The 72,089-nt window shown below is 38.8% G+C and overlaps 1 protein-coding gene and 1 non-coding gene across 5 annotated transcripts; both read right to left on the bottom strand.

The window, feature by feature from the left end:
* Positions 1 to 27,274: 27,274 nt before the first annotated feature.
* LOC122041154 (OVARIAN TUMOR DOMAIN-containing deubiquitinating enzyme 3-like) lies at positions 27,275 to 66,593 on the bottom strand. 4 transcript variants are annotated; one of them, XM_042600750.1, is made up of 9 exons: positions 66,444 to 66,593; positions 66,242 to 66,353; positions 66,044 to 66,134; positions 65,584 to 65,647; positions 65,203 to 65,308; positions 65,074 to 65,128; positions 64,184 to 64,237; positions 54,965 to 55,062; positions 27,275 to 27,694 (listed from the first exon to the last, which is right to left on the bottom strand). In XM_042600750.1, the coding sequence occupies exons 1-9, from the start codon at positions 66,580 to 66,582 to the stop codon at positions 27,655 to 27,657; spliced, it is 759 nt and encodes a 252-aa protein (XP_042456684.1). In that variant the 5' UTR covers positions 66,583 to 66,593; the 3' UTR covers positions 27,275 to 27,654. The 4 variants fall into 4 exon arrangements, with proteins under 4 accessions (XP_042456684.1, XP_042456683.1, XP_042456686.1 ...); XM_042600749.1 differs by lacking the exon at positions 54,965 to 55,062; XM_042600751.1 differs by lacking the exons at positions 27,275 to 27,694; positions 54,965 to 55,062 and adding an exon at positions 55,094 to 55,459.
* Positions 32,368 to 32,473, bottom strand: LOC122044553. Its single transcript, XR_006129589.1, has one exon. It is a non-coding gene; the product is annotated as a small nucleolar RNA R71 (small nucleolar RNA).
* Positions 66,594 to 72,089: the final 5,496 nt, after the last annotated feature.

Here is a 72,089-nt window from a genome sequence, read left to right as displayed (position 1 = left end):
CTCCTTATGCAGGGAACCATGGTGACTTCAGGTCCAAGGACTAATAGTCATACTAATAGCCACATGAGAAAGTATATGACACTCATATAACGATCCATGATACTTTCTCATGGCTGATCATTCAGTATACATTCTCCAATGCATACCCATGTGTCAACTTGATATCTCTATATACATGACTTGTGAGATCAAGTCATCGAGTTGACCTACATGCTAGTCTCGTCGCATTAACATTGTCCCTGAATGTTAATACTTGACTAGGAATGATTAAAAGTAGTGTTCTATATATCATCTCACTATCGATTCAACCAATCGATTGATATAGATAACAACCTTCTACTCAAGGATGCCATTATATTTAGTTATTTGGCACCAATACAAGTAAGTATAATAACCAAAACAAATGTCTTTATATACATAGGAATATGATACAATGAGTCCATACAATAATCATCATATGATTGGCTCTAGGGCTCTAACTAACAATCTCCCACTAGCACTAGTGCCAATCAGTGTAGTTTTAAGGCCCAATGACCTAGTGTGACCATCATCCTTTCTCTGTGCCAAAGCCTTGGTTAAGAGATCTGCGATGTTAGCTTCAGTGGGTACTCTGCAAATCTTCACATCTCCTCTATCGATGATCTCTCGAATGAGATGGAAGCGCCGTAGTATATGTTTGGTCCGCTGGTGTGAGCGAGGTTTCTTAGCCTGCGCAATTGCTCCATTGTTGTCACAATAGAGCTCAATAGGATCTGCTATGCTAGGAACCACCCCAAGCTCAGTAATGAACTTGCGGATCCAAACTGGCTCCTTTGCTGCTTCTAATGCAGCAATATACTTGGCCACTGTTATAGAATCAGTGACTGTGTCCTGCTTCGAACTCTTCCAGCTCACAGCACCACCATTTATGCAAAACACGAACTCAGACTGCGATCGATAATCATCCTAGTCAATTTAGAAGCTAGCATCACTGTAACCCTTTACAGCTAGCTCATCATCGCCTCCATATATTAAGAAATATTCTTTAGTCCTTCTCAAGTACTTAAGATTATTCTTGACTGCTATCCAGTGACTTTCACCTGGATCTGACTGGTATCTGCTCGTCATGCACAAAGTATATGAGATATCAGGAAGAGTACATAGCATAGCGTACATGATAGATCCTTTGGCTGAAGCATAAGGGATCTGATCCATGGGTCTCTCTCCTCTCTATAAGAGGGACTTTGAGTGTTCGAAAGACTCACACCATGTGACATCGGCAGAAATCCCTTCTTGGAGTTCTGCATGGCAAACCGTAGTAGTACCTTGTCAATATATGTACTCTGACTTAGGCCAAGCACTCTCTTAGATCTATCTCTATAGATCTGTATGCGTAAAATATGGGTTGTTTCACCAAAGTCCTTCATTGAGAAACAATTCCCTAGCCAAGTCTTTACAGACTGCAGCAAAGGGATGTCATTCCCAATGAGTAGTATGTCATCCACATACAATACAATGAAGACAACTGTGCTCCCTACAACCTTCTTGTAGACACAAGGTTAATCTTCATTCTTAATAAAACCAATCTTTTTGATCGCATCATCAAATCGAAGATTCCAGCTCCGAGAAACTTGCTTTAGTCCATAAATGAATTTATGCAGCTTGCATACTCTGCCAGTATGCTGTGGATTTACAAAACCCTCAGGTTGTGTCATGTACACATCCTCGAGCAGGTTTCCATTCAGAAACGTGGTTTTGACATCCATTTGCCAGATCTCATAATCGTGGTATGCTGCAATAGCAAGCATGATCCGAATGGACTTAAACATCGCGACTGGAGAAAAAGTTTCATCATAGTCAATACCATGAATTTGCTTGAAACCTTTTGCTACCAGACGACCCTTATATATAGGTTCATCCATGTCAGTCTTTCTCTTAAAGACCCACTTACACCCAATGGGTTTTACCCCTTCAGGTGGATCAACCAAAGTCCATACTTGGTTGGTGTATATGGATTCCATTTCGGATCTCATGGCCTCTAGCCATTTCTCATAATCTGGTCTCATCACAGCTTCCTGATAGGAGATAGGCTCATCCTCAATGAGCACAACGTCATCATGGTCAGACAAGAGAAATGAATATCTCTCAGACTGATGACGTACCCTTTCAGACCTGCGAAGAGGTAGGTCTACTTGAACTAGTTGTTGTTCCTTAACTCCTTGTGGAACAACATTATCCACAACACTTTGTGGTTCTAGTTCAACTTCCATCGAGGCTTCAGTGTTATGGTTCACATCTTGAACTTCTTCAAGATCGAACGTACTCCCACTAGTTTTTCTAGAAACAAAGTCTCTTTCTAGAAATACTCCAGTCTTTGCCACAACTACCTTGTGTTGACTGTGAATGTAGAAGTAATATCCCTTAGTTTCCTTGGGATATCCAATAAAATAGCACTTAACAGATTTTGGTCCCAGTTTGGCTGAGACTTGACGTTGAACGTAAGCCTCACAACCCCAAATTCTCATAAAAGACACCTGGGCATCTCTCCCAGTCCATATCTTATATGGTATCTTTATCACAGCCTTGGATGGAACACGTTTGAGTATGAAGGTTGCAGTATCCAGAGCATAGCCCAAAGAGATGTAGGAAGATCTGTGTGACTCATCATAGATCGCACCATATCTAATAGGGTATGATTCCTCCTTTCGGATACACCATTCCACTGTGGTGTTCCAGGAGGAGTGAGTTGAGATAGAATCTCATACTCAGCTAGATAGTCACGAAACTCATGGCTAAGGTATTCTCCACCTCGATCTGATCAAAGTATCTTAATACTCTTGCCAAGCTGGTTTTGTACTTCATTCTTGAATTCTTTGAACTTTTCAAAGGATTCTGACTTATGTGTCATCAGATACATATAAACATATCTACTGAAGTCATCAGTAAATGTAATGAAGTACCTATAACCACCTCTGGCAGCGTCATTGAAAGGGTCACATACATCACTATGTATAAGTCTTAACAAGTCACTCGCTCGCTCGCTGTATCCACTAAAGGGAGTCTTGGTCATCTTTGTTGGTCCCTTTGGAGGCCGGCAAGAGGGGAGGGGTGAATTGCCCTACAAATTAAAACACGAACCTTTCTCGGATTTCAACTATATAATGAACACTTGTAATAAATAAATAAAAGAGACTAAGTAAAGAAAAACAGACACCAAAGTTTTACTTGGTTTGCAATCAGGGGATTGCTAATCCAAGGAATGTAAGCGCACTATCTGATTCTCCTCTGGGCGGAGTAGCCTCTTACAGCGTTGAACGTACAAGAAGAAAAGTAAAGCACACAGAAGTTGATTACAAGTTCGTCGTTCTGATTAATTGATTTGCTTCTGGACCAAGGCTATATTTATAGCCTTGGTCGGGGCGCCTGGAAGGGTTCCGGGCGCCCTGGGGGGATAAACTTTATCCCCAGCGTTCAGATCGAGTCAAACTCGATCTGGTCAAAACTCATTCCGGGCGCCCGAAAGGTCCAGGTTCAGGCGCCCGGACCAAAAAGTCAACTTCTGTTGACTTTTCGTCTGCGCTATGCTCCCTTTTAGCTCGTCTCGGTCCGGGTCTTGTTCGGCTCCACTAGCTTGGGTGATCTCGGCCATCCGGAGTAGGGCTCACCCGAACCCATGTTCCGGCCTTCTCCTCGAGCAGCCTTCCTTCCCGGTTTCTCGCCCCTCGAACGCCGCGCACGTTCTTCTCGTCCACCGGTGTACTCTTCCGCGGGCACCTCGTCCCTCGGACGCACCGAGCCCGTCGGCTCTCTCCCGTGCCATCCTTCTCGCTAGTCACGTCTTCCGCTCGACTTCCTGTGTTCCTAAGTTCCTGCACACTTAGACACAAGGGTTAAACAACGCAGGACCTAACTTAACTTGTTTGATCACATCAAAACACCTCGGGGTTCCAACAATCTCCCCCTTTTTGATGTGAGCAACCCAAGTTAAGCTAGGGAAAAACAGATGCAATAAAAACAATTTATTTGTAATTAAGTCCAAAGATATTTCATAAAAAAGTTTATATACCTCCCCCTAGACTTAACATTCTTCTCCCCCTTTGATCACATTAAAAATAGGGGTTCTTTAAACAAGTCTAAGGTAAAAAAATTTAAGTGAATTTTCATAAAACTTTCTAAGGTAATTAATATTAATTTCTAAGGCAATGTTTCAAAAGAGAATATTTAGTAAAAAAAATTCTAAGTCAATATTCAGAATATCTTTTATCTAATTTCATAAAAGATTTCTAAGGCAATTTTCAAAGGAAAATGTCTAAGACAATATTCATAGAAAAATTTCTAAGTTAATAAAAAAAATATCTAAGTCAATAATTATCAGAAATTTTCTAAGTCAAAAAAAAATTTATTATTATTATTATTATTATTTTAAATATTTTCTAACACAAATTGAATAACTCTTTTAAAGCATTAGGTAAATTAAATTAATGCTTTTTCAGTTAGTCAATTAAACTTTTCATTTCGATACTTGACTTCCAGGTCGTGGCGAGGCACTAGGCCTTCTTGGTTATTGGAGCAACAACCACTTCCTTAGACAAAGCCTCATAATGAAATTAGTCGTTTAATTTCCTTGCTGAAAATGCTAAGTCTAATTTTAAATTAAACAAGTTTTTGGAACCCAGTAGAGGTTCCTATCTACAGGGTTAACCAAGTATTTCCTAGGTACATAGATTTTTGATATATTTCTAATTTGACTTTGATGAAATCTATAGTACCAATTTAAACCTCTATAATTTCTAAAAGTAGAAATATTTGAACTTTTATATTTTTTCAATCTTTCTATTTCTTCTTTTAGTTTTTCATTTTCAATTTTCAATTTATCAAAATCCTCTATAAGACATGATTTTGCTAAAATTCTTTTTGTTTCCAAAATTTCATTTTTTAATTTGATATTTTCATTTTCTAATTTATACATGGATTTAGTCATTGCCTTAATGCCAGAATAAAGTTGATCAGGGGGTAAGAGGCATACCTCACTTACCATATCGGATTTGAAGCCTGAATCTCCCCCTGCTTCGCTGCCTTCATCTGAGGTCGCTCCCCCTTCATCGATGCTAGGTTCTGATATACTTTGTCTATCGTAGCTTGCCATTAGTGCTATCCCGGCATATTCTTGAGCTTCTGATTCGGATGAAGAAGTGTCGTCCCAAGTTGCTTTTAGGTTGTGTTTCTTGGGAGACTTCCTTTTGGCCTTTTTGAGTTCTGGGTAGTCTTCTCTTAGGTGTCCCTCCTTCTGACACTGGTAGCACCGTACCTTTCTTCTACCTTTTTGATTCTTTTGATTCTGCATTTTAAATTTATTAGATCTAAAAAACTTTTTAAAGTTTCTTACCATGTACGCTTCTTGATCGTCTTCAGATTCTGACTCGGGTTCATCCTTGTTGGTTGCGTTCAGCGCCATAGTTGTGTCCTTTGATATCTCTGCATATCTAGTTTCGTGTAATTCAAGTGTAGAAAACAACTCTTCTAAAGTACTTACCTCCAAGTCTTTTGAGATGTAGTAAGCATCGACGATTGATGTCCACTCCGGAGTTCTTGGAAACGCGTTGAGTGCGTAGCGTATAGTGTCCCGGTTTGTCACCTTTTCACCAAGGTTTTCGAGACCAGTAACTAGTTCTTTTACCTTTGCATGTAGACTGGCTACTTTCTCACCTTTCTCCAGATGGATGTTCATCAGTTTGTTGCGGAGGATGTCCCTTCTAGCGAGCTTTGCTTCGGACGTGCCTTCGTGGAGTTCCAAGAACTTCTCCCAAAGTTCTTTAGCAGATAAATAGTTTCCGATGCGGTTGACCTCTTGAGGCGGTAACACGCTCAGCAGGTGATGTTCCGCACGGCTGTTTGCTACCGACTCATTCTGCTCCTTCTTTGTCCAATCGCTCTCTTCTTTTTCTTTTCCATCTTTATCTGTTGGAGCTACAAAACCATATTTCATAATAAATCGAATTTCAAAATCTATTTTTAGGAATACCTCCATACGACGCTTCCAGTCTGCGAAGTTCCCCTCGAATTTTGGTGGGACGATGCTTGGTCCGGCCATCGTGTTGCTTCAATCGGCGGTTAGTCCTCTTGAAGCGAACCTCGCTCTGATATCACTTGTTGGTCCCTTTGGAGGCCGGCAAGAGGGGAGGGGTGAATTGCCCTACAAATTAAAACACGAACCTTTCTCGGATTTCAACTATATAATGAACACTTGTAATAAATAAATAAAAGAGACTAAGTAAAGAAAAACAGACACCAGAGTTTTACTTGGTTTGCAATCAGGGGATTGCTAATCCAAGGAATGTAAGCGCACTATCTGATTCTCCTCTGGGCGGAGTAGCCTCTTACAGCGTTGAACGTACAAGAAGAAAAGTAAAGCACACAGAAGTTGATTACAAGTTCGTCGTTCTGATTAATTGATTTGCTTCTGGACCAAGGCTATATTTATAGCCTTGGTCGGGGCGCCTGGAAGGGTTCCGGGTGCCCTGGGGGGATAAAACTTTATCCCCCAACGTTCAGATCGAGTTAAACTCGATCTGGTCAAAAACCTCATTCCGGGCGCCCCGGATGGTTCCGGGCGCCCCGGATGGTTCCGGGCGCCCCGGACCCCAAAAGTCAACTCTGGTTGACTTTTTCCGTCTGGTCGCTCCGCTTCGGTTCAGCTCGTCTCGGTCCGGGTCTTCTGTTCCGGCTCCACTAGCTTGGGTGATCTCGGCCATCCGGAATAGGGCTCACCCGAACCCATGTTCCGGCCTTCTCCTCGAGCAGCCTTTCTTCCCGGTTTCTCGTCCCTCGAACGCCGCGCACGTTCTTCTCGTCCACCGGTGTACTCTTCCGCGGGCACCTCGTCCCTCGGACGCACCGAGCCCATCGGTTCTCTCCCGTGCCATCCTTCTCGCTAGCCACGTCTTCCGCTCGACTTCCTGTGTTCCTAAGTTCCTGCACACTTAGACACAAGGGTTAAACAACGCAGGACCTAACTTAACTTGTTTGATCACATCAAAACACCTCGGGGTTCCAACAATCTTGACCAGTAGGCATGACTCGCATGTCTTATATGATTCAAAATCAAATGAGCCCAGCAAACCATCTTTATGGAGCTGGGATAAGCGTTTGTCATTTATATAACCTAAGCGACAGTGCCAGATATAGGTTTGGTTCATGTCATTTGACTTGAACCTCTTGGTACTTATGTTATAGTTAGGGTTCTCTAAGTCTAGAATATAGAGTTCGTTCATCAGCGGTGCATTACAATATAACATATCATTTAAATAAACTGAACAACATTTGTTCTTTATTATAAATGAAAAACTTTTCTTATCCAAACAAGAAACTGATATAATGTTCTTAGTAAGAGCAGACACATAACAACATTCATCTAATTCTAGTATAAGCCCAGAGGGCAGAGATAGAAAGTAAGTCCCTACAGCAACAGTAGCAACCCGTGCTCCATTGCCTACTCATAGGTCCACCTCGCCCTTCGTCAATACCTTGCTATTTCTCAACGCCTGCACATTAGTACAAATGTGAGAAGCACATCCGGTATCTAATACCCATGATGAAGAAATAGAGAGATTAACTTTTATAACATATATACTTGTAGTAGAAGTCTCACTTCTCTTCTTCTTAAGATCTTCCAGGTAGACTTTGCAGTTCCTCTTCCAGTGCCCGGTCTGACCGCAGTGGAAGCAGGTAGCATCCTTGGTGACCCCTCATTTGAGTTTCAGTGCCTTGCCTTTGCCCTTGGCTTAGGACTTTCCCTTACCTTTAGGCTTACCCTTGCCTTTGTACCTTTGCACCATCAAAATGGAGTTGGGCTTAACCTTCTTAAGGTTGATCTCAGCAGTTCTCAACATACTCAGAAGCTCAGGTAGTGGCTTGTCAATTTCATTCATGTTGTAGTTCATGACAAATTGACTGTAGCTCTCTAGCAAGGATTGCAAGACCAAATCAGTGGCCAGCTCTTGGCCAAGGGGGAATCCCAACCTCTGTAGGTTTTCAATGTATCCAATCATCTTGAGTACATATGGACCTACGGGAGTCCCGTCTTGCATCTTGCACTGAAACAGTGCCTTAGAGATCTCAAATCTCTCATGCCTAGCTTGTCCTTAATGTTGGATCGTGATGTTTCGATAGAGGGGGGGTGAATATCGATTACGAAAATTCTTTCGATCAGAGTTAAACGCAGCGGAAAAATTAAGCAATGCTAACACAGACAGACCAATTTTACTTGGTTAAGAGCCTGTGTCGACTCCTACTCCAAGGCCCGCACTCGTTGAGTGCTTTCGGTGGGCAAATCACTAGCAATTCGAAATTTATTACAAGCTAAGTACAGAAAATGCTAATGAAAATAAAAGCAATACCGACAAAGGAATAAATCGAAAAGGAAAAGTGTGTTGTCGAAGCTTTGTTAGCGTCGCAGGAGCGCAGAGCAGCAAAGTAAACAGTAGAAGATCTTCTTGTCAGTTGTTGTGTTTATGCTCCACCTCTAACCCTCCTTTTATATGAGGCTCGGGGCGCCCCGGATCCCTTCCGGGCGCCCTGGTGAGACGTGGCAGGTCCAACCAACGAGCTCCACGTGACGACAATGCGATCAAGATAAAATTGCCTCCCGGGCGCCCGGACCTGTTCCGAGCGCCCGGACCACCTTTCTCCAGAGATTCTTTCTCCTGCAAGACAAGGTTAGTCCGAGGCAAATATATAATATGTTTCCTGCAAAACAAAGTGTTAGCGCAGTTTTATAAATTGAATATCAAGAGTATGACTTAGATTCCATCTTTTCGAGACCGGAATCTAGTCACGATCTTGACTTAGATATCCAAAATGGATCTAAGCCGGATCGACGCCTAATGTTCCCTTCCCGGGAACGCGTCCTCACAATCACTCCCTTCCAGTGACTTACCTTTACTCACCTACCAGACGTCCGGTGAGCCCTTCGACCCGTCTGGACTTCTCGCCAGCTATCCGGTCAGCCCGTCGACCTAGCTGGACTTCTCGCCAAGCATCCGATCAGCCCGTCGACCCACTTGGACTTCTCACCAGCTATCCGGTCAGCCCGTCGACCTAGCTGGACTTCTTGTCAAGCGTCTGGTCAGCCCGTCGACCCGCTTGGACTTTGTGCCAGACATCCGGTCAGTCCGTCGACCTGTCTGGACTTAGCCTGCACACTCGATCAAAGTGTTAGACAACGACAAACCTAACTTAACCTGATTTGTCATTCATCAAAACCTAAGTTAGACCGTTAGTGCTAACCGCACCAACAATCTCCCCCTTTTTGATGGAATGACAACCTGGTTAAGTTAGTTAAAACATATGCAAAAATCAAGCATGATTTTTGAGGTTTTTAAGGTTTTAAGTTAGTTTTTCAAATTTACATTTAGTTGCTCTAACTTAACCACCTATCCCTCCCCCTTTGGCATTCATCAACTAAGTACATAATCAACAATACAGAGTACAAACAACGTTAAAAATTTTAAGAAATGATGTCAAGTTAACTTGGGGGAGTTTAAATTTTAACACATAAGTTTTGAAAAATAACTAAGTATTTATTATATTTTGAATAATTTTTAAAGATAATGAACTCAACAAAAATTTTCCAAAAAGAGTTTAAAAACTAATTTTCATGTATAAGTTTGGGAAAGCTAAGTTAGACTAATTTTCAAATATAAGTGTTTAAGTTCCAAAAATAAAAAATTTTAAATTTTGAAAATAAGGTTCAACTTTGAAACATTTTACAAACATGAGTTTTCAAAATCAAGGTTTAAGATTAAGGTTCAAATTTTCAAACTAAGTTTCAATTTTGAAACATTTTTTAACCATGAAAAATAAAAAAAATTCAAAGCTGAGTTAAGAATTATTTACTTTTCAAAACTGATTGAAACTAAGTTTGCAACAAATTCAAAATCTTAGTTTATAAAATCTAATTGAAGAATTTAGTTTTATAAAAGCTAGTTTTCAAAAATAGGTTTTAAAAAAAATTCGAAACATAAGTTTTCAAATTTAAAGATTTCAAAGCTAAGTTTGAAAAATTTACTGACTAAGTTTGTAAAAACTTCAAATTTGAACACCGAAATTCAATCTCAAAATTAAAACAAATTTTAGAAAAGATATTATGTTTAAGGTGAAGAAAGTAATTTTACTGCTAAGTGTTGATTTAATCCTCCCCCTAAACCTGACATCTAAAATAGTTGTCTAACTAATTAGGTACTTACTGACTATCAGAAGATAGAAGCTTTCACTTGGTTAGTTAAGTTAAGTTTATTGTAATCAGTTAGTGTTTGACTAAACTAAATAACTTAACTCGATCACTGTATATCTGGTATTTAACGCCCAGACTTATATCGATACACTGACATAAGCATCTTAAGTCCAGGCAACTAGCCTATACATCTCACCCCTTTCTATGTTTGTCAATCACAAGCAAGGTTAACCTAGAGTGTTGGTGAGATGCTCAAATACTAGTCCTAGGGGAACACGATTTCTAAGGGGATTTTTCTAGTCTAAGGCTAAAATTATTTTGAAATTCTAAAAGTAGGAAAGTTTTGAAAAACAATTTTAACCTAGAATTTTAAACATTCATTTTTAAAACAGTTTTGAATTTTGAAAATCCTAGTATATTAAACACATCCCTAGTTTTCTATGCAGATTGCTAAATTCACTTTTAGGGAGTAGTTTTATGAATATATCAGTTAAATTGGACTTGGACTCAATGTATTTGAGTTCAATGTCACCTTTAGTAACATGATCCCTGATAAAGTGATGCCTAATTTCAATGTGTTTAGTTCTGGAATGATGCACAGGATATTTTGTTAGGTTAATTAAGCTAATGTTATCGATTAAGACTTTTACATTTGTAAGGTTTAAGTTAAAATCTTTTAGGGTGTGCATCATCCATAATAATTGTGCAACACACTCTCCTATAGCTATATATTCTGACTCAGTTGTGGATAGGGCAACACAGTGTTGCTTTCTACTAAACCAGCTGACAAGTGATGGACCCAGTAATTGACATCCGCCACTTGTGCTTTTGCGGTTTAATTTGCATTCAGCATAATCTGAGTCAGAGTACCCTATTAATTCAAAATTATTAGTCCTAGGATACCAAATACCTACATTTGTTGTTCCTTTAAGGTATCTAAAGATTCTTTTGACTTGAGTCAAATGAGATTCTTTAGCACAAGTTTGGTATCTAGAACACATACTAACTACAAATAAGATATCTGGTTGACTTGCAGTTAAGTATAGTAGGCTACCTATGACACTCCTATAGTATTTTAAATCAACTGGTTTTTCATTAGGGTCATCATCTAGGATTGTGTTTACTGCCATAGGTGTTTTTATCTCTTTGGTGTTTTCCATTCCAAATTTTTTAAGTAATTCTTTAGCATATTTTTGTTGATAAATGTAGTTACCTTCATTTGTTTGTTTGATTTGTAATCCTAAAAAATAGGTTAATTTGCCTACCAGACTCATTTCAAACTCGTGTTCCATTAAATTTGTAAATTCATCTAAAAATTCTGAATTTGTTAAACCAAAAATTATATCATCTATGTAAATTTGTGCTATAAAAATATCTTCTTTTATTAATTTGACAAATAAGGTTGGGTCAATCTAACCTTGGTTAAACCCTTTAGAGATTAGGTAAGAAGTTAGTCTTTCATACCATGCCCTAGGTGCTTGTTTAAGTCCATATAAGACTTTCTTCAATTTATAGACATAATCAGGGTGTTCTAGACTCTCAAACTCAGGTGGTTGTCCTACATAGACTTCTTCTTTTATTAGTCCATTTAGGAATGCTGACTTAACATCCATTTGGTATAGTCTAAACCTTTGTGTGTTGCATAACTTAGTAGCATCCTAATTGACTCTAGTCTAGCCACTGGGGCATATGTTTCATCATAGTCAAGTCCTTCTACTTGACTAAACCCCTTAGCAACTAGCCTGGCCTTATTTATAGTAATTGCTCCAGTTTCACTTAATTTGTTTCTAAATACCCATTTTATTTCTATTATTTTCTTATTATTGGGTGGTGGTACCAAGTCCCAAACTTCATTACGCTCAAATTAAGCTAATTCTTCTTGCATAGCTATGACCCAGTCTGGGTCAAGTAAGGATTCAGCTATGGTTCTGGGTTCAATTTTTTAGATTAAAGATATTTGACTTAGGTTTCTAAAGGATGATCTAGTTTGAACCCTAAGATCTGGGTCACCAATTATTTGATCAGTTGGGTGATTTGGGTTGACTCTTATAGTTCTAGGAGGTTGACTCTCCTAAGGTTGTTCTTCTTCTTCATGACTTAGGATTTGGTTAGTTCCTTCAGAATTTTCTTGAACAAATTCAGTTGGTTGAGGTTGTGTTTGTTCTAGGTTTTGTTCGGATTCTTTAAATTTCACATTAGTGGTTTCTTCAATTCTTAAGGTAACCTTATTATAAACCTTGTATCCTTTACTATTTAGGGAGTAGCCTAAGAAAATTCCATTTTCAACTTTAGAGGTGAATTTTCCTAAGTGTTCTCTTGTGTTTAAGATGAAAGCTGGGCACCCAAATACTTTAAAGTATTTTATATTGGGTTGTTTATTATAATAAACTTCAAAAAATATTTTGTTATGGGTTTTATTTAGTGTTGTTCAGTTTTGTACATAGCAAGTTGTACTAACAGCTTCTGCCCAAAAATATTTAGGTAAGTTGTATTCATTTAACATTGTTCTAGAGGCTTTGAGTAAGGTTCAATTTTTTCTTTCTACAATCCCATTTTGTTGGGGGGTTTTAGGGCATGAAAATTCGTGATGGTAGCCATTTTCAAGACAGAATTTGTTAAAGTTATGATTTTTAAATTCTCTCCCATTATTACTTCTAATTCTTTTAATTTTAAGGTCCTTTTCATTTTCAACTTGTTTACAAAAGTTTGTAAAAATTTCAAAAGATTCATCCTTATTTTTTAAGAATTTTACCCAGGTATACCTAGAGTAGTCATCTATTATTACTAGACAATATAAGCTCCCACTTATTGATTTGACTCCATGGGAGTCAAATAGGTCTAGGTGTAGAAGTTCTAATATTGAGTTGATTTGTGATTCATTAGTTGGTTTGTGGGTAGATTTTGTTTGCTTACCTTATTGACATGCATTACATATGGTTGAATCAAAGTTAGGTAATTTTCGTAGTCCTCTAACAAGTCCATTTAATTTGCTTATATTTCTAAAATTTGTCTGTGACATTCTTCTATGTCATAACCAGGTTTCTTCTTTTTATGTTAAGTGACACTTAATTGAAGAAGTGGTTAAGTTAATTGCATAGATGTTGTCTTTTCTAAACCCTCTTAGGCTTATGTTAGGGTTGTCTAGGTGTTTGATTACGCATTCTGTAGATAAAAACTTAACCTTATACCTAGTATCACACAGTTGACTGATACTTAAAAGATTATACTTGAAATTTTCAATGAGTAAAACATTTGTAATAATAAAGTCAATTTTCAGTTTGATATTACCTATACCAATTACCTTGAATTTGTCGTTGTTTCCAAAGGCAACTGTTCCTAGGCATTTGTAGATGAGTTGAGTGAATTTTGTGTGATCTCTAGTCATGTGTTTGGAGCAACCACTATCCAAAATCCACTTAGTTTCCTACAATAGAAAGAAATTGGGGTTAGTCTAAACATTGGGCTTATAGTCATTCTTCATTAGAATAGATTTTTAAAATAAAAAAAAATTGTTTTTTTTAAGTTTAATTTTTAAAATAATTTTTAAGTTAAAAAAAAATTAAGTTTAATTTTTTAAATAATTTAAAAATTTTAAGTTGAATTTTTAAAATAATTTTTTAAGAAAAAAAAATTAAGTTGAATTTTTTAAATTTTTTTAAGTAAAAAAAATTAAGTTGAATTTTTAAAATAATTTTTTTTAAGTAAAAAAAATTAAGTTGAATTATTTTAAATAATTTTTTTTTAAGTAAAAAAAATTAAGTTTAATTTTTAAAATAATTTTTAAGTTAAAAAAATTTAAGTTTAATTTTTTAAAATAATTTTTTTTTAAGAAAAAAAATAAGTTGAATTTTAAAAATAATTTTTTTTAAGTAAAAAAAATAAGTTAAATTTTTAAAATAATTTTTTTTTCTATTTGTAGATGAGTTGAGTGAATTTTGTGTGATCTCTAGTCATGTGTTTGGAGCAACCACTATCCAAAATCCACTTAGTTTCCTACAATAGAAAGAAATTGGGGTTAGTCTAAACATTGGGCTTATAGTCATTCTTCATTAGAATAGATTTTTAAAATAAAAAAAAATTGTTTTTTTTTAAGTTTAATTTTTAAAATAATTTTTAAGTTAAAAAAAAATTAAGTTTAATTTTTTAAATAATTTAAAAAATTTAAGTTGAATTTTTAAAATAATTTTTTAAGAAAAAAAAATTAAGTTGAATTTTTTAAATTTTTTTTAAGTAAAAAAAATTAAGTTGAATTTTTAAAATAATTTTTTTTAAGTAAAAAAAATTAAGTTGAATTTTTTAAATAATTTTTTTTTAAGTAAAAAAATTAAGTTTAATTTTTAAAATAATTTTTAAGTTAAAAAAATTTAAGTTTAATTTTTTAAAATAATTTTTTTTTAAGAAAAAAAAATAAGTTGAATTTTAAAAATAATTTTTTTTAAGTAAAAAAAATTAAGTTGAATTATTTTAAATAATTTTTTTTAAGTAAAAAAATTAAGTTTAATTTTTAAAATAATTTTTTTAAGTAAAAAAAATTAAGTTGAATTTTTAAAATAATTTTTAATTTTAATTTAATTTAATTTTATTTTATTTTATTTTATTTTATTTTATTTTAATTTAATTTAATTTTAATTTAATTTAATTTAATTTAAATTTAAATTTAATTTAATTTAGTTTAATTTAATTTTAATTTAATTTAGTTTAATTTAATTTTAATTTAATTTAATTTTAAAGTCCTTAGTCATCTCACCCGATCTATGTTTTCAATCAGGGAATCCTGTAATTTTGTGAGATGAATTAGGTTCAATTTTAGAGTTTGTTTTTAACTTGTGTTAGATTCAGGTTTAGCTTTGGGTTCAACAAATAGGCGTTCTCTGGATAAACTTGTGGGCTATGGTGAGTCACTTGGACATCATTAGAGTAACCATGCCTTCGAGGTTTTCCAAATAGTCCTATCCATTGGACTTAGTACAAAATCTTGGTCTAACTAGTTAGGATCCATAAAGGGTAGCTTCGGTCAGTTCCACTTAGCCAAATGCATCAGGTCGAAGCCATATCTTCCTAGACATGCATAGACTAAACTTCCCTAACATACTATCATCCAAAATTTCACCAGTACCATTTTTCAAGTTAAACTTAAACCCTTCTTAACTAGTCCTAATTACCCTGTCGAGTAGGTTGGTTAGGGTTACCCTGCCAGGTAGGTTAGTTTTGGAGGTGCCAGCTATTCTGGAGCCTCCCCTTGAATTAATGACCATTAATTTAATTTTTAGTTCTCGGTTTATGTCTATTTCTTTTATAATTATATTTTACTTGGTGATAGTTTAAACTTTGTTGAGTTCTAATATGTTTAGATTTTAAATTTTTTTGTTTAGGTTTGTATTCTGGTTTTTGACTTGGTTTATTTACGTAATATATTTTATCTTTAGGGATATAATATTGGTTAGGTCCTATTTGCGTGGTTAAACACGCTTTCGAAGCCCAGGCTTTATTCGTTAGTTTGTATTGGGTTATTAATGATTTAAAAGTTTTATTTGAGTTTGACTTATATCCGAAGTCTGGTTTTATTATAACAAGCTTTTTAATTATTTAGGATTAAGTCTAGATTTTTTGATCTGGTGGTAAATTTTTCTAACATATTTTTTAAATTGTTAATTTCTAATTTTAATGATGAATTCTCCTCCTCAAGTGTTAGATCTTGAGTTGGTTTGTTATTTACAACTTGTTCCTTGAGAGTTTGATTTTCCTCGAGGAGCAATTTGTTTTCATTTTCTAATTTAACTAACTTATTATTTAAGCACGAGATAATTTTTAAAAACTTTCAGTTTAAGGTTAGGAATACCTCTTCGGAACCTTCGGAAACGAGTACGGACTCGTGGCTCGATTCGGGTTCAGACCCGTCTTCCGATTCTTCTTCCGACTCTACTTCGCGGGCCATCAACGCGAGGTGGCTCTGGTGCTTCTGATCTTCTGCTTCTGAATCGTCCGAGGAGGAGGAGTCGTCCCACGTCGCTTTGAGGGCTTTCTTTTTGGTTGGCTTCGATTTGTCGATCTTCAATCTCGGGCACTCGTTCTTGTAGTGGCCTTTCTTGTTGCATCCGAAGCACGTCACACTCCTAGATTTGGTTGGAGAATTGATCTTTTGAAGGTCTTTCTTGCTGAATCTTCTTTTCCTCCTGGTGAACATCTTCCTTACCAAGTTCACCAGGTGTTCATCTTCAGAGTTCTGATCAGAATCTTCTTCAGGTTCAGACTTGCTCTTCTTTTCTTTTGTGGAACCTGCAAATAAAGTTACACCTTTCTCGACCCCGGCATTAGTTTTCTCATGTAGTTATAATTCACAGAAAAGCTCATCTAGTTTTAATTTTGATAAATTTTTAGAAATCTTGTAGGCATCTACGATAGATGCCCACAAGCTGTTGCATGGAAAAGCGTTTAAGGCATACCTTATTAAGTCCCGGTTCTCCATTTGGTGTCCTATTACGTGGAGTCCGTTGAGAATATCTTTGATTCTTGCGTGAAGTTGGCTGGCCGTTTCTCCTTCCTGCATTTTTATGTTTAATATTCTATTTAGAAGCAGGTCTCGTTTCGTTACCTTAGCGTCGCTCGTTCCTTCGTGCAGCTCGATCAGTTTGTCCCACAGCTCTTTAGCGTTTTTATGTGGTCCGACCCGGTTCAGTTCTTCTCTTGTTAATCCGCACTGTAAGGTGTTGATTGTCTTGTTATCTGTTGATGCCTTCTTTTTTAAGTCTGTTGTCCATTCTTCAGGATCCAGTAGATTCCCGGAACTGTCTACTGGTATTTTGTAGGCTCTTGTGACGCTCAGCCACTGGTCGAAATCTGTCTTGAGATATACTTCCATTCACTTCTTCCAGTACAGGAAATCATCCCCGTTGAAAAGGGGAGGTCGCACTGTACTGAAGCCCTCAATCTGCGACATTTTTAATCTGCACAAAAAAAAACAAATAGAGAGGTTCCAAAACTTGGTCTTGGATTAGTAGTACGGGAAGAATTAAATAAAAATAACTAAATTGGTGTTGCACCAATTTAGATGTAATTACGATGGAAGGAGATTTCCAAAAAGATAATTATACCAGTTTGGAATTTTACGAAAAACTAAAATCCGAAAATAGAAAAAAAAAATTTAAAAACAAATCACCCCCTTGCCTGATTGGTGGTTGCACCAAATCAGAGCGGTACCTGCTCTGATACCACTTGTTGGATCATGATGTTTCGATAGAGGGGGGTGAATATCGATTACGAAAATTCTTTCGATCAGAGTTAAACGCAGCAGAAAAATTAAGCAATGCTAACACAGACCAATTTTACTTGGTTCGGAGCTTGTGTCGACTCCTACTCCAAGGCTCGCACTAGTTGAGTGCTTTCGGTGGGCAATCACTAGCTATTCAAAATTTATTACAAGCTAAGTACAGAAAATGCTAATGAAAATAAAAGCAATACCGACAAAGGAATAAATCGAAAAGAAAAAGTGTGTTGTCGGAGCTTTGTTAGCGTCGCAGGAGCGCAGAGCAACAGAGCAAGCAGTAGAAGATCTTCTTGTCAGTTGTTTTGTTTAGGCTCCACCTCTAACCCTCCTTTTATATGAGACTCGGGGCGCCCCGGATCCCTTCCGGGTGCCCTGGTGAGACGTGGCAGGTCCAACCAACGAGCTCCACGTGGCGACAACGCGATCAGGATAAAATTGCCTCCCGGGCGCTCGGACCTATTTCGGGCTGCCGGACCTCCGTGCGCCCGGATCCCCTTCTGGCGCCCGGACCACCTTTCTCCAGAGATTCCTTCTCCTACAAGACAAGGTTAGTCCGAGGCAAATATATAATATGTTTCCTGCAAAACAAAGTGTTAACACAGTTTTATAAATTCAATTTCAAGAGTATGACTTAGATTCCGTCTTTCCGGGACCGGAATCTAGTCACGATCTCGACTTAGATATCCGAAATGGATCTAAGCCGGATCGACGCCTAATGTTCCCTTCCCGAGAACGCGTCCTCACAGTCACTCTCTTCCAGGGACTTACCTTGACTCACCTGCCAGATGTCCGGTCAGCCCTTCGACCCGTCTGGACTTCTCGCCAGCTATCCGGTCAGCCCGTCGACCTAGCTGGACTTCTCGCCAAGCGTCCGGTCAGCCCGTCAACCCGCTTGGACTTCTCGCCAGCTATCTGGTCAGCCCATCGACCTAGCTGGACTTCTTGCCAAGCGTCTGGTCAGCCCGTCGACCCTGTAACGCCCGCCCTCCACTCCTGCCTAGTGAGGACGGGGTTACTTACTTTCTACTTTACATAGCGTACGTACAAATAGTTTTCTTTTTCATTTTTCTTTTCAAAACAGCGGAAGTAATTGTTCATTTAAAACATAACTAATCATACCAATATGCTCAGCATGGTTATAAACTTAAGGAATCATAATCATCCATTCCTAACATAAGCGTAAGTAAAAATAGTCATTCAAGCCATCAACATAAAATAAGCATAAACAGGTCATTTATTTCTTTTACCCAAGCCACCACCACACACATCTTTTGCCCCTCCTGCTGCTCCTTTAGTTTATCCATCCTTTACCTTTATCTGTGGTACAAGGAAAGTAAGCTATGAGCACACAAGGCTCAGTAAGATCCTTTCCTACTCACAAAAACCGTACATATCATATAAGAGTAATCATATCACATATCATAGCACGAATGAAACTCATATCATGGCATAAATGGAAATCATATCATGGCATAAATAAAATCATATCATGGCATAAATAAAAGTCATATCATAGCATAAAGTGAGCATCATATCTTGGCATGAACTTATCATATCATAGCATAAAATAAACATCATATCATGACATAAACTTATCATGGCATAAATGGCATTCATATCATAATGTAAAGTAAGCATCATAACATATCATGTCATATCGTAAAAATAAGCATCATGACATATCATATCATAGTATAAAGAACATCCTATCATAGCATGTGAGTAAGCATAATATCATATCATTCCATATCATAAACATATATGCAAGATGTCCTTTAAATCATGGATGATGTCATGTGCAAGATGCTTTTCAAAACATGCTTCATGTCATGTGCAAAATGTCTTAAAAACAATATCATATAGTACTTAAAAATAATCTCAACATGAGGGGGGCCGGCTTAGTACCACATACATATATAAATGTGCGCATCCTAAGTAGACCCAAGGTAGCTAGTCTTGAACCTACTAGGAAACTAGGCTCGTAGCTCGACCTAGGGGCACGTAAGGAGCCCACCCTTTACTAGGCTCGTTTCTTAGTCCATCGACCTAGGGGCGCATAAGGAGCCCACCCTTTTGGTACAAGCCATACAAAGTAAAATATTATGTCATATACATATCCTATACATGTCATTCATAGCATATCATATTCATGTCATTCATAGCATATCATGTACATGTCATTCATAGCATATCATATTCATGTCATTCATAGCATATCATGTACATGTCATTCATAGCATATCATATTCATGTCATTCATAGCATATCATGTACATGTCATTCATAACTTTTCATAACATAGAGAGTGCTCATAGTCCCACTTGATAGGGAAGCAACTCTTTGGCCTTTCACTTAGCTTGTCATAAAGAGTGCTCTTAGTCCCAACAATAGGGAAGCATCTCTTAGGCCTTTTCTTTTCATTTCATAAAGCATACATTCTTGAGCATTTTATATATCATAGGAGACATTTTCATGCATGATTCATAAGCATACATAAATGAGCATTTAACCTATCATGGAAAACATAAGCATGCATGGAACATAAGTTAGCATCTCCTAATTCATATCATAACAAAGTGAAGCACATAGAGAGTCATAATTGGGTCTCAACATCAACCTACTAAGGGTGGCCGAAACATGCAAGGGTCCACCTAGGTTGCAAGCAATCATAATAGCATATAACCCTAAATCAATTTCATAACATTTATCCTAAGGAACATCATAAGCATATTAAATTTTGGTTCTAAGCTTCCTAGGTATAAACTTCACAATGTGGCCGAACCATACAAGGCCTAGATCTAGGTTACAAATAGCATATAAACATGTGACCCCTAAACAATTTTCATAACATTTATTCTAAGCAACAACATGAGCATATTGAGTTTAGGTTTCAAGCTTCCTAGGTCTACAAACTATAAGTGGCCGAATGTTATAAGGTGTGGAGCTAGGTTCTCAACCAAATACAAGCATAAGCATATCATGTTAATTTCATATCATATCATGAAAAACATGAGCATGTTAGAGTTGAGTTTAAGCTTGTCTAAGCCTTAAATTCTAACTTGGCCGAAAGTTTTCAAGGTGGAAACCTAGTTCTAAACAACATGAAATCTTAATTACATCAAGTTATCTTCATACCATATCATGAGGAAGATCATAAGCAAGTTAGATTTGAGTTTGAGCCTCATTAGGGTTTTTAATCCTTTCATGGCCGAAACCCTAAGGTAAGGTTCACCTAGTTCCAAACAACATACAAGCATGCAACATCAAGGAAACATTCATAACATATCATGAGGAAGGTCATAAACATGTTAGTTTGAGTTTTAAGCTTCTCTAGGGTTCTTATTCCTTTCATGGCCGAAACTCTTAAGGTAAGGTTCACCTAGTTCCAAACAACATACAAGCATAAAACCTCAAAGAAACATTCATAACATATCATGAGAAAGATCATAAGCATGTTAGTTTGAGTTTTAAGCTTCTCTAGGGTTCTTATTCCTTTCATGGCCGAAACTCTTAAGGTAAGGTTCACCTAGTTCCAAACAACATACAAACATGAAACCTCAAAGAAACATTCATAACATATCATGAGAAAGATCATAAGCATGTTAGTTTTGAGGTTGAGCTTTCCTAGGGTTTTTAATCTCTTCATGGCCGAACCCTAAGGTGAGGATTCACTTAGTTCTAAGCAACAAACAATCATGAAATATCAAGGAAATATTCATACCATATCATGAGAGAAGCCCTAAGCATGTTGGTTTTGGTTTTAAGCTTTCATAAGTCTTACAACTCATCATGGCCGAAAGTTTCAAGGGAAACCCTAGGTTTTTAAGTCATCTATACTTGAAGAAAAACCACATAACAACTTGTACCACAAGTGAGGGGATACTTACATCCTCTTGCTTGGTCTTTTCTTAAGATAAAGATACCCTTGAGAAGAAGAAGAAGAAGCTTCTCCTTCTAGTATTTCCTTCGCTTCTCTTGCTTGTAAGAAGTAGGTCTTGAGACTTTCTTCTTGAGGTTTAGTTTTCCTTAGGAAGAAAACTAAGATCGGGTTTCAGAAATTTGGGAGAGGGGAGGCTCTAGGTTCGGCAATGGTGAGGAAAGGAAGAAGAAAATAAAATCCCTTTCCCTTTTTCTCTCTTATGCTAAGTGGGAGGAAGAAGCAAAGATAAGTTTTTGCCTTCCCTTTCTCATTAACTCCTTCCTAATTATCCTTAATGAGGCAAGGTGTCCCCATTCATCCCCTTAATTCCTCTCATCTCATTCCCTCATGCATCTCCACGAAAATGGAAGAGAAGGAGGAAGGAAAAGACAACTTGTCTTTTGCTAGTTTTCTTCTTAATCATGAGAAGGAGGAAGAAAGCTACTTGATGTTTTCTTGCTTCCTTCTCTTAATCATACTTTTACCTTTATCTAGAATTTTCATTCTCTATTCAACAATAATTTATGATGGCCTAGTGGTCAATCCATAATCCTTAGCTTAAAAAGGTTCAAGGTTCAATCCTTGACCAATTCCTTTTCTTTTATATATATTTTTGGCTCTATCTTATCTTTTTATTCTAAGAGAAAATCTTCACATACTTAGCTTAAGAAATTTGTGGGTGTTACAGACCCGCTTGGACTTCGTGCCAGACATCCGGTCAGCCCGTCAACCTGTCTGGACTTAGCCTGCACACTCGATCAGAGTGTTAGACAACGACAAACCTAACTTAACCTGATTTGTCATTCATCAAAACATGAGTTAGACCGTTAGTGCTAACCGCACCAACACTTGATATAGTTGACGAAGATGTTCAACCATATCATAAGCACCCATCAACTTATGTTGCTTCTGAAGCTCAGAGTTCATGGTCGCGAGCATGAGATAGGACACATCTAATGCGTCATCTTGATGTTTCTTATAAGCATCACGGTCAGCTCGTGTGGCAGTGGCAGGAGGTGCCTTGGGAATGGGCGTCTCCAGGACGAACAGTTTCCTTTCCTGAGTGAGAACAATTCTCAGGTTCCTGTATCAGTCCAGGAAGTTAGCTCCGTTGAGCTTGTCCTTATCAAAGACAGAACGCAGGGAGAAGGTGTTCATGTTTGACGACATGGCAATCTACAACAGAAAATGCAGAAAATAAATAATCATATTCCACTAATCATTTAATTAGGCCTTTAATTAAATGATGCTCCCACTGAATTATAGAACTTTTGTAGAATTAAGTCATGGACGTGGTCAAACCACACTTACTAGATTCTAGCTATAATTCGTGTGGGACAAGATCCACATCATACTACGCCTTAAGTTAGCTTTGGCTAAATCGCCCAAGACTTAGTATGATCGGTAGGTAACTAATTACCAATTACATCTCTATGCAACTCTTGTTTATAGGATCAAGATCCGCATGTATATTAAAACTTGAGTTAGCTTTGGCTAAATCGCCCAAGAGTTAATATAAATGTGATTTTGACCTATCTACCAACCATTAGAAAATGGCTATAGTTAAACCTGATCCAATTGAGTTTAACTAGTTTTACTCAATCTAATTGAGTTTGTACTCACCCATGCGTTGATAGGCGGGACCAAGATTGTCCCTCCGCACCCTACCAAGATAATATGTGTTGCTCTGCTTTGGCAGATTCAACAACAATATATGATCGAAGTAGTGATGGGTATCACGGCATGGTAGGAATTTTGAGTTGACGCGATTAAGATATATCTAATCGTTGATGTGTACCATATATGCGATTTAGATCTAATCTAATCGTGGTGCATCATATATGCGATTTAGATCTAATCTAATCGTGGTGGCACTAATTAATTACTCTACTCTAGCATGCATCACATACACACACACAAGCAATTAATTAAATTGTGATTAGTCATGACCCTACTACGATCTTCTCAAGCCAATGAGAAGATCAGACGGTCAACCTAAGGTCAACAGCTTCTCCAAGCTCCTCCCTTTGACCGCCACATGTTGCTCGCACCCTCCTCGTAACTCCTCCTCGAGTGGACCTTCCACAGCTCCATTTTGTACATTACAAAGATGAAACTCGAGTTACATTCGAGTCTAAATTATTTTACAACAGGAAATAAAATAGATAGGCACGACGCGCAGGTCGCGTATCAAATATACAACACGCACAATCACACGAAAATGGCACGCAGACCATATTATGAATTACAACACATATATCCAATCCAATTGGGGTTTTTGGGCCATGACTATCACAAATACATACATAATTCTAAATTATGTATTTTATATAAATTTCTACAAATTTACTACTATTTTTACAATTTTATGAGTTACAATTTCCCGGTGGTCCCGTTTAGCGATTTTCGGGCGCAATCGCGGGACAACGCCCCTTGGGGGGTTAGGGGCAGCGCCCCTACTCGTGAAATGAGTCTCACGAGTGTCCTACTATGATCTTACAGCGCCTTAAGCTGCTGTCCCAAAAATATTTGGGCGAAACCTTGCCGTTTCGGAAGATTTTTCTCGATATACGAAGCTTACAAGTGACCAAGCACTTGTTGATTCGCATCTCCAAGAAAAATACTCATAAAAACTATAAAAAAAACGTAAATTTACAGAAACTTACAGATCTGATATTTTCATAAAAATACAAACTAAAACACATACACGCTTCGCACGTGGCTCTGATACCACTCTTGGAATTTTCGAGCAGCAAAAACCGCTTTTTGCGTTACGGAAATCTCGAAATCTCATGCCACCGGATCCGTGCGAAGATTAAAAGAAAAAAATTTCATGTACATGTTTTTCTATCCTAGATCTACATTAGATCTACATGGTTAAGAGATTACACTTGTAGCGAAGCCCTTCGCGAATCCCGCTCGTTCAAAAGTTGTCGGATCTCGAGTGTGTTCAAGTGGGCACACCTCTATACGTATCCACACGAACAATAGAGATGGAGAAAACACTTAGAGTGTGCTAGCACTCTAAAGGTGTTCGGCCAAGGAGGAGGAGAGGGAGAGAAGAAGAAGCAAGGAGGAATAATAATGATCGATAATGAAAATAAGAATAAAAAATGGCTTAAGTATTTTCATCTAATGAAAATACTTAATGCTCATTAACACCATTAATGAGCCTCATTAATGAGCCTTAATGAATATTTAATATTCTTCATTAAATGGCCATTTTTTAAATTCATTCGAAATTTGAATCTAAAATTCAAATTGAATTCCATTTATCATTGAATTCAAAATTCAATGAATATCATCATTAAACCTCACTTGAGTCTAACTCAATCGAGTCTTACTCAATTAATCTAATTTGATTACTCTTAATCTAATTTGGTTCATCACATGAACCTAATCCTCTAGGTACATCAAATGAACTTAATCTCCATCTAATTGCTCTTTGTGTGTGACCCTATAGGTTCTTGTAACGTTGGTAATGCTCCTAAACCCATTTAGAAGCATAAGTAATGAGTGGTATCTAGCAACACATCATTACTACCCAAGTTACAATAATGTTGAGATCCAACATCACCTTCTGACTACTAATTATGACCCTTCACAATATATGACAAGTGTCCTTCTATCCTTGACATCTAGATTGATCAATTTGAGGCATAGACGGTGTCATCCTCTGATCAATCTAAATCTTGAACTCCAAGTAGACTCACTATAAACAAATAACCTCAATATCTCATATTGACTCATTTGGGCATGACCATGCACTTAGTGGTCTCACTCTATCAAGAATAACGATGTCACTCCGGTTATATAGGAGGGATAGATCCCATCTACATCACTCACATCCCTCGGCATAATTTGTTATATACCCAGTAATCGCCTTTATAGTCCACCTAGTTACGGGTGACGTTTGACGAAGCCAAAGTATGCAACTCCTTATGTAGGGAACCATGGTGACTTCAGGTCCAAGGACTAATAGTCATACTAATAGCCACATGAGAAAGTATATGACACTCATATAACGATCCATGATACTTTCTTATGGCGGGTCATTCAATATATATTCTCCAATGCATACCCATGTGTCAACTTGATATCTCTATATTCATGACTTGTGAGATCAAGTCATCGAGTTGACCTACATGCTAGTCTCGTCACATTAACATTGTCTCTGAATGTTAATATTTGACTAGGAATGATTAAGAGTAGTGTTCTCTATATCATCTCATTATCGATTCAACCAAACGATTAATATAGATAAGAACCTTCTACTCAAGGATGCTATTATACTTAGTTATTTGGCACCAATACAAGTAAGTATAATAACTAAAACAAATGCCTTTACATATATAGGAATATGATACAGGACAACAATCATCATATAATTAGCTCTAGGGCTCTAACTAACACTTACATCATGTTCATCATTGCGCTATATGTATACTGATGACCATTGTTTCCTTTGTAGTATGAGCTAGTCGTCAATCATTTTTGTTGCCCATTTGTCCACTTAGGGGGTAGTGGTAGCTTAGAGTTGGGTGTAGCTATCCTGTCATGCCCACTTGCCCACATTGATGTAGTAATACCTGGAGTCGTGCAGACAGGGCCCCCCCCCCCCCCCCCCCCCTCTCTTGTTATGTAGCTAGATAGCTACTCTACATCCTTCCCATCTCTGGCACATTAATATGGTGGTAGCTTGGAGACGCGAGCAGTTGTCACAGTCCTGATCAATTGGCCACATTGATGTAGTGGTAGCTTAGAGTGGAGTGTAGAAGTGACACATACATATGCATATGATGCGCAGTGCATCTTTTGGAGATATATCTGCATATGCTTGTGATATGTCGCATTTGATTGAGTTATGATTGCTGCATTTAGTTGTCATATTTCATACATATTCATTTATCATACATATATATGCTGTTATTTATATTGCTAAGGTGTTATAAACATATTTGTAGTTGATCCCTAATGAGTTTACTGATCACTACACAGTATTTGTTAAATCTAGATTGGGTATGTGAATCATTATGTCAATTATAATTATGTATATTTATTATGTCATATATGATTATGTTATTATTTCCCTACTAAGACTGTATGCTTTGATCTCCTTGTTTTATATTGACCATATACTGTCATGTCTATTACCCGCTGAGTCACCACCCTCATTTGTACTTTTATATTTCTCTAGTAACATGTAGATGTTGCTGAGTCACTAGGAGTATCTTGTCTGCCAGTTCTACGTCATATCTGAAAACAGCTTACTATGTTTTATGCTTTACTAACATTTTTGATTTTATAGATTTGGTGTTGTAACAATTTGACTCGGACTTAGTGTTTAACCTTATGGCTCCTTTCATGGTTGTTGATGGTTGATGTATAAGCTGAGTCGACTCATAATTTGTCAATTTTGATTTATGTGAGTTGTCCTTATGTCTTCCATTGTATTTTTCTTTCAGCCGTGTGAACTGCTATTTATCCTACGTGGTTGTGTATAATTCTAACTGTATGGGCTGTAATTATTATACTTGTATAGCTATGTAATAATATATCCAGATTTCATATATTGTCATAAATAGGGAGAAGCTATCCATTTATCGGGTAAGGACTCTTTCAAGGCGTAACAAAGTTAGAACTGAAACAAGACACAAGTTCAAATTAATGGAAAAGTTAACAAGGGGTTGCGCTTGAGGTTAATATAATTTATTAAAATATCCCTGTTAGTAGATAATTAAATAATGTATATAATAGTTTAGAAAATTATTCTATAAATTTACATGATAGTTTAAATAATTATGAAATTATGACAATCTACGTATAAAAATGCACAGATTTAATGATTAATCATATTTTATATAACACAATGACTATTCGGTGGCAAAAACATGATATATTTCACAAGCATAAACATAACAAATGCATTACTCGCTTTATGATCAATTTCCAAATTCATGGCAGAAGACTAGAAGGAATTTGGTGATGTTTAACAGCCCAAAGATACATTCGAATGACTTCTCAGCCACTGAAACTTTGTTAGATGTTCATCAAATCAAAGCACTTGTAAATTTTCCAGTAGCAACTGTCAAAGTTCTATACTCTTTCAGCTCAATCAGCAGCGGAAAAAAAAAACAACTTAAGCAACTCTGAACTATGAAACCAGTAAATCATAATGATTCCGACCACTGTATAATAATCTAACGGGTTCCCTCTGCTTTCCTTTTCTCGATTTCTTGCTAAATTCAGATCCGTATTCAGCTATAGGAATAAATCCACTGCCCCATCCTCCATGTGTATGCTGCAGTAGATCAATAACATTCTTCAGTTAAAACTACAGCTTTTGTAACATACTACGATATTTTGGACCGAAATAGTTGCAAAATCATAGAAGCAACAGAATGAAGAACATCATATATTAGAAGCAACAGAAACAATTTGCTTTTTCGTTTTTCACAGAGATTTATGACAACCAAGTAATGAAATATCACACCAGACTACTAAATAGATTGATAATGTTGATTTTCTCAGAACTAAGTTGTTCATGGTGCATTGAATGGCTGGAACTGACAGGCATCCTTGGCAAAACGACAAGCAAGGTATCAATTTATTAAGTGCTCAGGTTGAAACCTTTGGGCCAGTAGGAATTAGGATGAAGCCTGTGTAGGTTAGTTAAACTAGATTTTGGCTATAGAGCTTGTTACATTTTAGAAGTTTACAGAGGGACAAGATTTCTAAATCTCAACCAAGGTTTAGAAATGCAGTTTCATCATTGAACCAAAGGTTTTTTCTTGGTGCCAACCTAAGCCAATACATGGTGCCCGTCAGCATGGGTAGGCCATGCTGATTGGTTTATTGGTGGATGGGGAGGGGAGAGGAAAAGGAAGAGGAAGAACCAAAAGCAGATGAAATGTACCATTCAGTTCACAATTCTTTTGGTCAGTCAACCCAGTGGTTCTTAATTCTCATGTTTCCATCATTTGCTTAGCCTTCCAAGTCAACAGTTAGTCAATTGAGATCTCCGCCTTTGGTTGCTTTCCAACATGGTTCTGCTAGTGTCATGTTTTGGTGTTGCTTCAGTGTTGATTCCTAAGCTGAATGACTAAGACTATAACTGAGTTTTAAAACACTATCCCACTTATGCATAATATGGACTTCGAATTAGCAAAACCAATTATCCTTTATTGGTCCAATACCAATGTCAAAATGGTGCGTCATCATGACAAATGAACATAGTAGAAGCTTGGAAATCGATTTGTTACATTGACACATGCAATGGTAGGCCTTTCTTCAATCCACATGTGTAGCGCATATAACATAAAACCATAAGGCATAAAATAAATTCTCGAGGAAAACTAGCTCCTAAATAAGTTTCCCAATGGCATTCTCAGTCAGTGATTTTGTAGTATATAGTTCCAAAAGAACATCGATATACAGTACAACAACTGTAAGATCATCAGCTGACATTGAAACACTGACAAAATGGAAGAAACTAAGGAATATGGTCTAAGAAGAAGATGCAGTAACCAATGAATCATCTAATGACGTCACCTAGGAATAGTTCAAAGGTTTAGAAATTTTGCATTGTACAAGCGCACATTGTTGGATCAAGACGCACATGAGAGAAGGGTGAATCACGTGGTTTTAGAAACTTTTTCTTTTTCTTTTGGAAAGCGAGTATGCAACGAAATTAAATACAGAAACAAAAAGTTAAAACACAAGTACGCAAGCGGTTTTACTTGGTTCATAACCTTCAACGACTCCTACTCCAAGACTCAAGTCTCGCGGACCTATCGACTCGTAATCCACTAAATATCTCTTCCAAAATCGTCGAAAGAGAGGATCGAATACGCAAAAAAAAAAAAAAGGATGGGAAAAGTGTAGCAAGGTACACTTTCCTTTATGCAAAAAATTAAGTACAATATTAAATGTTCGTTACCCAACACCTTCGAAGATGATCAGATCAGGTTCGGTGTTGGATGGCTTCTCAGCAGTAGTCGGGCGCAGTAGTGTCATAGCAGAATAGCAGTTTGAAGTCGGAGCAGTCGAAACGTCAAACGAACGCGTAGAAACTTGTAGAAGTAATGTTCTTAAGTTGTATCAAAGCCTTGGGCGAATACCTCTTTTAAAGTGAGTTAAAGGCGTCTTCCATACTACTGAAGGCGTCTTCCATAGGCAAAGTTTATCCCATAAAACCAGTGTCTTATCGTCGCCAAGGTCTTCTGAGTTATCCGACTGAAGGCGCCTTCCAAACTCTCGAAAGCACCTTCCATAGCCCTTCCGTCACCTGGAAGACGCCTCAGGTATTGTTCACCCAAGATATTTTGTGCTCCTTTTGCCTTACAAAATATGTTAGTCCAACATAAAATATCTAACCTACAAAAGAAAGTTAGCACAATAATAGAATAGTAGTAATAATTAGTTCCCATCCTTCTAAGATCAGGAACTAATCCAAGTTTCAGTTTAGGGATCCAAAATGGACCTAAACTAGACCAACGCCCACTGTCCCCTTAAACGGGATGCATTCTCACTAAGTTACTCTCCTCCAATGACTTACCTTCACTTACCAAATGTCAAGTTACCTCCTTGACATTCAATCTGACCCATCAAGTCTTCCTGTCGGAATCACACATCCGGACTTCACCAATCAAGAATCAAACATCCCGACTTCTAATGTGCGTAGATTATATATACTTTTATGCATGTTTTTACGCACATCTACTTATATTTCATGAGCATAATCTATGTTTATTGTACCTTATTTCATTATAATATCATATTTCCACTCCTTTTGATTTAGAGATATGCTCTTGTGCATTTTGTGATAACAAAAACGCTTTTGAAGTAGAAACAGAGTGAAAACGTGCTAAGGAGAAGCATGTGGAGAAGAGAGCAGAGTAGGGTCGTGCCTCTTACCCCGAGCGCAACCAAAACATGGTTGTGCCCCAGGCACAGTCGTGTGGCAGTTCCCATGGCCAACAACTTCAGGCCGTGTAGATCTACACGGCTGTGTGGTTTCTCCAGAATTCAATTGAAGTGGGGTCGTGCCTTTTGGCTCGGCTGAGCCTTACAACCAGTGACTAACTTCACTTAGGCTGTGTGGATTCCACACATCCGTGCCAGTGCCAACAAGCTTTGGCAGTGCCCAAGGGGCACAGCTGTGGCACGGCCCGTGGCTGGGGTCGTGCTAGCCCTATTTAAGGGGGTTGTTCTCCCCTTTTCAGTCATCTTGGATCTTGGGGAAGGGTTCTCCCACTTGGGGGAGCTCTAGGCTTCATCTTCACCAATCTTCACCGATCCGTCCACCTCCAGAGCAAGAGAACACCTCCAAGGATGTCACGCTTCAAGGATAGGCATTCGTCTTCTCTCTCAATCCATGTTTTAAGTTGTAGATGTTATATTTATCGTCTCTTGATTATATCTCCCTTACAGTGGAGTAGATCTCTAGATCTAGGATGTAAGTAGTTATGATGCAATGTAATGTATGAACTTGTATTTGGACATTTTTCTATGTAATGATGTGTTTACTACTTGTTCTATGTGTTACGTCTTTTATATGTTTGACGAAATATATGAATGGTGTAAACATAAAGACATGATAGGTTTGTCTCTATGTTAAGGTCGTTACAAAACTGGATGATCGAGGGATCCATAGTGGCAGAGGATACTCATTTAATCGGACATATTATTCCCTTAGTGACAGAGGACATCGATAGTTACCTATTTTGTATAGTCAAAAGCTCTTAACATAAGGACTAATATGTAGAAAATTGGTCACCATATAGAGGAGATGTCGTGGATTATAAGATCATGAGACTAGTGACGATGGTATCCCTTACTTTTCACGATATTCCCTTGAAACGGGGATCAATACTCTACTAGGGGTTTTAATTAAAGTTTTAAGAGTTTTCCCCAAATTAATATTAGGAAGTGACCGTGTAATCTAGGAACGTATGACCAGGATTTGAGTAACAGGGATTTCCTCTTAATCGGACTTCCTAGGTTACCTCTTAATAGCGTTAGAACTTGGGTAAACTCTCCGATGCAACCTACGCGGGGATGTGCTAGGCTTTAGTTAAAATCTCTACACAAGTGTAAGCATGGAATTAGGTAGATGAACAACGCAAAGGGACATTAACTAGCATCGTAACGAAATCGAAATCCTAGCATCTATCATTCATCCTCTTCCAAGATCATCTCTTATTCCTTCTCTCTCTCCTTCTCCTTAATCTTTCTCTTACTCTCTTTTCCAACCAACCTTTCATTTGTCTTGAGAATTCGCGCTATGCAAAATTAACTAGTGCTTAATCAACAGTCCTTCGACAATCTTTTATATTACTGACGACGTAACTATGCACTTACGGCTTCGTAATAAGTTTTTGGCGTCGTTGTCGAGTACTATTTTCGATTAACATTAGTTAATTAGCATATGATCTACTCTAGACTTGTTAATAGAATTTTCATTTCCTTGTTTGTCTTCATTTCCGCATTTATTTTTTCTTGTTATTAGTTTAACTCAGTTTTTCCTTTCTTAATTTCTGCATTTTCTTGTTCTTAATTCTGCATTTTTATTTTTTCTCAATTTTTTTTAGACATGAGCACTAACATGTCAAGCAGGTCTTTAAGAGAATTTTCTATACCCATTTTACAAGATTTATGTCTCTCATTGTACAACCTCATATCGAAGAACAAAATTTTCAACTGAACCCAGAGTTAATTACCATGATACAAGATCATAAATTTGGAGAAGTATCAGAAAACCCATACTTGCACCTTGAAGAATTTCTTGAATATTGCAACATGGTAAATTGTGAAGAGGTGTCAACGAATGCAGTTCAGTTGATGGCATTCCCTTCAGTATCAAAGACAAAACAAAGACTTGATTTTATTCTCTCCGTCCTCAAAGCATCACAAATTGGAAACAATTGGAGCAGCGATTTCTAAATCATTTTTATCCTCCAAACAGAACAGTGTATATGAGGAATTGCATTACAAGTTTTGCTCAAGCAGATGGAGAATCACTTTTTGAAGCATGGGAGAGATTCAAAAGTTTATTAAGACAGTGTCCTCATCATGATTTAGAAAAATGGCTACAATTACACATATTCTATATAAGGATTTCTTTTTCAGACAAGTCATTATTGGATTCATCTACTGGAAGTTCTTTATGAACCAAAGTGTGGACGAAGCATTCACATTAATTAATCAAGTGACATTAAACCTTCATGAATGGTCAGATAAAATTTGGATGGAATTTCTCTCAAAAACTTCAGAAGTGCAAGCCATTAAGGCAAAGAGCCTGCCAAGCAAATTGCAATTCAACCATCCAAGAGTTTTGACAATCATAAGTCACAGAATGAGAGGTTCGAACAATTAGAGGCAAAGATTGATAGCATAATTTCAAAATAATTCAAACATGACCTCCCTCCTATTCAAACAAGGTTTAGTGAACATTATAACGATATTAAGTTCAGAAGTGACAAGAATTATGAAGAATTTTTGAAGGACTTATATAGAATTGAGGAAAAGAACAATAGAAAATCACAAAAACTCAGTTCCGTTACTCCAGAAAGTGTCCAAAGACCACAAATACCTTTTCCTCAATGGTTGATCACACCATCACTAGACAAGCAAGTTGGACCTCCGCCACGAGCTCAAAGGAAATAGAGAAAAAGAAAGATTAATCCTTCCCAAGAGCTCTACTAAGAATTCCTTTTCTACAAAGACTAGTCGGGGCCAACAATAATAAAGATTTTAGCAAATTCTGTGATATCAATATTGTTGAGTGTAAATTTCTTGATGTGTATAAAGATGAGGACTGTAATGATAATGCAGTAAATAACAAATTTTAAGATCTACCTCCTAGAATTATAGTAAAATAGAATTTTCAGATGATGAATATGATGAACTAGATCAATTTAAGACTGCAAATGAAGTTGTTGATTCTCCTATAATTGATTTTCTTGTAGATGATATTGATGTTGGTATATTTTTCACTGTATGTGATGATGTTAATGATATGGAAGTGTAAGGAGTTGTGTAAAATACGACAACAAATAATAATTAAATAATAAGGTTAATAGACCAATAATCTTATTAGAATTTTTTTTGGAATTTTTTAAAATTTTTCTGGAATTAATCGAAGCACGTACGACATATTTTTGAGAGGATGCATTTAGGGGCTCAAGAAAAAGCCCGCTTGGAATACCCGGAGGTGGGAGTTAATTGAGAACATATCTAGGGTTTAATCAAACTTCCCTAAGTTATAAAAAGAGGAAATTTCCCTTGCCCTAACTCCCCACACGGCGCCAATCCTCCTTCCCGAGCCTTCACAGCGCGGCTTCCCCCACCCCCGAGCCCTCACCTTCGCCGGCCTCTTCCCCTTTCAAGCCACAGCCGCCGATCTCTCCCTCACGTGGACAGCACAGCGGCGATTCTTCTTCCTCGCACGCGAGCACACAACGGCCATCTTTCTCCCTCACACAAGCACCGTGGATCACAGTCGCCGATTCTCTTCTCTCGAAGCCGTGCCCCGACTGATCCGGCAAGTACCTTTCCTTATGTAACTGGGAGATCTCTGAGGTATGGGTCTAGAATCTAGGAGATGTTGGAAGGCCTTTTTATGAGCTCCGATGGTTTCAATTCGGGATGTTCTTGTCCGATTTAGGGTTTTCGTGATGTTTTTTGCAAGGTTTTTGATCTAGCGTGAAGTTTCCGTGATGTCCTGGTTTGGTATGAGGTTTCCTTGTTGTTATTGCTTCTTCCTGTAAGGTTTACAGTACTGATTTGTTCTATGAGTTCTTCACTTCGATTGGAAAGATCTGGATCAGTTTCTTCTGTGATGGATTGAGCTTTGGTTGTTGAGCTTCGGGATCCCTGTTGTGTTGGGTTTTCGGTTGTCTCCAAGGAGATTTGTTCTGCTATGTTATCTGCTCTTGCTTCACTCGATAGGAGTTGGAATTGTCTTATTGGTTTTGAGAAGATTTTCGATTTTGATCTGTGTTGCTTTGATCAGCAGTTGGTTGTGGATTTCTAAGGTTGTAGGCAAGGGATTTTAGTGCATGTTTGTGATTTCCTGGACCTACCGATACGTTTGTGCTCTGTGACGGTTGGGATATGAATGGAGTATGATTCCGGATGAGTTTTTTTTCTTTTGTTTCAAGTAGTGTTGTTCATTTCTTTGGCTTTGATTTCGGTTGGACAGATTGTGGTTGGTCATTACAAATGTTCATGCTACTTTATGCGGTATTTCGGGTTTTGGAACGGAATTTTGGTCGAAACGAGGTTTGTTGTCGCTGTTCTGGTTGCAGTAGTTAACTATGAATTTGAGGTTTGTTGTAAGATTGCTAGATGGCTTGTGCTATTGGGAATTGGTTAATGGGTTTCTCTTTAGCTGGTTGTGATGTAGTGGGTAGACTAAGGAGGTTGTAATGAGATTTCAATATGGTCTATGCTCTTGAGATGATTTCAATATTCTTTGGATCCCTTGGGAAGATTTCCATTGGTGGTGTTCTAAAGTTGATTTGTGTCCATGCTTGATTATGATTTCGTCATTGGATTTGGGTGAATCGAGGTTCATAATTGAATTAGGACTTTTTCCTAATTAAGTTAGGTTTCGGTTTAGCTAGTGTCGTTTGTGAAATTTGCTAAATTGTACATCACGTGATTTGCAGGACGTTGATTGAAGACGGTTGACTCGATCTACATATAAAGGCGGGTACTTCTTGCTTTGTTTCTTTTAGTACTTTGACCTTAGTGCATGAATTATTTTGGATAAGGACTGTTTACCTTGACTCCACTCTTACTTTCCTGCGCTTGATACTTCCACAAAATCCTTGAGAAATTCGTTCCATATCTATACAGTCTCTTGTTGTTGTCCATGATCAGTAGCAGATACTAGATACCATGTTTGTATGTTTTGACTGTTATTTATATATATATTATATTGAGCATGCTGGCTTCATGTAGCATACCTATTTCTGCTTATATACATATGATGACTGTTGCATTGTTTGCATCATGACATTAGCTGGAGTTGATGTCGCTTGTCCTGTCGTGTCGCACTCGGCCACTTGTGTGAGTGGTAGCTGGAGTACGAGCAGCAGGGACCCCATCGCAGATGTAGCTAGTTAGCTACTATGCAACTGTCCCCTCGGCCACTCGTGTGAGTGGTAGCTGGAGTGGTGTACAGTCTGTCACTGACCCGGCCTCTCGACCATACAGGGATCATGGTGCGGAGAGGTGGACGGGAGTGGCCATCCGTGCATACGCTGTTTGTTATTATACTTGATTTGGCTGTTGTTTATATATGCTGTTATTGCTTACTTACTGCTGTTGGTCGCATATGCTGATATGCTTGTGTTGAGATATATTCTCGTTGTCGATGTTTAGTCATTGGAAATTTGTATATACCTTGCTTATTACCTCTGTAATTATGAGCAGTACTGTAGAAGATTAGTACCAGTTCTAACCTACTATACCTAGCCTAGGATATGATTTCAGGTATGAGCATTTGTTTTGATTCTATTTTAGTATCTGTTATTTCCTCTTATGAGACTGTATACTTTTGGCACTTTCTATCTGTATATTATGTTCATGCACTATCTTATCTTTATCCGCTGAGTTCCAATACTCACCACCCCACAAAATGGTTTTCTTTCGCCAGGTAACAGGTAAATGAGTCATAGATGCTTGGAGAGATATCGGCCGCCAGTCCTGGATCCTATGTCACACTCGAGAATAGTTTCTTTTTTTGGGTTTTCTTATCGTTTGGGTGGTATTTTGATTTTGTGTATTTTTGCTTTTCAATAAGTCGATGTGAACTTTGGAGTCAAGTCTGGTGATTTCAGGTATTTTTTGTTAGTGCCGTTGTTGGTCTTATGTTCATATTGTTTTGTGTTTTTCCGCTGCATTTACGTTGTTGTGTGTTTACTTTCAGCCGTGTAGGCTTAATAAACTGCGTGGTTGTGTATAAATTCCAGTCGAATGTGGCTGAGGTATATATTGTATGTAGAACTGTTTCAGATTGTCACCCGTACAGGGGAAATGTTGTCGGATTTTTGTCTGGCATGGACTCCTCTGGGGCGTGACAAGTTGTGTTATGGAAGCAACATCTCAAAAATCACCTCCTTTGTCCACAAAAGTCAAAACACTTTGAGTCTATGAGAGTTGTAAGGATTGAACATGTTGTGGATCGATATGCAGGGACTTATGCAGAGACGGCAGAGTCTCAAAAATCATCACCTTTAGTTGCACTTTCACTTGAGTCAAAGCCAAAGCTAGAACAGTACTTAATTTTAAATAAGACACATCCACCTATTTAGAACTTTCATGTACCTCTCCGAAATGTAAAGTAAGTATCACTAGTGATCTTTTAAAAACCTTCATAGAGGTACCTGTCATTGATTTTATTGGATGTAATTCATCATTTAATACATGCTCTGTTAAGCCTAGTATTTTTAGTGTTCTTTCTTATCTTTCCCTTGTATGGGAGGTGTGCTCTTTCTTTGAATGTGCAAATTTTCATGGGACCTATAATTGGAAGCTCAATCTAAATCATCTTCGACAACCTGAAAGAAGTTTCAAGAAGACGAAGATGGAGAGAGTGATACTTCACTTTGTAGCTCCTATGATGAAAGCTCTCTCCATAATAAGAATCCATGATAAGAGGGTGTTGAAATATCTTACCCCTCCAAGAGCGAGATTTAAATAAATCTAATGAGGTGGTCGAGCTAATAACTTAAAACATGCACTTCTTGAGAGGTAACCCAAGTTCTTTTCTAGTTTTCATTTCAGTTTTTAGTTTCTTATTAAGAAGTCAAATTCTCTACTTAATTTTTCATATCTATCTTCTTTATATAGGATTCAAAGATTAGGAGCGTGGCTACCCGATAGAGAAGTTAATGACTTGGGCATTTGCACGCATCATTTGGTAACTTTTCTTCAAATCTCCTCCATATTATATTTCTAGTTTTCATTAGGATAATGAAAAGTTTAAGTATAGGGATGTGTTGGGTTTAATTTAATTTTATCATATTCTTTAATTTTTATTACATTTCTTTTTACATAATAAAATTTTTACTAGTTGCATCATTCATCACATCATGATTGTTTGTTCCTTAATGTAAAATGCTAGTATGCTTGTTCTAGATTTCATATGGCTTATTAGTTACTTATGATGCTAATATGTTTAGTGATCTATTTTTTCCTATCTATAATAACATAAAGTGAGCAATGGTTTTAGTAGAAATTTTAGTGTTGGCCTTATTTTAAGATCACTTTACACCTTGTCTAATTTAATGATTGATAACTCTGAAAATAGTCATAACTCATAAAACTGGACTAGCACTTGAGTTTCTTAAGGTGACCTCTTAATTATATTTTAGTTACTGGATGATCTCGGATCATAGCAACTCACTTGGAAAAATCAAAATCCCTGTATTTACATTTATATGTTTGTATTTGTATTAGTACTACATCTTTCAAGCACTAAAAAAAAATATATGAATAAAAGATTAAAAAAACAGTTGTCGTGAGTATAAACTAACAATTTATCCAGAGTTAGGTTACTGGGGAAATAAATATAATGTTTTTCTTAATTTCGAGTAGTCCTTTAAGACCTTGTGTAGTTTTAGATATATGAACCAAGCGTATGGCAAGTAAGTGTCTATCTCCAGAAGCATAAGGAACACAATTTTATAACAACTTACTAGGCTTAAAGATTGAAACTTAAAAAATTTAGCCATGCTTGATACTTACATGCTTTACCTTAGAGATGATCTAGTTATTTTATATATAGTCTTAAATTTGGATATCGATACTCTATAGAGTATACACATGTATAATATGTACTGTAGGAGATATTTGTTGACTGAGTGATGTGCGTAAATTATATACACTTTTATGTATATGTTGACGCACATCTACTTGTATTTCATGAGCATAATTTATGTTTATTGCACCCTATTTTATTATAATATTATATTTCCACTCCTTTTGGTTCGGAGATTTGCTCTTGTGCATTTTGTGATGACAGCAATGCTTTTGGAGCAAAAACGGAACGGAAATGCTCTAAGGAAAAGCATGTGGAGAAGAGAGCAGACAAGGTCATGCCCCTTGGCACGACCGTGCCTCTTACCCCAAGTGCAACAAGAACATAGTCACGCCCCAGACATGGCCGTGTGGCAGTTCCCATGGCCGACAACTTCAGGCCGTGTAGATTTACACGACCGTGTAGATTTACATGACCGTGTGATTTCTCTAGAGCTCAATTGGAGCGGGTCGTGCCTTTTGGCACGGTCGTGTCTTACATCCAGAGACTAACTTCACTCAGGCCGTGTGGATTCCACACGGCCGTGCACTAGTTCTAGCAGCCAACAGGCTTTGGTCGTGCCCCTTGGGCACGGTCATGGCACGACCCGTGGCTAGGGTCGTACCAGCTCTATTTAAAGGGATTTTCTCCCCTTTTCAATCATCTTGGATATTGGGGAAGGATTTTCCCCCTTGGGGGAGCCTTAAGCTTCATCCTCGCCAATCTTCACTGATCCGTCCACTTCCGGAATATGGGAATATCTCTAAGGACGCCACGCTTCAAAGATAAGCATTCATCTTCTCTCTCAATTCATGTTTTGAGTTGTAGATGCTATATTTATCGCCTCTTGGTTATATCTCCCTTGCAGTGGAGTAGATCTCTAGATCTAAGATGTAAGAAGTAGTTATGATGCGATGTGATGTATGAACTTGTATTTGGACATTTTCCTATGCAATGATATATTTATTACTTGTTGATGCAGCAATATAGGGAGGCCCATCTAGCACGGGGTCAACTATCAAAGTGTAAGTCAAAATCAAGGTGGTCAACGCCTATGTGTGAAAGGGCCGAACGGAGGGCAATTACAATGGTCGGTCGGGTCAGTCAGGGTCTGACCGGCAGGAGACATATCCGAGCTAACCACCCGTCCAGCTCGGGATGATACATAAGACAATAGACACTTAGTACGGAGCAGCAGGACACAGAGGGAGACCGAATAGCTTGTCCGAACGAGGGAAGGCATATTACTACACAGTCACCGCACGGAAGAGCAACTGAGGTCAAGCAGCGGGACCTGGCCGTTGACGGAGCGGAGTCTCGGCCGAGCGACTACCCCGCTCGGCTAAGCAACAGGATCACTGTAGTATCTCTCGACATCCTTTTGGGAGATAGTGTCGCTGACACGAGGCATGGTCGACAGGCGGATCGTACGATAGAATACGGTAAAAGTTTCTACTGTCTTGTCAAGGATATGCATACCCTGTTAAGGTATAGTGTCAGAGGTACTTTCCTGACAAATCCTTTCATAGGACATATTGGAGAACGATCTCATGCCTCAAGAAGCGCGCATGTCGTCCACCAGGGCTCTATATAAAGGGGGTCCATCGCCAACGGAGGTATGCGTTATTACTGTTTGGTGCTAATTCTACTATTGCTCCACTTCTTCTACAGTTCCGGTGATTGACTTGAACGTCGGAGGGTCAACGCCGAGGACCTCTTCTTTGGCTCGGCACTGACGTTGCTTTTTTGCAGAGCGGAGCGAGGTCTACCGTCAGTCAGCGAAGCCGCCACATCCCCAGTTTTCCACCTTCCCGCTTTCGGACATGATCATTTTAGCGTCGTCTATGGGAACGTAGCCTGCATCCGAACGAAAGGATGGAGAACACTGGACGATTCACCACGGTGATGTTGACACAAGAGGAGCTCGACATGCTGGTACAAGCCCGAGCGGCCAAGATAGTGGAGCAGCAACAACAACAGGCATTGGTCGAACGCCAAGTGCAGAAACCCACAGCATCAGCCGCCGGTCGACCGGCTGAACACGGTAACCGAGAGGACCGAATATCCGCTCGAGGGAATAACAAGACCCAATGCACCTATCCCCATCCACCGAGCATTGTTCAAGGCCCCACCGGAGGAACGGGGCCGAGCAAACAAGGACCGGGGGTCTTCTTCAGATGATGCATTCATTCGGGACGCAAAGAAAGGGAAAGCACCCAAGGAGGATGATTCGTCCGAACGGATCAATCAGCAATTTTCGCAGGGGATTTTGAACGACCGTCTGCCAAGGCACTACACGCCGCTAGCGATCGGAGAGTATAACGGAACTACCGACCTGAACGACCACTTGGCCAAATTCAACAACGCGGTCACACTTCATCAGTACACCGATGGAGTGAAGTGTCGGGTCTTTCTCACCATTCTCTCTGAGTCAGCACAGGTTCAAGAGGTTGCCGAACGAATCAATCCATAGCTTCAAGGACTTCCGAGCGGCGTTCGTACACCACTTCGCCAGTAGCCTTCGCCATCAGAAGACGAGCGTGAATTTGTTCTCGCTGAAGCAAGAGCCCAAGGAAGCATTGAGGATCTACATCCAGCACTTCAATCAGATGGCTATGGGCATCCCAACGGTCTTCTCAAATGTACTGGTAAACACCTTCACCCAGGGGCTCACCGAGGACGAGTTCTTCCAATCGCTCATTCGAAAACCACCAAGGGACTTCGGCCACCTGCAAAGGAAGGCCACAGAATACATCAACGTGGAAGAAGCCTAGGCGGCAAGGAGGAGGGAGACGCCCGCCGAGCCTGCAAGAGCATCTGAACGGCGGAAGCTGAGCAGCCATCAACCCCCTACAGGGCCTCGATTAGGAGGAGCCCAACCACACCATGAGCCCAGGACGTATGTCGTGTAGCATGTGGCAGCCGGTCGCCCAAAGGCTACAAAATGCAAGGTGTGGACACCGTTGTTCTACTCCTTCCACCAGTCGGCGACACACAACACACGGAATTGCTACGACCTTACGCCAATAGCTAGCAGGTCGGCTCTGCGATACTCCGCGAGAATATCTCCGTCGATCCCCATCTCCTGATCGGCAAAACAGACGTTGATCAACCGGGCGAAGGGAGGAAGAAAGGACAGTGCCCGAGCCACGCCTTCATCAATCTCAGAGGGGGAACAACCGGAGTCCTACCCGAGCTTCGCCGAGCAGGGCAAACCTTCGGCTCAAGAGGAGAACAGGAGTAACGCCGTTCGGGGAGAAATAGGAATAATCGCTAGTGGACCGACCAGCAATGATTCCAACCGAGCGAGGAAGTCGCATGCTCGGCAACTTGAAATCTACAATGTTCGCTACAGTAAGGAGAGGGCCAAAGGACCTAAGATCAGTTTCGGCCTGAGAGACTTAGAGGGAGTGGAGATCCCTCACGACGACGCGCTAATCATCCGAGCGGTAATCGCTAATTATATTATTCACCGAACCTTTGTTGATACAGGGAGCTCGATGAATATCATATTCAAGAAAGCGCTCAATCAGCTCCAAATCGACCATAGCGAGTTGCTGCCCATGACGGTCCCGCTCTACGGTTTCACCGACAATGAAGTGTTGCTGCTATTCCAGGCTAAGCTGGCCATCTCGCTCAGGGAGGAGCCACTGAAGAGAACAAGGATCATAAACTTCATTATGATAGACGCACCCAGCCTACAACGTCATACTGGGTCGACTGGCCCTCAATGAGTTTCGAGCGGTGGTGTTCACCTACTGGCAGAAGATTAAGTTCCCGGTTGAGGACAAGGTGGGCGAAGTTAAAGGCGACCAGTTGGCCACTAGGCGATGCTACGTCGAGATGGTCAAATCTGAAGCAAGGGTCGCTCAAAAAAATCCGCACTTGGAGCGCTATCACAGAGAAACCTCCTACGCTGGTCTATGACGAAAAAGAGGTTCAGATCCACCACAACCGACCGAAGGCAACCACCTTCGTCATCGCTGACCTAGAGAACGAAGAGAAGGCAGAGCTGGTCGCCTGCCTTAGGCAAAACTACGATGTGTTCACCTGGTCGACACATGAACGCCCTGATATCTCGCCGAGCGTGGCTCAACATGAGCTTCACGTCCAATCGGACGCTCGGCCCGTGAAGCTAAAGAAAAGGGACTGATCATTCGAGCAAAGATAGAGAAACTGTTGGAGGTCGGTCACATCTGGGAAGTCCAATTCCCGAGCTGGTCGGCTAATGTCGTGCTGATCTCCAAGCCGGGCAACAAATGGTGAGTCTGTATCGACATCCGTGATTTAAATAAGGTGTGCCCGAAGGATTTCTATCCGCTGCCCAGGATAGATCATATGGTGAACTCTACGGCGGGTTGTGAGCTAATCTGTATGCTCGACGCGTACTAAAGGTACCACCAAGTGTCGCTCGCCCAAGAGGATCAAGAAAAGGTCAACTTCATCGCGGCCGATGGAATATACTACCGACGGAACATACTGCTACAATGTCATACCGTTCAGATTGAAGAACGTCAGCGCCACCTATCAGAGGTTGATGAACAAGATATTCTGATGGCAGATCGACCGCAACATAGAGGTATATGTCAATGACATATTAATAAAATTCCTCCGAACTGTTGGCCTTTGTGCAGACATCGAGGAGACCTATCGAACCTTAAGGGTCTACAAAATAAAACAGAATCCGAACAAATGTCTGTTCGGCGCAAAGAGTGACCGCTTCCTTAGATACATCGTCACCAAGCGGGGGATCGAGGCGAATCCAAGCAAGGTGAAAGCGCTACAGGATATGCCCCCACCTCGTAGCTTGAAGGAGGCCCAACGGCAGACCGAACGGATCACCGCATTGTCAAGGTTCATCTCCAAGTTATCCAACCGAAGTCATCCGTTCTTCAAGGTGCTGCGCCGAGCTACAAAATTTCAATGGGACGCGGAGTGCGACAAAGCGCCGAAGGAGCTCAAGGAGTACCTAACTCCTTGCATGTATTGGTCAAGCCAAGCGCTGGTGAGCCGCTCTGGATCTACCTGTCATCTACCGAGTATGCAGTTGGCTCGGCATTAGTAAACCAGAACAGCCACGAACAACAATCCGTGTATTTTTTTAGTTATATATTGAAAGATGCAGAATCCCGCTACACCTGTCTCGAAAAATTAACGTATGCATTGGTGTTAGCCGCTCGGAGACTCCGTCCGTACTTCTTGACACATCTGATCATCGTGATGACCAATAGCGTCCTGGGAAGAGTCCTTAACCCAGATGCATCCAGACGACTGATCAAATGGGCAATCAAGCTAAGTGAGTTCGACATTCAATACCAGCCCAGGACGGCGATTAAAGCCCAGACCTTAGCAGATTTCGTCACAGAGGTCCAAAACAACGAGCCAGATGCAATTTGGAAAATATACGTCGATGGCTCATCTACTCGACAAGGCAGCGGGATCGGCATTCTGTTTTCACCGCAGGAGGATTGAATGCAACTGTCCATTCGGCTGGACTATCGGGCAACAAATAACGAAGCCGAATATGAAGCCTTAATAGTCGACCTGCAAACAACTCGGCACGTCAGAGCTACAAAAGTCCTCATTCACTCGGACTCTCAGTTAGTCACTGCAACTGTTAGGGGCGTTCGAAATAAGTAGCTCCCGACTCAAGCTATATGCAAAAGCCTTCAAGAAACTGAGAACAAATTTCCAAGAGGTCATTATACAAAAGATTCCCCGATCAGACAATCAAGCAGCGGACAAACTGGCTAAATTAGCTAGTTCATTATCGCCGATCGTGATAAGCCAGCCAATCGAACAGGTCTCACTAGTGGCGCACATCAATCAGATGGAGGGAATAGCCTTTCCAAGCGAATGGAGGGCACTGTTGATTGAATTCTTCCAATCGGAGAGCACACCGGACGATCAAGCAGCTCATCTACTAAAAAAGAGGGTCGGGCGCTTTACGCAGATCGGGGACCAACTTTATAAGCGAACTTTCTCGAGGCCACTGTTTAAGTGCGTTAGATCAGAAGACATAAAGTACATCCTCCAAGAAGTACATCAAAGCTCCTGCGGAAGTCATCTGGGCGGCCGCTCATTAGCCCGGAAGATCCTCCTAATCGGATATTTTTGGCCCACGCTTCAAGAAGACGCTGCTTGGGCAGTGACCACTTGCCTGTCATGCCAAAAATATCATAATATCCAGCACCAACCGACCGAGGAGATGAAGGCGTCGTGTCTTGCCTGTTAGACCAATAGAGCATGGACATCGTTGGACCGTTTCCAATGGCGACCGCTCGGCGAAAATTCCTGCTCGTCGCCATAGATTATTTTTCAAAATGGATGGAAGCCGAGCCGTTAGCAAAGATAACCGAACAGATGGTCATCAAGTTCGTCTGCCAGAACATCTTGTGCCGATTCAGCATCCCCGCCGGCTCCTCTTAGACAACGGGAGGCAGTTTGCCGATCAGAGACTCAGGGAGTGGTGTGAAGGCTATAACATTCAGCAAGTCTTCACCTCAGTGGCTTACCCTTAAAGCAACGGCAAAACGGAAGTCACCAACCGGGAGATCCTCAGAGGTCTACGAGCTCGACTCGACCGTGCAGGAGACAGCTGGGTAGCTCCCCAGCGTCTTGTGAGCCCTTCGCATGACTCCAAAGGAAGCGACCGGTGTAACACCATTTCATCTAGCGTACGGCGGTGAAGTGTTAGTCCCGGTGGAAGTCGATGTAGAATTCGATCGGATGTAGCTCTACGATGAGGGGAACGTCGAACGAAGACTTATGGAGCTCAATTTGGTGGATGAGGCGCGGGATGAGGCTGTCGTTCGGTTGATGGCGTACCGGCAGCGGATGAAGCAAAACTACAACTGGAGGGTGATCCCAAGATCCTTCCAAGTCGGTGTTCTGGTGTGGAAGAGAATAAAGCCGGTCAGCGATGTCACTAAAGTCGAAGCCCCATGGGACCCTACAAAGTCGTGGAGAAGGTTCGCTTAGGAGCCTATTATCTGGAGGACGAAGACAGAAGACAACTCGAGCGACCGTGGAGCATGAACCATCTCCAACCCTATAGGGACAGGTCAGAGATGCGTGAATAAATATAAATGTACCTATATAACTGCATGTATGGCTTCTGGATGCAGGATAAATATGAATAAAATTACAAGTGTTCCAAATTCTTGACACAATCAGCCAAGTTAAAAGTCGAGCGACAACTATAAACCCTCGTCTACGTCAACAGTCGAGCGGCGACCTTAAATCCTTACTGATGTCTACATCAGCGGTCAAACGGCGACCTTAAACCCTCGTCTACGTCAGCGGTCAAGCGACAACCTTAAACCCTCGTCTTCATCGACGGTCGAGCGGCGACCTTAAACTTGTGTCTACGCATTTTAATCGTCGAGTGACGATGTTAAACCCTGGTCTTCGTCAACAGTCCAGAGGTGACTTTAAACCTGAGGCTACAACGAAAAACGGTTGATCGACCGCTCTAAAGTTAAGCCTACTACGAATAAAGATGATCGATTAGTATAACGTCGTTGATCGGTAGTCCATGGAGCCACACTTAAGAAGTTTTTCGCAAAAACGATAAGTAGTTCGTAGTCCTACTAGAGCAGAGCAGAGATCAACACATAAAAGGAAAAGCACGCTGAAGTCTGAACAAGCGATCTTCCATTAACACTTAGAATTTTTACAAGGAGCAATACTAAATGAGACAAGATTCGCAAGAGCGGGTTCACTCAAGGTAATCCAGCACATCGTCGGGCAGCGACTCGGACATCTTGTCTCAGCTGATAACCTTGTTTGTCAGAGCGGTCGAGATATAGCTGCCGCCCTTCAGCTGGTCAAGCGTCCCATCGAGGACAAGGTTGAAGAGACGAAGCGCCCGATCGGTGAGCTGATCATTGAAGGTGTCCGAGCGGAGATAGTCCGATAGGGTTCATCATGATAGTTTGTAGTTGCATCAATAGATTTATGAAATATCACCTATCTATTGTAGTATAGTAAAAAGTTGATAATGCTCATCCATGTAGGTCCTGTCCAACCATCACACATCAACGTAACCCCATATAAGCTCCATTGCTTCTTGCATGATAGGATCTAAGTCTTGATCTCCTCCACTTGTACATCTAAATATGGACCGACAATTTCATCTGTAGTCGGAGGTTGAATATCAGGACCAGATTTTTGGATGTTGAACACCATGCTACGATGTGTTGTTTGCTGCATTAGGGGAAATATGATTAAAATGAAAAAATTTAGCAATACTTTTACCGATTGATTTCTTCTTCTCTTTTGAATATGTATTATCAATCCTAGTCTGTTTGCTAGCTTGGTCTGTGAATACTAGTGGATCAATAGTAGCAATATCAACTGCACGTCTTCGTTAAGGAAAAAAATTGACCAATACTACCTTGTGTTGAAGGAATACAAACACTTACACTCCTTCCTAATGTTGATGCAGTAGTTAAGCCACTTCCACTGGCACCAAAGTCACTTCTATGTCGCATATTTTGTTGCATATTGAGTTTGAGAGGCACTGAGAGTTGCTAAAAAGTCTTCGTCATTTAGAACTTCACCACGACCTTCAAATTCATCATAGATTGGTTCTTTAGAACTTCAGCAATCAACAAGTTCACATTGTTGTTATTGTTTATACTTTAATGTTTTTTTGCCATCAAGTTTCTTTTTCATTGCACAACGAACTTCTTGAGAAATTTTTGGACAATTAGAAACATTCGGATATCCACCAGCAAGATGTTATTTTAGGCGTGTGACCCCATCATCACGTCCAATCATATCGCAATGCAAACATTGCCAATGGAATCGATTTTCTAATCGACGTGCGTGTCTCCAAGATGGATCATAAGATTGTTGTTTGGATGTCATTGCCTATGCATTATAAAAAAATTAAGAATAATACACATTTCAAAGTAATGGTTATCATTTTATAACGTCAAGAATATATTTATCATTGTAAATTTACAAATTAAGAATATAAACTATAAAGAGCAACTTTCTAAAATTTGAAATAATCTCCTAAAAATATTAATTCACATTTCTCAATTTAGAATGATCAAAATTACATAATATTATAAGTATTTTATTAAGAATCATAAACTTGACAACATATCTTTATCAAATTTTTTTTTAAAATAAAGAACATGTAATATTTCCTAAACATATCAAGTAAAGAAATTCTAAGATAAAACTATATATGACAGATCAGTAGAAACATTCTTTGACAAAAATATATATTTCATATGTTCAGGAAGCAAGAATCATAAAAGTATAAAAGTTAATATTCATGAATCCAAATTTTAAATTAATTCTAAGATGAAAAAAAATATTATCTATATCAAATATATAAATTAGCATAAAGATGTTATTTTATATATAATAATTATACTAATTAATTAATTATTTATTTAATTTATTTTTATTGGTAAAAATATAAAAAAATAAAAAAATCAAAATATAAATTTAATTTTTTAGACTTTTATAATTGTTTTAGAATATTAGAATATAAATCTGAATTACTATAATTTTTTAAAATTTTTAAATTAAATTTTAAATAATAAAAAATATTATAATTTATATATGAATTTTTATAATTTTTTAAAATTTTAAAACAGATTTATTATAATTTTTTAAATTTTTAAATACACTTTAAACATTAAAAATTAATTTTTTAGAATATTAATTAAAATTTTAATTTTAAATATATTTTTTATATATTTTATTGAGATAATTTAATTAGGGTTGAACCCTGTTTGGAATATCACAGCTACTTGGGAATTGTTATAAATCTAAAATTTAATTTATTTTCTTAAACTAAGTCACAGGTCACGGCAACGCAATCACACGGCTCAACAACGGCGGATCGCAAGGTTCGACGACACCAAGGGCATCGCGGGACGCATCAAGTGTTGCCGAAGGCGTCCAACACTCCTTCGGCGCCACCTGCGAACGCCGACGAATAAGGGAAATCGTACCTTCGGAGTGGTCACCTCGCCGCTACCGCCTTGCTGCTGCTAATCGATCGCTTGCTAGTGCCTTTTTATAAGGTTTTTTGCAATCGATTAATCGCGACAGAAGGAATCGATTCGATTCTTTCTATCGCTCGATTAATCGATCGCGAGCTATCGCGTGTGCTGTCGCGAATGTGCGCATATCACGCGCCGAAAGCACAGCGCTACGCCCGCGAGTATCACGTGCCGAAATCACAACGTGTCGGGTGCCGGTTTAGGCTAGGCAACGGAACGATAAAAATTGTCTGTGCATGGAACGACATTCTTTTCCCCGCTCCTAGTCTATCGTACACATTCCTAATTTTCATCTTAAGCTGCTAAATTCGAGTTCTGATAATGGTTTAGTAAATATGTTAGTCAAATTTGATTTTAACTGAACATAATTAAGTTCAATATCTCCTTAGGATACATGATCTCTTACAAAATGATGTTTTACTTCTATATGTTTGGTTCTTGAATGATGCACTGAATTTTTGGTTAAATTAATTGAACTTATGTTATCAATAAAGATTTTTGTATTTTTATATTCTAAGTCTTGTAATGTGTGCATCATACATAATAATTGTACTACACACTCACCCATATCTATATATTTTGCCTCAATTATAGATAAGCAACACAATGTTATTTCCTACTAAACCAGCTTACAATTGATTGTCCAAGTAATTGGCATCCATCACTTGTACTTTTTCAATCTAATTTACAGCTAGTATAGTTTGAGTCAGAATATTTTAAAAGTTCAAAATTAGTTATTCTAGGTACCACATTCCCATATTTTATGTATCTTTTAGATATCTGAAAATTCTTTTAACATTTTTTAGATGAGATTCTTAGCATAGATTTGATATCTAGCACACATACTAACTACAAATAGTATATTAGATCGACTTGCAGTTAGGTATAACACACTACCTATGGTACTTCTATAATCCTTTAGGTCTACCGGTGTTCCATTAGCATTACTATCTATATTTCCATTTATTGTCATAGGCATTTTTATTTCTTTAGAATTATCCATTCCAAATTTTATAAGTAATTTTGTTGTATATTTTTCTTGATAGACATAATTACCTCTATTAGTTTGTTTAATTTGTAAGTCTAAGAATAATGTTAACTTATCTACTAGACTCATTTCAAATTCTTGCTTCATTAAGTTTATAAATTCTTATAAAAAATTTGAGTTTGTAGATTCAAAAATTATGTCATCAATGTATACTCGGGCTATAAAAATATTGGTTTTAAGAGTTTTTACAAAGAGGGTTGGGTCAATTCGACCTTATTTGAATTCTTTGGAAATTAGATAGGAGGTTAACCTTTCATACCAGGTCCTGAGTGCTTGTTTAAGACCATACAATGCTTTCTTTAGTTTAAACACATGGTTTGGATAATCTAGACTCTCAAATCCAGGTGGTTGACCTACATAGACTTCTTCTTTTATTAGTATTTAAGAAAGAGGATTTAATATCCATTTGATAAAATTTAAATCTTTTATGAGTCGCATAGCTTAGTAGCATTCTAATAGACTCAAGTCTAGCTACGGCATAGGTTTAGTCAAGTCTCTCTACTTACTAAACCCTTTAGTTGTTAGTTAGAGCCCTAGAGTCAATCATTTGATGATTGTTGTATGGACTCATTGTATCATATTTCTTATGTATATAAAGGCATTTGTTCATGGTTATTATGCTTACTTGTATTGGTGTCAAATAACTAAGTATAATAGCATCCTTGAGTAGAAGGTTCTTATCTATATCAATTGATTGGTTGAATCGATAGTGAGATGATATAGGGAACACTACTCTTAATCATTCCTAGTCAAGTATTAACATTCAGGGACAATGTTAATGCGACGAGACTAATATGTAGGTCAACTCGATGACTTGATCTCACAAGTCATGGATATGGAGATATCAAGTTGGCACATGGGTATGCATTGGAGAATGTATACTGAATGACCCGCCATAAGAAAGTATCATGGATCATTATATGAGTGTCATATACTTTCTCATGTGGCTATTAGTATGACTATTAGTCCTTGGACCTGAAGTCACCATCGTTCCCTACATAAGGAGTTACATACTTTGGCTTCGTCAAACATCGTTATATAAAGGCGATTCTTGGGTATGTAGATTACGAGAGGATGTGAGTGATGTAAATGGGATCTATCCTCGGGAGTGACATCGTTATTCTTGATAGAGTGAAACCACTAAGTGTCCAAATGAATCGATATGAGATGTTGAGCTCGTTTGATTGAGTGAGTCTACTTGAGATTCAAGATTTAGATTGATTAAAGGATGACACTATGCCTCATTGATCGATCTAGATGTCAAGGATAGAAGGACACTTGTCATATAAGATTAGTAGTCACAAGGTGATGTTGGATCTCGACATTCTTGTAACTTGGGTAGTAATGATGTGTTGCTAGATACCGCATTACTTACTTGTAACGGGTTTAGGAGCATTGCCAACGTTACAAGAACCTATAGGGTCACACACAAAGAGCAATTAAATGGAGATTAGGTTCATATGATGAACCAAGAGGATTAGGTTCATGTGATGAACCAAATTGGATTAAGAGTAATCCAAAGTAAACTAATTGAGTTGGACTCAATTTGGTTCATGTGTTAAATGAGTCTAATTTGAACTTAGACTCATTGAGTCAATTTAATTCAATGAATAGAGATTCATTAAATTAAAATTGACTTGAACCAATGGTTAGATTTGATCAACCATGGAAGAGAAGTGGTCAAGTTTGACTTGACTTGAGAGGAAGATGAAAGGTCAAGTTTGACTTGACCATTGCCACCTCATTTGTGAGTTGGCATTAAATGGACTAATGATGATGTGTCACATCATCAAGGCTAGCACATGTGTGTGTCACCTCATAAGGGAGATCAAGAGTTGTGACTCTTGAAATCCCATGGAGGTTTATAAGCCTCAAAAAGGTGGCCGGCCACTTAATTCACAAGTGTGAGTTTCATTTGGTTTTGGTAACCTCCTTCTTCTTCCTCTCTACCTTTCTTCTCTCCCTCTCCTCCACCATTGCTGATCCTCTAAGGTTGCTAGCACATGTTTAGAGGTTCTCTCCATAGATTTGTTCGTGTGGATACACATAGAAGGTTGTACACTTGACAACCTTGAGATCCGGCAAACGTTGGACGAGCGGGATTTACGAAGGGCGTCGCATCAAGGGTAATCTCCTTTTCTTTGTAGATCTAGTATAGATCTAGGTTAGAGAAACTCGTACACGTAGAAAATTTTGTTTTATAACTTCGCACAGATCTGGTGGCATGGGATTCGGGGTTTCCGCAACGCAAAAAGCGATTTTTGCGGCCCGAAAAATCCAACATTAGTTACTAGTCTAACTTTATTTCTAACAATTTTCCCATTTTCATTTAATTTATTTCTAAATACCCATTTTATTTCTATAATCTTTTTACGATCAAGTAATGGTACTAAATCTCAAACTTCATTTCTTTCAAATTGAGTCAGTTCTTACTATATGGCAATAATCCAATTTAGGTCAAGCAGGGATTTTCTACTGTTTTAGATTCAATCTTAAAAATTAAAGATATTTAACTTAGGTTTCTAAATGATGATATAATTTGAACCCTTAGTTCTGGATCACCTATTATTTGTTCAATTGGATAATTTATTATAGTAAATTTCAAATGAGGTTTATTATACTTCTTATTTATTGTTATTCTATTTTGTACATAGGAGACTATACTAACAACTTCTGTCTAAAAATATTTTGGTAGTTGATATCCATTAAACATTGTCCTAGTGGCTTCTTGAAAGACTCTATTTTTTTCTTTCAACTATTCCATTTTGTTAAGGTGTATTAGGGCACGAGAATTTTTGATAGTACTCATTTTCTAAGCAGAATTTAGTAAATCTATGGTTTTTAAACTCTCCATCGTTATCACTTCTAATTCTTTTAATTTTTAAGTCTTTTTCGTTTTCAATTTATTTAAAAATTCACTAAATATATCACCTTTATTTTTTTAAAAATTTTACCCAAGTGAATCTTGAGTAATCATAAATTATTGCTAGACAATATAAATTCCCATTAATAGATTTAATCCCGTGTGAGTCAAATAAATCTATGTGTAATAATTCAAGTGGTGAATTAGTTTGAGTTTGATCAGTTGATTTGTGGGTTGATTTGGTTTATTTTCCTTGTCGACAAGTATTATAAATTGTTGAGTCCAAGTTAGGTAGTTTTGGTAGTCCTCTAACTAAGTCATTTAATTTGGTGAGATTTCTAAAGTGAGTGTGGGACGGTCTTCTATGTCATAGCCAAGTTTCCTCGTTTTGTGTCAAGTAACACTTAAGTGAGGAGTTGGATAGGTTAATTGTGTAAATATTATTATTTCTAAATTCTTTTAATTTTATTATGGGTCTTTCATATGTTTAATTAAACATTCAGTCGATGTAAACCTAACCTCATAGTCTGAATCACACAATTGAGTAACACTGAGTAAGTTGAATTTGAAATTTATAACAAGTAGTAATTTATGAATAATGAAATTGGATTCTAATTCAATGTTACCTATTCCAATTATCTTAAGTTTACCGTTGTTTCCAAAGGCAAATGTTCCTAGTCTTTTGAATGTCAATTTGTGAACATTATTTGATCCCCAGTCATATGTCGAGAACAACCACTGTCTAATATCTATTTAGATTTTTACAAAGAGTTGGAGTAAAAAACTTAGCTTAAGTATCAACTTAACTTTGTTTAAACTGTATTATTTTGATTTTACTTTTAATTTTTTAAGTTAATTTTAAATTTAGGTTTTATTTTAAGTTTAAGTTTAAATTTTAAGTTTAATTTTTATTTTATTTAATTTAAGCTTAATTTAATTTAATTTATTTTGAAGGAGAGACTTGGCGCAACAGTAAAATTGTTGCTTTATGACCAAAAGGGCACATGTTCGAATCCTGGAAACAGCCTCTTGCAAAAAGCAGGTAAGACTACGTATAATGGATCCTTCCCCAAGACCCCACATAGCGGGAGCTTCGAGTATCGGGCTACCTTTTTTTAATTTACTTTATTTTAATTTAATTTAATTTAATTAATCATTATTCATCTCACCCGATCTATATTTTTAATCACGGGAATCCTATAATTTTGTGAGATGAGTTAAGTTGAATTTCAGGGTTTAGTTTAACTTGTGCTAGATTCTAAGTTTAGCTTTAGGTTAATCAAGCAGACATTCTTTGAATAAATTTCTAGACTGTGGTAAGTCACACGACACGTGCTTCAAGATTTTTCAAATAGTCCTGCCCAAATAACTTAATACAAAACTTTAGCAACCAGCTAAGATTAGTAAAGGGTAGTTTCAGTTAGTTCCACTAAGTCAAATACACCAAGTCGAAGTCATATCTTCCTAAACAAGCATAGACAGAGCTTCCCTAACCTACTATCATTCCAAACTTCTCCCGTACTATTTGTCTTAAATTTTGTCCCTAATTGTCCTAGTCCTAGTTACCCTTAACAAGAAAAGGGTTTATGCTTTTGAGGTGCCAACTAATTTGGAATCTCCCTGAATCATAGATTTTTCCTTTTAAGTTTTTGTTTAGTTTTATAGTTATAGTAAACTTGATTATAGTTTTGTTTATGAGTTTTGTAATTTTGGTTGAATTTATGATTTGATTTTGTAAATTTTCTTAATTGATTTAAATTATCTTATGGTTTATTTTTGATAATATGAATTTTATCTTTAAATACATAATATTGATTTTGTCCAACGTGATTAGTTAAATAAGTTTTAGGAACTCAAACTTTAGTTAGTTTTTTATTTTGAGTTAGGATTAGAAATGATTTAAGGGTAGAGTTTAGAGTTAGACTTGTATTGTCCGAATTTATTATACACAGCTCTTTGAGATTCAAATAGCATGTTTCAAAACTTGGTTCCCTAAGTAAACTTTTTCAACTGATCTTTTAGTTCTTTAACTTGACTTTTCATACAAAATTTTCTTCCTTTGAATTTCTATCTTAAACTTGATCAATTAAAGAGGTTAAGTTCAGTTGTTCCTTAAAGGTATTATTTTCTTTAAGGAGGAGTTTAGCGTGTGCCTCAATTTTTGTTAATTTTTTATTTAAGCAGGAAACTATTTTAAAAAACTTTCCAGTATAATTAAAATCTACCCCATTTGGTTCATCTGAACCGGATATGGATCTATTGCTCGACTCGTATTCGGACTCGTCTTGATTCGATTCGCCTCTTGTTGCCATCAGCGCGAGGTAACTTGCTTGTTTTGGTTCGCCGACTTCATATCTGTCTAAGGAAGACTCGTCCCGCGTCACTTGAAACACCTTTTCTGCTTTGTCTTCTTTGTCTTGTCTTCGTTTGGGCATTCATATTTGAAGTACTCCTTCTTGTTATAACCGTAGCACATGACTTCACCTTTGGATTGTTGGATGTGGACTTGGACATCTTCTTCATGTCGTGCTTGGAGAAGTTTCTCTTGAGTCTAGTGAACATTTTTCTTACCATGTTCACTAGCTGCTCTTCTTCATCGGACTCTATCTCCGGCTCAGGTTTGGCTCGAGTTCGTGCTTTGGCTTCCTTTGAAGTACCTGCAAGGAAAGTAATCCCTTTCTCGACCTTTGTGACGTTAATTTGTTCATATAGTTCTAATTCACAAAACAGGTCGTTTAACTTTAACTTTGAAAGGTTCCTCGAAACTTATAGGCATCTACGATCGATGAGCATTTTGAGGAAATGAATTAAGAGCATACCTGATAATGTCGCAGTTTTCGAGTTGATGTTCGATCATATGTAGGTCGTTGAGGATGTCCTTGATCCTCGTGTATAGTTGGCTTGCGGTTTCTCCGTCCTGCATTTTGATATTAAATAACGAATTTAAAAAAAGGTCATATTTCGGTACCCTTGAATCGATCGTTCCCTCATGTAGTTCGACCAGTTTGTCCCATAATTCCTTTGCGTTGTTGAATGTTCCGGCTCGGCTCAGTTCTTCCTTGGTCAGCCCGCATTAAAAGGTATTCAGTGCTTTGTTGTCAGTCTAGGCCTTCTTCATATCCAGGTTCCAGTCCTCATAATCGATAGGTGTTTTGGTTGCTTCGTCAACCGTCGCCTCGTTAGATGGTGAACCATTGATTGATATCCGTTTTCAGGTATACCTTCATTCTTCTCTTCCAACAGGGGAAATCATCAACGCTTAAGAGTGGAGGGCGAGTAATGTTGTACCCTTCAAGTTGGGTTATTTGAATTATCTTGCAAAAAAAAAAAAAAACAAATAAAAGAAATGTTTCAAGAGTAGGTCTTGGATTAGCAGAGTTTGAAGTAAGAAGAAATATTGACAACTTGAGTAGTGTTACACCAACTTTAAGTAAAAACCAAACGAGAAAGAATTATTTAAAGAGGTAAACTTTACCAATTCAAATAAAATATGAAAAATTGAAATCCATAAAAAAACAAACCAAATTCGTCGGCTTAATTGGTGGTTGCACCAATTCAGAGCTAAGGGTTCCGATACCACTTGTTGGATCGAGACGCACATAACAGGGGAGTAAGCACGTGATTTTAGAATCTTTTTCTTTTTCTTTTGCAAAGAGAGTACACAGCAGAATTAAATACATAAACAAAAAGCTAAAACACAAGTACGCAAGCGGTTTTACTTGGTTCGGAGTCTTTAGGAACTCCTACTCAAGACTCAGGTCCTGTAGACCTATCGACGGGTAATCCACTAAATAAACCGCCAGAAGAGGGGATCGAGTACAAAAATAAAAAAAAATAGGAAAAGTATAACAAGCGACACTTTCCTTTATGCAAAAATTAAGTACAATATTAAACGTTTGTTACTCAACACCTTCGAAGATGATCAGATCAGGCTCGGTGTTGGACGGCTCCTCAGCGGTAGTCGGGCGCAATAGTGCTATAGCAAAGCTTCGAAGACGGTGCAGTCGGAACGTCAAACGGACGCGTAGAAACTTGTAGAAGTGATGTTCTTGAGTTGTATCAAAGTCTTGGGCAAAAACCTCTTTTAAAGAGGGTTGAAAGCGCCTTCCATAGCACTGAAGGCGCCTTCAATAGGCAAAATTTATCTCGCAAAACCAATGTCTTATCGTCGCTGAGGTCTTTTGAGTTATCCAACTAAAGGCGCCTTCCAAGCTCTCGAAGGCGCCTTCCAAGCTCTCGAAGGCGCCTTCCATAGCGCTTCTCAAGGCATCGCCTGGAAGGTGTCTTCCGTCGCCTGAAAGGCGCCTCGGGTACTATTCACCCGAGACATTTTGTGCTCCTTTTGCCTCGCAAAATGTGTTAGTCCAACACAAAATATCTAACCTACAAAACAAAATTAGCATAATAATATAATAGCAATAATAATTAGTTCTTGTCCTTCTAAGACCAGGAACTAATCAAGGTCTCAATTTAGGGATCCAAAATGGACCTAAATTGGACCGACGTCTATTGTCCTCTCAAACAGAACACGTCCTCTCTAAGTCACTCTCCTCAGTCACTTACCAAATGTTAAGTTACCTCCTTGATGTCCAATCTAACCTGCTAGAATCACACATTCAGACTTTGTCAATCAGGAATCAAACATCCCGACCTCCTGCCGGAATCGCACATCCGGACTTCAACCCACCGGGAAGCAAACATCCTGACCTCCTTGTTGGTGCAACCTTAGGTCAAGGTTGACCCGACTCGAGTTGACTTGACTCGAGTTGTATTTTGATGTTTGACTTGGGAAGATTGTTGATGCAACTTTAGGTCAAGATTGACCTAGTTGAGTTGCATGTTGATGTTTGACTCTTGTGAGAGAGTTCTATTCTTGTTATGGGACAAGAATAGATGGTTGGGAGATTATTGGTGCAACCCTAGGTCGAGGTTGACTGGTTGACTGAAAAGTCCAAGTATGGAGACTTGACCGGAAAAGTCCAAGCAGGAGCTTGGCGCGAAAAAGTCCAAGTATGGAGACTTGGCACGGAAAAGTCCAATTCACGGAGACTTGGCACGGGAAAAAGTCCAAGCAGTCGGTAGCTGGAAAGTCCAAGTATGGAGACTTAGATCGAAAAGTCCAAGCACGGAGACTTGGCACGGGAAAAGTCCAAGGTGGTAGCTTGGCAAGTCCAATGGAGACTTGGCGGGAAAGTCCAAAGCAGGTGAGTTCACGGGAGAAAGTCACAGTGAGTGAAGCCGGAGACGGTGGAAAGTCCCGTGAGTGGAAGCTTGAGGGAGAAAGTCCATGTGAGTGAAGCAGAAAGACTGAGGAGTGAGGTCACAGGGAAATCACGGTGAAAGCGGTGAAAATCCTAGTGAGTGAAGGCAGGTGAAAGGAAAGTCACGGTGAGTGCGGTGAAAGTCCAGTGAGTGAAGCGTGGGAAAGTCCCAGGGATGTTAGGCTGTGGAAATCTGTGAGTGAAGCGTGAAAGTCCCTGGTGAAGCGAAGGCCGAGGAAAATCCACGGATGGATCGGGGATGATCGGACATCCGGTGTTGAGAAAGTCCAAGAGGTCGAAGGGATCGACACTGGCAGCGAGTTAGCAGTCGAAGGAGTGACGATGCTAGGGACGAAGTACCAATAGGTCGAGGTGACCGGATATTGGTTGAAGTCTTGGGACTTGGTTTGGGCGAACTCGGATCGAATCGCAACCGATCGATCCATGATATTGTTGCTACGATCGGTCGGTGGCCGACCGATCCAAATATCGAGTCAAGCTCTGTTGATTCTTGTCGATCGGCCCGCGTAATGACAAGGCGCGAACAAAGAGGAGGCAGGTCGATCGGTCCCATGCATCGTCGAGGCCGTCCCTGTCGGTCAGGGACCGATCGAGAGACGACCGCGAAGGAAGAGTACCGATCGGTCGGACCGATCGGCTCATGTTCCGTCGATCGGTCCCGAGCATCGATCGAGTGCATAACTTCTTCCTCGACGGCGTCGGATCAGATGTTGCTCCGATCGGTCCCCGCAGGTCGAGCTTGCCGCGACGCAACCGCCAGTTTCTTCATCCGCTTTCTTGCAGTATAAAGGGGTGATGCCGCTGCCGCACTCCTTCTTCTTCCTCTTCTCTTCCGCCATAAGCCGTATGCTTGAGCTCTGTTGAGTTCCTTCCTCGCAAGCTTCGCGTGAGCTTCCTCGACTGGAACAAGCTGCTGTTTCATCCGGACTCGATCGACGAAAGCAAGATTGGTAGAGTGCTTGTGTATTCTTACTGTATTTCTTGCTTATTCTTTGTACTTGTACTCTTTGTTTGCTTTTGCAAACGTTTGTGGCGAGGTTTCTCCACCCGAAGGAGTTTGACATTAGTGTTCTCCTGGACTCATCCACCGAGCGGATTGATAGGGCTCGTCCACCTTACGGACACGCCGAGGGTAGGAGTATCATCTCGAACCTCGTTACATCGCGCCTGCGTCTAAGGTTTGATATTCTTCCTTCGCTTTAGTTTATTTTTCAGTGTAGGAAGAAACGCGAGCGATTGGGGCGGCTATTCACACCCCTCTCTCTGGCCGCTGAGGATCCTAACAGTGGTATCAGAGCGAGGTCGCTCTTCATCGGATCAACACCCGTGGGAGCAAAGCTAGAGATGGATCAATTCGGAGAAGACATCACCATTCCACCCTTCTACAACGACAACTTCGCATATTGGAAGGTAAGGATGATGTATTTTCTTAGGACTAATATGTTGAATTGGTTTTGTGTACAAGAAGGTTTTACTCCTCCAATGGATAAAGAAGGAGAGCCTCTAGAGAAGAACAAGTGGACGAAGGAACAAGTCCACCAATCTACAATCAACAATGAGGTAACTAAAACAATTGAATTTTCATTACCTACTAATATTTTGTGTAAGATAGGTAAGTACAACAATGCCAAGGAATTATGGGATAACTTGGCCAAGTACCATGAGGAGAGCTCCACTTCAAGCCATGAAGAGGAGCCTAGTGAGCCAAGTAGCTCACATCATGGAGGGAGCGAATTGGGAGTTGAGGGCTACTCAACATCCAAGGAAGAAGAGGAGGAGAGTTCCTCTTGTTCAAGTTCGGAGCAAGAAGAGGCACCTCGGAAGGGATGAGGAAGAGAGCTCACACCCATGCCCAAACCTAGGTAACTCAAGCATTTCAATTTCAAATAAGTTACATATAATATGCTTTGAGTGTAGGGAGTGTGGACATTACAAGAGCAAATGTCCAAAGAGAGTTAGGAAGACTCCACCGGCACCAAAGGTCAAGGAAGCCGGAGTCCCAACACGCAAAGGCAAGAAGCACGTGGTGTGCTTTCAATGCAAGCAACGGGGACACTATAGGAGCCAATGTCCGAAGGGGAGGAAACCTCGCAAGGACAAGAGATGCACATCGACAGGGGGAGCTAAGGCAAACCCTAAGGTATCTTTTAAGGCTCATTCGTGCAATTCTAGTAGGATACATGCTAGTAATTTTATTGCATTAGTCAATAATGATGAGCATGTTAACACTAGAAATCAACACATGTGCTTAGGTGCTAAACATGTCAACCTAGATAGGGATACTACTAGGAATGCTAACCCTAGGTTTAACACTTCTAAGGTTAAGGAAAACCTAGGTAGAAACCCTAAATCAACTAGACACATGCCTAGGAACACCTCAAGAAAGAATGACAAACCAAAACTTGAGGTATTAGAGAAAGAAAATCAAGTCTTGAGGTCAAGACTTGACTCTCTAGAAAAGGCTCTTAAGGATTTGACTCTAGGGTCTAGGGTCAAAAACCCAAGTCCAAGGACAAGAAAGGTTTGGGTCACAAACCTAAGTCCCAAATGGTCAAGCCCACCTATCATAATGTTCCATTCGACATGGAACAAAACCTGGGGCTAGGAAGACCATTACGAGGTTACAAGGAGTCACTATTGACACTGATGAGACCCAAATGACCAAGGCTTCAAAGCCAAGAGGGTCATTAGAGGGTTCTTAGGAAGTTATCCCTAGTGAATTTTTAGTGAACCCAATGAGCTCAAGTAGGTATTGGGTCTAGGAGCATTTTCTCTACCCATAGATGGGTTAGAGAGTGTCACTCCAATAAGAAGGGTAGTTAACCCAACTTTGATTGACACTCAGGAGCATTTTCAAGGTTTTGGGAACCTTTGAAAATGAAATGGAATAATCTTTATCATTCACTCCTTGGAAGAGTAAAGTGTGCCAAAGTGAGAATATATTAATCTCACTTTAAGTTGACACAATTTTGAAAAACCTAGAGAAATATCAAATTGGGATTTTGATATTCTCTTAGGTAATCAAGGCAATCCGGGCCTTAAATTAGAAGTGCTACTCTTGTAGAATTTTAAATGGTATAAATCAAACAAGAGATCAAGAAATGCCAATTTGGGTTTTGACATTTTCTTGGAGCACTTTGGGCAATCTAGGGTTAGATTTTAAGTTAGCAAAGTGGTTAAGGATACTTAGATAGGTAATCTAGGTATATTTATCTATGCTAACTTACCATGATTGGTTGCCATATGCCATGCCATGACATCATATTTATCTTATTATCATTTGAAATGTCATGATAATGCTTAGGTTATCTATATGTCATGTGTTAGTTTAGTTTCAAACTTTATGCCATGACATCATGACATTGGCACATGTTTTCATTTATGATACCATTTTATGCCATGTCATCATCTCTTGCATTAATAATCAATTGAATTGATTTAAGGACAAACATATAATTTGATATTGAGATCAAATTGGTGTTTAGAAAATGCATGAGAACTTAGCCTAAGTTGACCTTAACCCATATCTCACATCAAAATTGACTTGGATGTGTTTGATACACTTTAGATGTGTGTGAGATATTAGGATCATGAGTTAGGATCAAGGTGCATAGGTTTTGTACCTAGATGAGCCTAATTCAAGAAAATAGGGATCATAGGGAAAGCTTGTGTACAAGTCATGTACATTTAGCCCTAAGATTATGGTCCTAAATTCAAATGGTTTTAAAAGCATTTTAAAATTGATTTGAAAAACCTTGATGAAGCTTTCCTAGTGATAGCATTCTTCATTGAGCAAGATGATACAAAGATGACTTAACTTTGAACTATTTCAAAGTTTTCGAATTTTGTATCAAGATTTGAAAATGGAAACTATTTTCATAGAAAACTATTTTTCCATGATAATGTATGTTATGAGGAATGTATCCTCAAAATTTCACAATTTTTAATTTTCGAATTTATTAGGGTTTCGAATTTGGAGAAGAAAAATCGAAAATCGTGATCGGTGGATCGTGGGTCTGACCGATCCGGGAGAGCTGGATCGTCATGGACCGATCCAGTCTTGTCGATCGATGCAGTGACCGATCCAGTGAGGTCTCGATAAGCGTGCGATGTGCTGAAATTGACTGCGTATACGAAATTGTCGACTTAGTTTTGTTATACGGTTAAACTCTTGTCTTGTTGGTGCGATGGTGGGGGGAGTTGGCTGGAGGAGTTTTACCCTTGAGGATTAGTGATATGGGATTATCATTAAGTGGATTGTTGAACTTAGTATCGAAGGGAAAAATAAGAGTTTGAATGAAGGTATGGGACTTTCGTCAGGAAGAAACTCTTGACCTTGACATAGCTCCTTTTCTCACGCGTGTGCAAAGAGAGTCTTCGTTGGAGAATTATTAGAGAACCCAAGTTAGGTTATCGCTAACTAGGAAAGAATGTCAAGGAATGTCTGAGCAAGAACATCGAATACCGGCGTCAAAAGGGGAGAGAATTATCAGAGAACCCAAGTTAGGTTATCGTTAACCTGCTGAAATAGTCCAAAGAATGCTCAAGGAAAGAAATATCGACACATCGGTTGAGTTACGGTCGTTATCTGCCAAAACCAGGTGATATCGTTATTGTCATTACCTGATTCAAACTTATGCGTGATTTTTGAGAGATTGCGGGGACGACCCAGTCAGTAGTCGACTTGAGGCGTTGAGTCGACTTGAAGTCTGTAGTCTTGTTTGTTCGAGTTGTATTTTGATTGTTTGCATGCAACTTGGTCGAATGACTAGTTGACTGATTCGACTGTTGAGTGCACTTTGAATCGTTGAGTCAGTCAGTTGATGCTGGCTGACTCACGAGAGGATTGACGATACTCACAAGGTCGACGGTCCACACGGTAGACGGTGAGATAGATTATCGGTGTTGAGCGAACAACCAACAGTACATGAGTTGATCTGACCGCAAGGTATGAGTTGGCTCAGCGCGATCACAAAGTCTATATGTACGGACGACTGACATCGATCGGGAAGAGAATCCAAGCCACACGCCTTATGAAGTAGCCAAGTCTTGAGCTTGGCCGCGGAAAGTAAAATCGCTGAAGTCGTCAGACTCTGGATCGGAGCGGGGATGCGGACTTAGGGATCACGGAATCTGCGCTTGTTTTGGGGAGAGTACAGTCTGAGTTGCAAGTACACATGCAAGCTTGCGCGGGGAGAAGTGGGTTGTGAAAGAAAGTTGTCGAGGCCGCGGAAATCAGCGAGAGTTGTGCGAGTTTGGCAATGAAGGCGGTTGGAAGCAGAGATGGTGAGGATGTGGGATCAAGACTAGCAGAGCGAGCTAGTCTGGGTGGTGAGAGCGAGACGTAACGCAAATCACGCGGAAATCACGCGGTGGCGCGAGCGAGGAGTCCAGTGTATAGCCGGGTGAGAAGCAGGGGTTAGAAAGTCATTGGCATTAAGATCGTAAGCCAAGGCGGTGGAATGAAGTGGTAAAGTCGGACGTACGAGACATCCTGACCAAGGAGTCGAAGGGATCGACGGATCTAGAATTGGATCCCGTCGACATCAGTGGCCAAGAAGAAGCACGGCGACGTGCGATGGCCGGGATTAGCTTAGAGTGACGGAAGGATGAAGTAGCGAGATGACCTGGGGATGCCAGACGCCAACTCAGCCGTGCGAGAGCGATCGAGAGATCGACGCTGCGCCTGATCGCGGTGGCCGACCGCTGCTCGTTTACGTTGGAAATATTGACACCGCAAGACGGAGCGATAGCACCGGAAGAGCCAAGATCGCGAACCGCGCCATCAGGCTCTGAACGGAACCAATTTTAGCAGTCGACCATGACAGCGATTACGAAGGCAGAGCAACGGTTGATTGGGATGCGCCGTGTCCCGACGGCTCCCGATGCCTTCACTGCCGATCATCAACTTCTTCCTGTCTGCGCATGTCGCAAAGGTCCGTTCATGCGTGACGTTAACGCAGGCATCGCTAGTTTCCAATTTAGCATAGAAGCGCTCAGCAACTTTGCCTCCCGATCCAACTCGACTTGCCGGTAGCGCAGTATAATGGGTTGCGCGCAGTCACCGCCTTATGTGCCGCTAATTTCAATTTATTAGAGCGATGATGCCGAGCCATTCTTCTTCCGGCAGTCGCAGTTCAAGTCTCCGTGGGCAATCCTGGGTTTTGGGCGGTTTTCTTATGTCCGGGACGGGGTAGAAGCAAGATCGCAGCATGGTATTCTTACCGTATTTCTTGCTTATTCTTTTGTATTTTGTTTGCTTTGCAAACGCCGCGGGCGAGGTTTCTCCACCCACAAGGAGCTCGATATTAGCCGCCCTCCGGACTCATCCCCCATCTCCGAACCTCGTTACATCGCTGCGTCTAAGGTTTGATATTCTTCCTTTCGTTTCTAGTTTATTTTTCCGCTGCGCTAACGAAGTGTAGGAAGAAACGCGAGCGATTTGGGGCGGCTATTCACACCCCCCCTCTCTAGCCGTACAAAGGATCCTAACACTCCTATCCGAATTCCACATCTGGATTTCCGCCTAGTGTCTGGTCCTCTTAACCCGTCAAGTTAGTCAACCCTGCACACTCGGTAACAAGGTTAGATCAACAACATATCTAACTTTAATTCACTTGTTATTTATCAAAACTCAGATTTGATCATTAGTGTCAACACTACTAACGTGGGCATAACCAACATTAAGAGCACATCTACAATTTCTTAATTGGCTGTGGTTCTAGAACCAATAACTTTAACAAATCAGAAACTTACTTCATGCTCAGGTATGTAAACAATGATGGGTTGCCGGCACAGTTTGGACAATACCTGATGACAAACTTAATATTAGATGAAATTTCAAAATTCAAATGGTTAATTTAACATTCCTTATCAGTGTTTACAGTCGATAAATTACAAATGTCACATGTAAAATAAAACATAAAAAGAGAGAAAAATTTTGTTCATGCAACAACAAAATTTTAATCTTTGCAAATGAATATATATATATATATATATATTGCAAGTTAACAAATAGACTAGAGGAGAGGACAGAAACAGTACACAAAGGGTATGAGTTGGAAGGAGCGATATTGTTTTTCAATGTTATATCACAAGGCAAGCTTTGTACCCATTCAAACAAGATTAGTAAGCATCAACATGTTTTGAAACATTTCAACATGCTTCTAAAGTTTGATATTGTTCTTAATATGGTGGCCCTTCTACTTTTAACTCGCATACACGTTGATTTAAGTTTTTACTCTGAGTGGGCCTTCTTTCTCCCAAAAACACTGAATTTTTAACAAAATGCCCAAGAATAGAAAAGTTTCCAAACTCTACCACAGTTACAGTGGTGAACATTTTCAACCTAAAATTCACAAGTCAAGTAGAAGTTCCAGAGTGAGATTGTAAACCTAAATCAAGGAGCCAAATTGAGAAGATAAAATGCAAAGACTAACTTGAGAATAAAGTCAGGTTTTAGTTAGTAGAATGGGATTTCCCACAGGTTCACAAACAGGTATACGTCAACTTAATATTTTGTCAGATGAACACAATGAAGTTAGAAATTTGGAAATAGAGCTTCCTGCCCTTGCATATGTATGTAGCCTTGAATGTTTATCTATATCATGGTCAGAAGAATGACATAAGGGATTCAGTAAATTTACCAACAGCTCTGACTCTCCTCCCCAAAAATCAGATCGTCCAATACGTTGACAGTATCTGAAAATGACAGTGCTCAAAACAAATTAGGAAGTTGTTAATGAGGATAATAGAAAATGCACACGTAAACTCACTGTTTCAATGATTCATCCACAGTGATTGCTATAAGTGCTTCTTCATACTGGCGTCGTTCAGTTTCATTGTCACATATTATCTCTTTGACTGCCATACGCAACTCGTCTAGATAATTTGAGATATTAAGTTATACGAGATGACAAGTTAAGATTTTGTGGAGTAAACAGAACCAAAAGCATATAAGTGAAGGAAGAGTTGAAATGAAGAGAAGCTGACAAGGATATAATAAAATTAACAAACAAAACAAATTTTGAAGCTTCAGTTGCCATTACATCTTGAACTTTGAGAATATATTAAACGTTCTTAGCTATAACAGAGCTGTCCCACTTCCATTTAATAGATATTATAAATCCCATCCCACAAGAAAAATAACACACTACCTGCATCATCCTTTTCTTGTCTTAAGCTAAGTGCCAGTCCTTTGTAATTTGCCATTCCCTTTACCTAAAAGAATAAGTTGATGACTGATGAATCATTTCCATAGTGTGACAAACAGAAAATTTAGCTAGCAAACATTCAGCTGTGCTTCAATCTGGGATTAAATTTTAAGCATTAGAGATAGATTTCAATAAGAAAAATGGGGAATCCAGAAAAGTCTATTCAATGCACAATCCAAGCGTTTGATTTCTCGATAAAGAATAACATGAAGCAACATACTTCCACAGCATTCAATGCAGTATCAGTTTTTTAATCCGAAGTCTCCTAATAGACCGCATTTATCATGAGACTATTATCTAAAAATAGCATAAATTAAACGCAAACGATGCATCTGAAGATAGCTAACACAAAAGAAATATGAAGAACAAATTTCAAGGTTAGTCAACAAAGAAAAAATTGTACCAGAGCACGGAACATGCACCGACCGTCGCCTGTGATTTTGTGAACTGCGTAGCGCTCTACTTTCTTTGTCGCCGGCGAGACACCCCCTCCCCTTGAATCCAAATTTTTTTAAAAAAAAGTAATCGATTAAACAAAAGGAATGCCCTTTAGTGAATTCCTGGTAAAAAAAAAAGGACTTTGGAACAGATATAAAAGTACAAGGAGGAACCGATCCTAGCAAAAAATCGAACGTCGGGAGCAGACAGGGGAACCGGCGTCGGGAGGAGCTCGAACTGAGCAGTTCCATTTCTCAGCTGCTCAAGGAGGACTTCTGCAAACTCATATGAACGATTCTTTTGGACCCAAGAAACCTACTGAACGAGAGAAGCGAAGAAGGTCGAGATACGGTTCGAGAGTATACCATTCGAAGGAAGCCTGCCGCCTTTCGCCATCGACTGAAGGAAGCAGAAAAAGGATTCTGCGACGAGGAGGTAGCGGAGCGGGGAAGACGGGAAGGGAATCGGATGATCCTGACCCAAACTCCAATGGACCTGACACATCAACTAATTGGGCTGATTGGGCTCGAACCGTGTCCAATCTGATCAACTTATTTGGGTAATTTTTTTAAAAAAAAAACACCCCTAATTATTATAATCGTTAAAAAATGTAATTCTTATTTTTTAAAAAATAAAAAAGAATATTTTATTTCTGCATAAGGCCTGTGAATAAGAACGTACGTGAAAGAAATATGGATGGACATAAAAGATAACAAGTGCTCTCTAAATTACTTTCTACTTTACCTTTATTTTTAATATATGTTAGGTAGTGTTTTCTGACCTACTTTCAATACTCCTTTCGAGTTAATCAGGATCGGACCTTCTATAATGCCCGTGAGGTAGTTGTCTCAGGCCCAACTTAAGAAGGAGTCCATTTTTAAAAAGAAAATTATAGTCATCAAAATATAGAATCCTACAAATCTATATGAAGCCTAGAGTCGCTCAAGGTGTTAAAGGATCCTTAAAATTATTGCTCACATATCTTCCTTTATCTGTACATCTAGAAGAAGAGTCATGCTGATCTCTTCAACAATCAAAGTTTTGTTGATCTCTTCCTCTCTACTAGAAATAGAATTCTTTAAAAAAAGTAACTTTTTATCTATTTGTATATACTTTTTATCTATTTTTATATGTCATGCAACTGTTGCTTCCTTTTTTTTTCTTTGTCTCTCACATTTCTTGTCATTAATCTTATATCTTATTTAATTCAATAGTCTTTTGTCTCTTGTTAAAGATAACAATATTGAAATGCTAATGCGGCTTGATATTAAATATGTCAATGATAATTAAACTTAAAGGAAAACTACGTTAATTGACATCCAATTTCTCTAATTTTTATTATTTTCAACTTTTTTTGTTGAATGTTTTCAATGTTCAAGCCCTCAATGAACATTTTGTTTAAGTCCGTCATAGTTTTAAGATTAGATAAAAATATGATATGATTTAGCATGATGGTATTTACATATATTATGATTTAGTGAATTTTTCCTATATTTAGATGTTGAAACTATTTTTATCTATGAACTATCGGTGCAGATTAATATTTAGGTTTTTAGCAAACATGCCTCCTATAAGAAAATAATTGTTTGGAGTAGAAAAAAGGAAGAAAAAATAAAAGGAAAAAATTTGAATTCAAAGTCAAACAGGAAGTCTTAATAAGTATTTCACTAGCAGCCAAAAAGCATAACAAACAGAAGTAGTAGAAAAAGTGAATCAGGATGACACTGATAATAAGTTGAATGATCAAGAACATAGTGAATTGAATGAATTTCATAATGAAAACCCAAAACAATATAAAAATGATAAAGGTGAAGCCAGTATGCCTAAAAATAACAGTGATATAGATATAAATCAAGAGATCTTGTTTCCTTTAAATGTTAATGATCTAGGAAATTGGGAAAATTCAAAATATTAGGGACTTTCTAGTTGAAAGAGGTTCTAGAAAAGATGATGGCATTTTGTTTCCTCTTGATAACACTGGAAGACACTTCAATCCATCACATCATAAGAGGCAGTTGTCAAATGGTGAGAAAAGTGACAGAAGATGGTTAGTATATTCTATTTCTATGGACAAGATCTTCTATTTTTGTTGCAAATTATTCAAGACTTAAAGAACCACAATGAAACTTGGTCATCTGGTTGACGAAGGATACAAAGATTGGAAGAATATCAGTCGATGTCTCAATCTTCATGAAACTAGTAAAGATCATATTGATTGCATGACTAGTTGGATCGAATTAGAAACAAGACTTCGAAAGAAAAAACAATTGATGAAAATATGCAAGTATCAATTAACAAAGAGAGAGAACATTGGAAACAGGTATTGAAGAGAATAATTGTAATTGTGCAAAGAATTGCAAAAAATAATTTGGCACTTCGGGGAGATAATGAGAAGCTTTATGTTGAGAATAATGGAATCTTTTTACAGCTAATTGAAATGATTGCTGAATTTGATCCAATAATGGAGGAACACCTTCGGTGTCTTTAAGAAAAACATATTCATTACACTTATCTTGGGCCCAAAATCCAAAATGAATTGATACAGATGTTGGCGACTAAAGTAAGAAGTTCAATTGTTGCAAAAATTAAACATGCAATGTATTTCACTATCATACTTGATTGTACTATAGATGCAAGTCATGAGGAGCAAATGCCCCTTGTAATTAGATGTGTGGATGATTCAAAAAATGCAATAGCGATTAAGGAATTTTGGATAGGATTTTTGAAAGTTGATGAAACTTCAGGGCTTAGGCTTTTTACAAAGGTTAAAAATATTTTGAGCAATCTTGAACTTGACATTGATAATATAAGAGGTCAAGGATATGACAACGGATCTACTATGAAAGGAAAACACAAGGGTATACAGAGTAGATTACTTGAAATTAATCCTAGAGCTTTCTACACTCCATGTGGATGTCACAGTCTTAATCTCACATTATGTGATATGGTGAAATGTTGTCCTAAAGCAATGTCCTTTTTCGGTGTTATACAACGCATATATTCATTATTCTCTTCTTCTACCAAGCGGTGGCAAATATTTAAAGATCATGTGCAAGGTCTTACGGTCAAGTCATTATCACAAACACAATGGGAAAGCCATGTTGAAAGCGTGAAGCCCATAAAAGATAAAACTTCAAAAATATAATATGCTTTAATTGATTTGGCAAACATTTCTGATGACTCAAAAATAAAGAGTGAAGTTGAGGGTTTGGCATCATTTGAACTTGAGAATTTTAAATTTGTGTCTGGAATGATAATTTGGTACAAATTGTTATATGAGATTAACATTGTTAGTAAGTTTCTCCAAGAAAAGAATATGGATATTGTTATGGCTATTAGACAATTAAAGGGACTTATTTCTTCTCTCCAAGAATTTAGAGAATCTGGATTTGTTCAAACATTGATTGAAGCTGAACATATTGCAAGTGAAATGGGAATTGAACCTATTTTTTGAGAAAAATGCATCATTCGAAGAAAGAGACAATTTGATAAGATCAGCAGTGAAGAGGTAACCCAGTCTCCTAAAGAATCTTTTCGAGTTAATTACTTCCTATTTATAATTGATCAAGCTCTTTCTTCACTTCAAACTCGGTTTAAACAATTTCAAAAACATGAAGAAACATTTGGGGTTTTATTTAGTTTGGAGAGATTGAAGTCTATTGATGATGATGTTCTCTTGCACTCATGTGTCAATCTTCAAGATTCTTTAACACATGATGGGCACTCCGATGTTGATGGATCAGATTTATATCTAGAACTAAAGTTGTTAAGACACTCTTTACCAAGAGAATCAAAAAGAGCGATTGATGTGATAAATTATTTGAAGAAAATGGATGGTTGTTATCCAAATGCTTATATCGCGTATCGAATTTTGCTGACTATACCAGTTACAGTTGCATCTGCTGAAAGGAGTTTTTCCAAGTTAAAATTGATCAAAACTTATCTTCGATCAACTATGTCACACGAAAGACTAAATGGCTTGGCTATGTTATCTATCGAGAAAAAAGTGGTTGAGAAAGTTGATTATGCAAACTTAATCAATACTTTCGCTTCTAAAACTACGAGGCAAGCAATTTTCAAGTGATTATATACTTGTTCGGAATATGAATTTTATATTTTATTTGGATCATCTTGACTTTATCTTCATTTGTTTATGACATATTGTTTTGGATGATCTATTTTGTCTATCTTTAATTTTTAGAATTCATGTTACAAATACTGTTATATTTATGTTGATTGAAAAATATATGAATATCAAGGTTTAAGGGCACCATTTTTGATGCTCACCTCAGGCCCCAAAATCATAGGTCCGACACTGGAGTTAGTGTTGAAATTTATTTTGTTTCTTATTTTTTATTTATTTTATCATGGCTAATCTCACAAAGCTTGAGTTTGTCACTCTTGATATCACTGAAAAGAACTACTTATTGTTGGTATGGTTAGCACTAACGGTCTAACTCGGGTTTTGATGAATGACAAATCGTATTAAGTTAGGTTTGTTGTGATCTAACACTCTGACCGAGTGTGCAGACAAAGTCCAGACAGGTTAACGGGCTGACCGGATGTCTGGCAAGAAGTCTAGCTAGGTCGACGGACTGACCGGATAGCTGGCGAGAAGTCCAAGCGGGTCGACGGGCTGAGGGCTGATTGGACGCTTGGCAAGAAGTTCAGACGGGTCGAAGGGCTGACCGGACATCTGGCAAGTAAGTGAAGGTAAGTCACTGGAAGGGAGTGACTGTGAGGACGCGTTTCCGGGAAGGGAACATTAGGCGTCGATCCGGCTTAGATCAATTTCGGATCTCTAAGTCGAGATCGTGACTAGATTCCGGTCTCGGAAAGATGGAATCTAAGTCATATTTTTTATGTCAAACTTATGAACTGTGCTAACACTCTGTTTTACAAGATATACACTATTTATTCACCTCGAACTAACCTTTTCTTGCAGGAAAGCTGGTTTCTGGAGAAAGGTGGTCCGGGCGCCCGGGAGGTGATTTTTATCCAGATCGCGCGTCACCACGTGGAGCTCGTTGGTTGGACCTGCCACGTCTCACCAGGGTGCCCGGAAGGGATCTGTCACGCCCCCAGAAGAGTCCCTGTCCGAGAAAAATTTCGGCAGCATCTCCCCTGTACGGCGGACAATCAAAATTTTCTACAAGCACTAAATACTCAGCCACAGGCGGCTGGAATTATAACAGTAATAAAAATCAATCACCACGCAGTTTATATATATATATTCAGCCTCTGGCTGACACAACCACACAGTAATAATACTCTGACTCGAAATCAACCCTACTCAACTACACTCGTAAAGCCCAAATTCAAATCATACGAAAAGTCCATCTAACGGAAAGATTCCATACAATATCCATATGTAAGTCCAAAACAAAACTAAAATAAAGTCTGATAGCGAAAAGCTAAAATGAAACAACTCAAAAACCAGCAGCGGAGTAGCACTACGTGCAGCGGGGCCTCAACCTGAAAATAACAACAATGGAGGCGGGGTGAGTCCAACACTCAGCAGGTACAGTTGATATGCAAAGTAAAGAAACAACACCTAGCACTAATCATGCGTACAGTCTCCTGATAAGAAAGATAAGAATGCATCTGAAATAAACAGGAGAATGCTGTACTAACCAGGTCCTGAGTATAAGGTCAAACAGTCCGAGTGGTATAAGAATCCTGTATGCATGTCAAACATAGGTATCCAAACAATATGCAGCATATAAATGCAAACAATAAATGCATCATGCACATGATGCCAATGATGCGTCCTGGTCACCCCTGACGCCAGTCGATCATCTCATACAAAAGTGAGGCCGACTGGGTAGGGCTGTGACAACCGTGCACTCTGTCGTCACTACTCCCGATGAGTGACCGAGTGGACGGGACACCTATCCTCCTACCCCAAATCATAGATGGGGGAGCGCAATGCTCTCAACTCCCGGTACTCAAAGACGGGGAGGAATCCCTGCCGGATAACACGTTGTGTCACACTACCCATGAGCGGACCA

Source organism: Zingiber officinale, chromosome 2A (assembly GCF_018446385.1).
Source record: "Zingiber officinale cultivar Zhangliang chromosome 2A, Zo_v1.1, whole genome shotgun sequence".
Lineage (NCBI taxonomy): Eukaryota > Viridiplantae > Streptophyta > Magnoliopsida > Zingiberales > Zingiberaceae > Zingiber > Zingiber officinale.
Note: the sequence above shows the minus strand (reverse complement) of the source record. Positions and strands in the feature narration are given on the sequence as shown.

What these genes read in the sequence shown, in the direction of transcription:
- LOC122041154 (XM_042600749.1), bottom strand. Translation starts at nt 66,582, where the DNA reads ATGTGTCAGGTCCATTGGAGTTTGGGTCAGGATCATCCGATTCCCTTC. An exon ending in GGTGCATGTTCCGTGCTCTG is followed by an intron (nt 65,648 to 66,043) that starts GTACAATTTTTT and finishes TTATTCTTTTAG; the next exon opens with GTAAAGGGAATGGCAAATTA. An exon ending in TTTACATACCTGAGCATGAA is followed by an intron (nt 27,695 to 64,183) that starts GTAAGTTTCTGA and finishes GATCTACTGCAG; the next exon opens with CATACACATGGAGGATGGGG.